At 35.0% G+C, this 72089-nt stretch overlaps 4 protein-coding genes across 4 annotated transcripts; 1 reads left to right on the plus strand and 3 right to left on the minus strand.

Moving 5' to 3' along the window:
- Nucleotides 1–20535: 20535 nt before the first annotated feature.
- Nucleotides 20536–22214, minus strand: LOC145122017 (uncharacterized). The gene is made up of 2 exons (XM_079057695.1): nt 21315–22214; nt 20536–20571 (listed from the first exon to the last, which is right to left on the minus strand). Exons 1-2 carry the CDS (start codon nt 22212–22214, stop codon nt 20536–20538), a joined length of 936 nt encoding a protein of 311 aa, XP_078913821.1.
- A 196-nt stretch (nt 22215–22410) lies between these two features.
- Nucleotides 22411–25462, minus strand: LOC145122018 (uncharacterized). Its single transcript, XM_079057696.1, has 4 exons — nt 25281–25462; nt 24224–25152; nt 23031–24110; nt 22411–22760 (listed from the first exon to the last, which is right to left on the minus strand). The coding sequence occupies exons 1-4, from the start codon at nt 25460–25462 to the stop codon at nt 22411–22413; spliced, it is 2541 nt and encodes an 846-aa protein (XP_078913822.1).
- A 106-nt stretch (nt 25463–25568) lies between these two features.
- LOC145122020 (replication protein A 70 kDa DNA-binding subunit B-like) lies at nt 25569–35454 on the minus strand. The gene is made up of 15 exons (XM_079057697.1): nt 35441–35454; nt 35232–35265; nt 33368–33514; nt 33149–33278; nt 32999–33028; nt 32786–32879; nt 32576–32703; nt 32408–32492; nt 32178–32313; nt 31888–32096; nt 31691–31811; nt 31440–31619; nt 31299–31367; nt 31009–31218; nt 25569–25715 (listed from the first exon to the last, which is right to left on the minus strand). The coding sequence occupies exons 1-15, from the start codon at nt 35452–35454 to the stop codon at nt 25569–25571; spliced, it is 1734 nt and encodes a 577-aa protein (XP_078913823.1).
- On the plus strand, nt 35399–40724 carry MDAR1 (monodehydroascorbate reductase 1). The gene is made up of 10 exons (XM_079058313.1): nt 35399–35541; nt 36702–36773; nt 37380–37431; nt 37625–37705; nt 37887–38005; nt 38153–38372; nt 38468–38586; nt 39008–39133; nt 39292–39432; nt 40184–40724. The coding sequence occupies exons 1-10, from the start codon at nt 35491–35493 to the stop codon at nt 40505–40507; spliced, it is 1305 nt and encodes a 434-aa protein (XP_078914439.1). The 5' UTR covers nt 35399–35490; the 3' UTR covers nt 40508–40724.
- The last annotated feature ends 31365 nt before the right edge of the window (nt 40725–72089 follow it).

Here is a 72089-nt window from a genome sequence, read left to right on the forward strand (position 1 = left end):
CACAGATTTTGTGTAACCATAAACCTCAGTGGTAATATCTGAGAGTCTCAAGGGTTACCTTGTTGAAACGAAAGTTGATGGAGAATGTAAAGGAGGTGGTTTAGGAACCGAAAGTACCTTTGCTATATAAACGTGACAAAGCAGAAAACTCTTAACTCATTTTAGAAGAGTAAGGTAGCTCAAGACTTGAGTGGATTTATCAGCCTGATTGGGAAGAAACGATAGGTATAGATCGAATCATTAAGGCCTTGCTCCTAGTCTTAGAGGCTTCGGTCTACATGCAGCAGCATGCTTCTAGGGACACTTAACTAGTTCATATCAAAATAATCATACCTGCCCTACCTCCAATTTATGTAGCACTGATGTACTTGGTACCTAGCAAAGAGAATTAGAAAACAAACAAACCACACAAACAAAACAAAATAATTAAGAGAAAAATAAAAGAAAAAATCTTTTGGAATTTGGAATTTGCTGAGAAATAATAAAGAAAAATGAAAATAAAAAATATTTTTGGATTTTTAAAGTTTCTAAAAAATAATAAAAACAGAAAATATTTTTGGATTTTTGAAGTTTCTGAAAAATAATAAAAACAGAAAAATAAACAAAATGAGATTAATATTAAACTCTCTTGAAATAAAAATGGGAGAGAAAATAGAGTAAGAAAAAGTTTTAAAAAAGAGTTTACAAACTATACAGCCGGAACCAAACCTTAAAAGAATGAAGCGAAATAAGCCGAGCGTTCGTTCATTTCGGTTCCCTAAAACTCCGGAGCCGAAATAGACCGAGCGTTCGGTTCATTTCGGTTCCCAAAAATTATGGAGCCGAAATAGACCGATCGTTCGGTTCATTTCGGTTCCCGAAAAATCCGGAACCGAAATAGACCGAGCGTTCGCTCTATTTCGCTTGTCTAATTTTTAGAGTGAGGTTTGAGGGTTCGGTACCGACTCTGCTTCCATCATTCCCAAACCTTGTAAAATTTTATTGAAGCTAGCTTCTGGTAAGGCTTTAGTGAAGATGTCAGCCAGTTGATCAGAGGACCGAACGAAATGTACTTCCACGTTCCCATCTTCTACATGGTCCTTGATGAAATGGTATCTTCGTGCAATATGCTTTGTCTTTGAGTGTTGCACTGGATTGTGACATATTCTTATCGCACTTTCTGAGTCACAATAGAGAGGTATTTTCTTCATACTCAGTCCGTAGTCTCTTAGTTGGCTTTGTATCCATATCACTTGTGAGGTACAGGATGCTGCAGCTATGTACTCAGCTTCGGCTGTTGAAAGAGACACACAGGTTTGCTTCTTGGACTGCCAGCTTACAAGTTTACCGTCAAGAAATTGGCATCCTCCAGTTGTGCTCTTTCGATCCAGACCACATCCTCCAAGATCGGCGTCATAAAAGGCTTGAACAAAGAATCCGGATCTAGCAGGGTACCAGAGACTGAGAGAAGAGGTTCGCTTCAGATAACGGAAAATATTTTTCACTGCCACCATGTGTGGTTCTCTTGGATTTGCTTGAAACCTGGAACAATAACAAACAGAAAACATAATGTTTGGTCTACTAGCTGTTAGATACATAAGAGACCCTATCATTTGACGATAGAGTGTTACGTCAACGGCAGGTTTTCCCAAAGATGGTGTTAACTTTGTGCCAAACGCCATGGGAAACTTCACCTTCGAATCACCCGTCATACCGAATTTCGCCAGCAAGTTTTTCGTATAGGCCTCCTGGTTGATAAAAATACCTTCTGGTCCCTGTCTTATATTCAATCCAAGGAAAAAGTTAATTGGACCCATTGCGCTCATTTCAAATTTAGTCTCCATCAACTTCCTGAATTCAGCCGTTAAGCTAGGATTCGTGGAGCCGAAGATGATGTCATCGACATAAATCTGAACTATCATTAGATGTTTGCCTTCTTTCTTTCGGAAGAAGGTTAGGTCAACCGAACCTTGCTTGAATTTCGACATTTTAAGAAAGCGAGTTAAAGTTTCATACCAGGCCCTTGGTGCTTGCTTCAGACCATATACAGCTTTATCCAACACATAGCGGTGATCAGGGTATTTCTCGTTCACGAACCCAGGTGGTTGCTCAACATACACCGTTTCTTCTAGTTCTCCATTTAAGAAAGCACATTTCACGTCCATTTGGAAAACTTCGAAGTTTTTATGAGCAGCATATGCCAGAAAGATTCTAACTGATTCCAACCTTGCTACAGGAGCGAAGGTTTCCTCATAGTCTATCACCTCTTCTTGGCAATATCCCTTTACCACCAACCGAGCCTTATTGCGTATGACGTTGCCCTCTTTATCCAACTTATTCCTGAAGACCCATTTTAAGCCGACCACTGAAGCATCCTTTGGAGTGGGAATCAGCCTCCAAACTCGATTACGTTCAAACTCATGGAGTTCATCTTGCATTGCTTGTACCCAATCAGCGTGATCAAGTGCAGCATTAACCGTCTTCGGTTCGATTTTGGAGACAAACGAATTAAACATACATAATTCAACATTAGAGAATAATGCAGTTTGTTTCGCTTTCAATTGAGAACGTGTGAGAACTCGCTCAGATGATTCACCAATAATTTGTGCTTTGGGATGATCCTTAGCCCATTTCGTTAGAGGAGGGTAATTAGGGTCATACGTGGGATCCAACTCTGCATTTACCTCTTCTTCAAGTTCTGATTGATCACCTTCATCATTTGTATTCTCATTCTCCCCCTCAAATGGCGAAGCGTATCCCTTGTCAGGTTTAAGATTCTCCTCCTCTGTTGGAGTTGGATTCTCCCCCTCGATTGGACTATCATTGGTTGGGATTGGAGTTGGATTCTCCCCCTCGACTGGACTATCGGTTGTTTTTGGTACAGATGAACCCTCCCCCTTGAACGTTGAATTGTTGTTTGGACGGTCAGTTGAGGGTTGACCACCAGTCGGTTTAGGAGGTTCATTTCCCATTTCTTTTGCAGCTTCATCAATGATCTTCTTCAGATTGTCGATTTTGTTGTCTGCTGCTTTCACCTCTGAGTGTACAGCCTTCTCTGGTTCATCAAATAGCCTTATGTACTCTTCAAACAAGTTGGAAATGGGAACCGAGACTTGTCCTGATTCAGGAAATATTTCCCCCAAGGCACTTTCGCTTCTTTGAACTTTCTTCATGTAGTTGTCATCAAAGGTTACATAGTATGTTTCATCAATACGTTTGGAGCGTTTGTTCAAAACTCTGTATGCCTTTGAAGTGAGTGAATAGCCAAGAAAAATTCCCTCATCGGCTTTGACGTCAAACTTGTTTCGGTTCTCTTTGGAATTGAAAATGAAGCACCTTGAACCGAACACGTGGAAAAACTTAACGTTGGGCTTTCGATTGTTCAGAATCTCATACGGAGTGATGGAGAATCGTTTGTTGAGTAAGGATCGGTTCTGAGTATAGCATGCGGTTGCAACTGCATCTGCCCAGAAGTATAGCGGAAGAGAAGCGAAGCTTAGCATGGTTCGGGCTGCCTCACATAAAGAACGGTTTCGTCTTTCAACAATTCCACTCTGTTGTGGTGTATAGGGGGCCGAGAAGTTGTGAGATATCCCCTTTTCAGCCAGAAAATCCTCGAAATCTTTATTCTTGAATTCAAGCCCATTGTCGCTTCTAATATTCCTCACCAGCTTTCGCAGCTGCACTTCCACTTGCTTGATAAACGTCTTCAACTTGGGAGTCGCGTCTGATTTCTGTTTAAGAAAGAAAACCCAGGTGAAGCGTGAAAAATCATATACTATGACAAGAATGAACTTACTACCACCGAAGCTTTCGATAGCCGAATGTCCACATAAGTCAATATGCAGAAGTTCAAGAGCTTCAACAATCTTTGTATTGATACGTGTAGGATGGCTCTTTCTGCTTTGTTTGCCCATCTCGCACGCTGCACATAGGTGTTCCTTATCAAACTTGAGAAGAGGAAGACCTCGAACATGATCACCAAGCACCAACTTATTAATGTCTTTGAAGTTCAGGTGCGATAGGCGTCAATGCCATAACCAGCTTTCATTAGTGTTCGCCTTTGACAGCAGGCATATTGTTGGTTTTCCTCGAATTGGGTTGAGATTTAAAGGATACATCTCTCCCTTGCGTTCAGACTTCAACAAAACTCTTTTGGATTGCTTCTCAATTATTTCTGATCCCTCATCATCGAATGAAACCTTCAAACCAGTTCCCACAACCAATTGAGATACACTGATGAGGTTGTGCTGCAACCCTTCCACGTAAGCCACTTCTCAAATCGTGAAGTCTCCGTTGGTTATCATTCCATATCCTTTGATTGTGCCAAATGAGTTATTTCCATACTTCACACATCCACCATCCTTAAGGGACCGAAACTCCCTTAGCTCTTCCCTCCTTCCTGTCATGTGACGCGAGCAGCCACTGTCTATGTACCATTCGTCATCGAACTGCTCGTCTCTTATAACATGCAAATTCAAGAAGATTTAGGAACCCAAAGTCTCTTGGGCCCTGGTGAGTCTTTTACAGAAAAAGGAATAGCAGCAGAAATATCAACCAAATAAGTTATTTTGATTAGAGTGGTTTTGTCTTTTCTTTTGATAGTATACACCTTGATTTTGTTTTTATCTTGTTTAAATTGTGGTGTATTAGATGGTGTGTTGTTAGATGGTTTTGGAATATTCTTTTGAATCCTAGGGTTAGCTGACTTTTTCTTATTGGTGATATCAGTATTCGAATCAAGCTTTCCCTTTCCTTTGATGTCCTTCATTGAATTTGGCTTTTGTTGGGAGCATGAAGGACCGAAACTAGACTTTCGGTTGTTAGCCTTGACGTTGTGACCGAAACTTGATGTTCGGTTCTGTGCTCTGGTGTTGGAACCGAAACTGGATGTTCGGTTCTGAGCTTTGGAAATGGAACCGAAACTGGAGGTTCGGTTCTGAGCTTTGGAATAGTAGGAGTTTGGACTAAAACTTTCCTTTCGGTTTGGCTCGTCGTTTTTCTTGACGTTTGACTCTTTCTTGGAAGGAACGTAATTAGGGTTTTGAGACTGCCAAAATCGTTTTCGCTCATTCAGATTCTTCATGTATCTCTGATTTCTTTGGCGTTTCTGTTCAGCCAACTGCTTTTGAGATTTATGAATATTGAAGCTTGATTTTGGCTTTTCCTTTTGAGTTGCGGTTGTCTTGGAAGGAACATTTGGTGTTTTCTTTGGTTCTTCTGGTATCTCTTTTGTTCCACTCGTGCTTGGTTTATCAAAACTCGAGGGTTTGTTGATGGGTCCAACAACGTATCTTCCTTTTACCCTCCACGAGGTTCGCTCCGATAAGCCGATGGTTTCGTCTGCATTATCAATAGGGGCTGACCAAAAGTAATCGTCGCACCCTTCAGCATTGTCTGTGTCGACCAAGATTTTCAATTCTACTGTTTGTTTTTCAGTGACCCCTGTAACAGCATATACCTGATTTGGCACAATTTGAACTTTCTGATATACCATCGCTTTCTCTTTGAGTTTCTGTGGCTTGTCCTTTGACAGGCGAGCATATTCAACCGAGTTCTCAGATATGAGGGGTTTTTCATTCTCGGTTTCGCTCTTCATAAATTCAGAGCAATCAACCACATCTTCCACCGAGATTTCGCTCATCTCACTTTCTTCATCAAATTCAGACGTGTTTTCTATATTCATTTTATGTTCTGAAATTAATTTGGCGTTCGACGAGTCAAATGATTGAATGGTCTCGGACTTAATTTTCAAACTATCATTTTCATCTAAAAGATTTTTGAGCATACACTTATGTTCCTTAGAGTCAATAAAGGACTTTATCTTGTCTAGTCCGATTTTATAAGTGATGGATGTTTCTTCTGAGGACATTATGGATTCACACTCAGCGATGACCTCATCCTCCTTAAATTCAAGGAAGGGTAAGATCATCTTGTGTATCTTTTTCCCTATTTCACAATTTAAATGCAACTGAGTAATATTCGTATATAAGCGTTTAGCAATTAAGCAAAAAAACATTCCGTTGTTTCAAAAACTTTAAATTGCCTCGTTGCAAATAAATAATCTCATCCCTAGCCCTATTTAACTCCATCTCCTTCAGCTCAATCCACATTCTTCTCTCCTCACTCTTCGAAGACACCCTGCTGAGTTGGTCGGTTAGGTTAGAGTTCGCTAAGCGAGTTTGCATGAGACTACCACTTAAGTTAGAAAATTTAAATTTTAGTTCATTTAATTCTTCTTCATAATTCGTTACCGGAACTTTAAGTGATTCAAGGATGGATTGTACCTTTTTGATCAGCCGATCACAATCGTTGATCTTCTCACTCACAGGTTTGGCTGCAAAGCACTTGTCCTCAGTCAGGTTCGGCTCCATAAGCTCACTTTCGGTTGGTCTTCCAGTTGTAACCATCAAGCATTTTCCAGCCGAACCAGTCTCTCTCGCCACATAAGCTCTTCCATGTGTGGGTTTTCTCACTTCTTCATCCTCAGAATCGGCTAACCAGACTTCAACAGCCACCGAACTCATCTTCATCCACATTTTCCTGCACAATCAAGGAATTCATAGAACTATTAGTTGCCTTCTTTTTCTTTATTTCTTCCAACTTCTGCATGTAATACGCCTCATCATCTTCACCGTCCCTTTTCTCAGCCATCTTCCTCAGCATGCAATCTTTGGCAAAGTGGTTCTTGCCATGACAATAATTGCAGTCGAATCCAGAGTCTCTTGCAAGCTTGCTTTCCTTCTTGTCATCATCCTTTTGAGAGGTATTCTTTGTTTCTTCTTTCACCTTCTCAGAACTGTAACTTCCTTGCCAGTTTCTGTTCTTATTGACAGGGAACTTCTTTCGTGCAAACTTCTTTGGGTTGGTGACCATCATTGCGTATTCTTCGCCTGTAAGGTCACACTCAGACATATCTGAATCCTCCTCTTCTTCTGCAACACTTTTGCCTTTTGAGACAAGGGCCAACGATCCCACACCCGAAACTATCTTCGCCTCCTTGGTTACCACACTCTCATGGGATTTCAGTATACCCACCAGTTTCGCTAGTGAGTATGATTTAAATTGTTCGTGAGCTTTCACTATTGAAACCACTGCCATCCATTCTGGTCTTAAACCATTCATGAAGGTTACCTTTTGCTCGATCAATTTTCTTTCAATACCATGCTTGATCATCTTGCTAAGGAGATGATTGAAGCGATCGAAGGTTTGTATCAGTTTCTCTTCAGGTTTCTGTTCGAAAACTCCAAATTCTGAGAGTAACAAGGTTTGAATTGAGTGTTCTAGATCCTCATCGGTTGAGTAGAGTTCTTTCAACATATCCCAGATTTCTTTAGCCGTCGTGCATGAACCAACTAACCGAAAAGTGTCAGATTGCAGTGCGAATCTGATCATTCTCATGGCTTTCACATTACATAGCACGTTGTCCTTTTCATCCTGTGGCATCTTATCTACGTCCGCCACAAGCTGATTATATTCTTTTTGAGTTTTCACTGTCCTGTTCGTTCCAGAGTGAACAAACGGCCCAAGCGTGATAGCTTCCCATATAAGATAACCATTATCTTCAGATCCAACTACGTAATCTTCAAAGTGATGCGCCCACACTTCATAGTCTTGAGTGTAGAGAATGGGAGCCCTTGTAGTGGATCCAATGCTTTTGGAGATGTTGATGGGATTAGAATGAGAATCGTCGTGAGACATGGTGAGCCTTTCCTTAGAACTGCTAGAATCAGACCTGTAAACTTGAGATTAGGGTTTTATCAAACACAAGAGTTACCGTCAACAAGAAGAAGACGGCTTCTTTATATTCGATAAAAGCGAAAACCCTAAAGAATTCTTCAAACAGAAGGAATGTGTATTGATCACACAGTCTCCTGCTCTGATACCAATTGTTAGAACAAAGTTCTTGTAGGATCGATAGATTCTAAGCAGAAAAACAATTAATGACGTAATGAAGAACACAGGAATGGTTTAACTGATGTCGAATGATTAAGCTTCAACACCTCAGAAGAGCTCGATTAAGAACTTCGACTGTAGAGGTGTTTAGGGTTACAAAGCAATAATAATAATAATCACGACCGTATCTAAGGCATACATGTATGCACTATTTATAGCTTAACCCTAATTAATAATCACGGATGGACAGGCCCAATCCGGATATACAAAACTAAGCCCATGACGCAACATAAAATACCCAACACAATGGGTTATCGCATGCCAACCATTATTTTACCATAATTAATATTGTACAAATTGAAGGAAAAAGACTAAAAATCAGAATCAAAACAAAAAGAAAGCTTAATTTATAGAACCAAAAAGGTCCTTTGAGATCGAAGGAGGTGTTTATTACCATGTGCAGTCAAGTATGTTTGCTCTGGTAAACAAATCTTCAATTTCATCTGCAAAAACAAAAACCAAAAGTAGTAAAGCCACATCAGACTGAACAATGGCCGTTACAGACTTAACACTTCTTGTTTCAACATGTGTTTCCATTATTCATAGGATGCTTTATTTGTTAAACCATAACCAGGTAAGGTAATTGGTTTTTCAGATTGATAATGTATAAAAGCTAAAGTAACATAAAAACCTAAATTAAGAGCAAGTGATGCCAAATCAACATCGCAGTCGGTGTCATGTGTCATCAGGTATTGAATGTTGGCTTAAATCTCCGTATGCTGCTGGTGTCACGGTGGTAGCACCACCATCTTTGCTTCCAAACCCAAAAAGAGTGAGATTCAAAAGCCTAAATGAAGGACGGAGAGTGAGAACTTGAAATGAGATTTGGAGAAGAAAACCTCAGATCTTAGAATGAGAAGTTGAACGGTCGTTTGTTACGGATTTTTACACCTATATATCAGAAAAAACTAAACATGTCAGAATGAGATGTTAAAATGAGACCTTAGAATGAGATTTGCATAAGAAAACCCATAAAAAAAACCATGATGAGCCTCAAATTAATGGGTTAACACAAAATTGAACACATCATTAAAAACACAAAGACATTTAAAAACACCAACCTTCCTCTTCTTTGTTTGGTATCGCTCTAACTTGTTCTTGGAAGACTGGAACATATTTTTAACACATGTGAGAGAAAATTTAGAGATTTTTTTTATGAAAGAGTTTAGAGATGAGAGAATCAGACGGTCTTCTAGGGTTTGATGGACACCGTGGGTGGGAGTCATCGTTTTGAGCAAATGCGGCTCATCCAAAACCCCAAACTTAAACATCTGCAACAAAGAGAGACTGAAAAAGGCAGAAAGAAGAGGCGTACCTTGAGGCGTTTTATGGTGGTGGTGCGATAGCGGTGGACTGGTAGTGGCAATGGTGGTGTTGCAACTGAGATTAGGTTTACCAAAGGAGGGAGTTAAGGTTCTTTGTAGAGAAAATTCTACATTAATCCGAAAACCAAACCATGTTCTTAAAACCATTACAAACGTAGAATCCTCAGGCTTAAATCTCGGCATCAATTGACTAAATAGTTCAAGACCTGGTCAAAATAAGCTAGGATAAGAAGGAATGATACGCCCGGTCAAATTTTGAGATAAGTTCTTTTATGTATTGCATTGGATACTTGTATGTATTGTATTATTGTTTGTACAATATAATTTAAATGCAGTTAAGTTTAAAATTTAATATTATTTTATTAATGTTTACTTGTATTATTAGCTTAATAGTTTGTACGTCTTAAAATCTATTTTTAGAAATAGTAAGGTTTGCATAATAATATAGTAAGATATATATATATATATATATATATATATATATATATATATATATATATATATATAGGGGACGGTTCACTTGAGATTAAAAAAAAGTAGAGATCTTGAGATTCAACCTGAGCCATACATTTCACATTTGACGCTCTAACGCTCCAGTGTACCGACATCAACAGTGTATGCGTAATCATAAATGATTATACATATATGACTGTTCACATAATGTGTAATCATATATGATTATGACAGCTCGTGGCAGAAAATGTGGTTGTGACAGAGGTGACAGTTGTATAAGTGACGGAGGTGACAGTGGTGGTGTCGGTTGGTGTCAGAGGTGGTGGTAGTGGTGGTGCCGATGGCGGTTGTGGTGGGGGGGATGTTGGAAGAGGAGAAAGGAACGAGCGTCGCTATATAATCATTTATGATTATAACAGGTCTCCCGCATCGGGTACGCCGGAGTGTTAGAGCGGCAGACTTGGAATATGTGGCTGATGTTGAATCTCAAGATCTCTATTTTATTTTTAATCTCAACGGAACCTACCTCTCTCTCTCTCTCTCTCTCTCTCTATATATATATATATATATATATATATATATATATATATATATATATATATATATATATGGTGAGGTTCAATAGAGAACCATAAGGAACCAAGGAACCAATCGTGAGCGTCGGAAATCATAACGATCAACGGCCAAGGAAATAGATGTACACTTTTACATTGGACACACACACACACCAGATTATACCAAAAAATCCACCCTTTACAAAAAAACTCACCACTTTTTTTCGTTTAAAATTTTTTTTAGGCCATGTTTTTTATCAAAAAAAACGAATATACTGTTGTTCACGATTTTTCGTCCTCTTTTGTAACAATTGGTAAAAACAGGAACGATCGTACGATGCTATGTTTTGACTTTTAAGTATTATGAATATTTTATCAAAAATGATTGAAGGAATTTAACCTGTTGTATTTAGATAAGTTCTTGTGAAATATAAAACAAGTAACTAATAATAATTTTCGTTACGACGTATAACTATGAACCATGACCGGTTTGTGAAAATTTGCATATAACGTAATTTGAACGCAACAAACTTAATTTCGGTATCAACATGTCTTCACTTGATGAATAAGTTAAGTTCTATGTAAAACTTGTGCTTAATAGTTGTGAAGAATCTAAATTTGACAAATATACGAACCAAAGTGACGAAACATTTTTAACGATATCGTTAACCGGTTAAATATCACGAAATTATACCTTGTCAATAAATTTTATATTTAAATAAATAAAAATATAAAATGAATTATTATAAGGCATAATTAGAATGTATTTTAGTGTTTTTGAATAAAAAGAATAAAACATAAACATTTAAGTTCAAATACACAAAAACTGCATTGTTATTTTATACTAAGTATACATGTATGTATTTGTACATATGTATTATTATCTTTAACTAACTAGAAGACCTTCTAGAACTCCTAGTTAACTAACTAACTAGTATTTAGTTAGTTAACTAACCCTATCTCTAAGCAACCACTCAAGCAAGTGGCTAGGCAAGATAACATCACTTAAACTCACATCCACTCACAAGCTAGTCTAGGTTTTGTCCCCTTATCCTCTTCCATTTTTTCCTCCATCATAACCACGAAATTTACTCTTCATTTTACCCTCAATTCACCAGCCAATACTCCAGGGAAATACTCTCAACCTTCATCTCATTTTTAGCCACAAGAACTTCCCTCCAAAGCCATCAAAACCATGAACTAAAGGATTGCTGTCCCTTTTGTGTTTCAGCCACCATTTCATCCATCTACACCTCCCTTTTGCTTGATATTTTCACCACCAAATACCCCTGGAAGTTAGTTGTTATGCTACTCAATATTAGAGATTCAAAACAGTGAGTAAACTATCTTTTTTTCTTACCCTTTTGCTGTGAAATTTTCGTGACAGCAACATAGCCAAAACAGTGGCTGTTTGGGAGCATCAAACAAACACTCAAAAGTTCTTCATCTTTCTGCCCATTTTCAAGATTTAAATTCCACCATATGTAGCTACTTTCAAACACTTAAAACCCCTGAGAAAGTTACCCTTTACCTCTCTAAAAGCTTGTGTTATTCCACCACCTTTTGGCAACATACTTTTGATCCAAGTTGAAGCTAGGTATATTCTTGATTTATACTCTTTCTTTTTATCATCAAACCCACTGATTTTAAATGATTTAAGACATGATAAAAGTCTAACATACATGTAAATATATGTCTTTATGTGTTAAGACATCCAAAAGAATACTCGAATCACAAACTTGAGTGGAACCGGAAACCGCACGAACCATTCTCAACCCGAATAACTCTACGCTACAAAAGTAACTAAGGAGCCGGAGGTAGGACATCGGTTCTAAGGAAACTATAGTTCCTTTCTTTTTGGAATAATCTTGAACTGTTTTTATTTACTGTTGTGTGTTTAAACTATGAATATGTAATTTCAATTCCAACACTTTAAGGTTTGTAATATATTGATTTAAATATGTTTAGTGTTCGATATATGTGGTTGACCGTGATCCAATTGTTATGACGTCGCAACCCCGACAATTTCCGCCGTCGGTCGGGGTGTGACAGATTGGTATCAGAGCTAACGACTATAGAGAACTTAGTATTTTCTTTTTTTATTGAAAAATACAACTATAGTCTAGGGATTACTCTAGTAGGTTTAAGAAGTATCCTTATCCTACAACACTTAAAAGCTAATGAATCTAATAAACTTAAACACAAGGATTTAGATCAAATACTCAAATAGGTTTCTTAAAACATAGGTCATACCATGACTAAACATAGATGTGCACCTAAGTTTTATTTTGGTCGGGCCTCATGGATTATCCAACCTAAGCGAAGTAGTTGATAAACTAAAAACTTGGCGTTTTACAAGTAAAAGTACGATCACAGGTCAATAAGTGAAGTCAATAAGTGTCGATAGGACATTCTTTTATTTGTATGTGTAAATTTTGTGTAGCATATTTGAGATACTAAAAGTTTTGGTGACAAACTTTTCGGATATGTATTAGCATATGTAAGAATAAGTAAACTTTATTTGTTTATTAGTTGGTCTTTGTACCACTAATTATAGGTCTTTACATTTTAAAGAATGGTAAAGACTAATGTACTCGGATGTTACTGTTTAATATAATGAAGCATATGTTATTAAGTTTAAAAATATTTTTTTTTAACTATTATATGAATCGTGATCATGAATAATAACATTATGTGAAAACTAACAAACACATCACAAACTTAACCTTTACTATTAAATGAATTAGGAAATCAAAATGCCTCCAAGAAGGAACACCAGAGCAAATCCTGAAGTAACACCAACTACCGAACCAACTATAGGACGAACCCGAAAAGGTCGACCAGCCAGAAGGCCGGTTGTGACTCCAGTAACGGAAACGCCAACTTCTAGCGCTCCAATTCCACCACCTCCCGAGTCAGGACTTCCTCAAACTACAGCAGAATTGGAACAACTAGTTTCAGAACGCATTACTATTGCAATGGCAACTGCGAGGAGTTTGAATGAGGGAAGACAAGTGGTGGAAGTGAATGGATTGGGAATCGGAGCTGGAAGCACTCTTCACTCACATCCAGAAGAGCCTAGAAGAACTTGTTCCTACAAGGACTTCATGAGTTGCAAGCCAAGAAACTTTTATGGCAACGAAGGCGTTGTTGGTTTAACTCGTTGGTTTGAAAAGGTCGAAGCTGTATTTGACATATGCTACTGCTCTGAGGGTAGCAAAGTGCGGTTTGCTGCATGCACCTTGATGGATGGAGCTCTAACATGGTGGACTGACCATGTAAAAACCTTGGGTATCTCGGTGGCCAACTCAATGTCATGGGAGAGCATGAAAGAACTTTTAATAGAGGAATACTGCCCCCAAGAGGAAGTACAGAGCCTAGAACATGAGCTTTGGAACCTAAAGATGAAAGGTTCTTAAGTCAAGGCTTACACAACAAGGTTTAATGATCTTGCACTCCTTTTTCCAGGCATGGTGAAACCAGAAGGCAAGAAAGTGGAGCGTTATATATGGGGTCTGGCTCCAAAAATAAAAGGAATGATACTTTCATCAAACCCTACCACATATCTCAGTGCTAAGCGTCTAGCACTGCAATTGATTAAGAACGAAATAGAAAATGGATCAATGGTAGCGAAAGTTGAAAATCCAAAAGTTAGCAACAACCACCACAAACGCAAGTTCAATGGAGCGAACCAGAACCAACAGAAAAAGCCTCAAAATGAAAAGTTCTATGCTATGGTACCAACCCCAGTTCCAATCCAACAAGTTCCAATGCAACAAAAGGGTTATGTTGGGAATATGCCCTTATGCAATCAATGCAACCGACACCACAAGGGAGAATGTTTCCATTGTGCAAAATGCAACAAGAAAGGTCATACTGAAAACTTTTGTCGGGGAATGGCAATAGTTGCTGCAGTACCAGGAAGGGGTAATGGATCGGGTTCTAGTGGAGGAGGAGCTTGTTTTGAATGTGGAGAAAAAGGGCACATCAAGAGAAATTGTCCAAAATTGAAGAAGGGTGATGGGAGTGCTCGTGGTCGGGCTTTCGTGATAGGGAACAAAGATGCCATACAAGATCCATCGGTGGTTACTGGTACGTTCCTCATCAATAACTTGTATGCTACAATTCTGTTTGACTCCGGTGCCGATAGAAGTTTTATAACTCCAGCATTTAAACAACTATTAAATCACGAGTCTAGTAAATTAGACGTGGCATACGAAGTAGAAGTAGCTAACGGTCAGACAGAAAACACCACCGAAATCTTACGAAATTGCCTCTTAACTTTGAACGACCACACATTCTATGTCAACTTAATGCCAATGAATATTGGGAGTTTCGACATCATTATCGGCATGGATTGGTTGTCTCTGCATCATGCTGAAATTCTTTGTTTCGAAAAAGTTGTACGACTAACTCTACCTAACGAAGAGACCATGATAATCTACGGCGACAAGTCGGGTCAAAACTTGAAGCTTATTTCTTGCACTAAGGCTCAAAAATATCTACACAAGAGGTATTATGCCTTCTTGGCGCACGTAGTAGACAAGAAGAGCAAGACGAAAGAAATCAAAGACATACCTCACGTATGCGACTATCCCGATGTATTTCCTGAAGATCTGCCTGGATTGCCACCAAGTCGCAGTGTCGAGTTCCGAATTGATTTAGTTCCGGGAGCAAATCCAGTAGCGAGATCTCCTTATAGATTGGCACCTTCGGAAATGCAAGAGCTTTCAAGTCAACTGCAAGAACTACTCGACAAGGGTTTTATCAAACCAAGTTTCTCACCTTGGGGAGCGCCGATCTTATTCGTCAAGAAGAAAGATGGTTCTTTCAGGATGTGTATAGACTATCGGGAGTTGAACAAACTGACAGTCAAGAACCGTTATCCACTCCCCAGAATAGATGACCTGTTTGATCAACTCCAGGGATCTAGTTTCTATTCGAAGATAGATCTAAGATCCGGATATCATCAGCTAAAAGTATTAGAAGCAGATGTTCCGAAAACTGCATTTAGAACTCGATACGGTCACTATGAGTTTCTAGTTATGCCCTTCGGACTGACCAATGCTCCAGCTGTATTCATGGATCTCATGAATCGTGTATGCAAACCATACTTAGATAAGTTCGTTATAGTGTTTATTGACGACATTCTAATCTATTCACGAACTAAAGAGGAACACGGCCAACATCTGAAATTGATCTTGGAACTGCTGAGAAAGGAAAAGTTGTACGCAAAATTCTCCAAATGTGAATTTTGGATTAGAGAGGTACATTTCCTAGGGCATGTAGTAAGTAACAGAGGAATACATGTGGATCCCACAAAAATCGAAGCAGTTAAGAATTGGGATGTACCAAGAACACCAACCGAAGTGCGACAATTCTTAGGCCTTGCCGGCTACTATAGGAGATTCATAGAGAATTTTTCCAAAATATCCAAGCCACTCACTACATTAACACAAAAAGAAATGAGGTTCGACTGGGGAGATAAGCAGGAAGCTGCATTCCAAAAGTTGAAACAGATGTTGTGTAGTGCACCAATCATATCCTTACCTGAAGGAACTGAAGATTTTGTCGTATACTGTGATGCGTCAATTCAAGGATTGGGGTGTGTTTTAATGCAGAGAGAGAATGTTATTGCATATGCCTCACGACAACTCAAGATCCATGAAAATAACTACACAACTCACGACTTAGAATTGGGAGCAGTAGTCTTTGCCTTGAAGATTTGGAGACACTACTTATATGGAACGAAATGTATCATTTTTACCGACCATAAGAGTCTCCAACACATATTTGATCAAAAAGAACTAAATATGAGGCAAAGAAGATGGATTGAGTTATTGAACGATTATGAATGTGAGATTCGGTATCATCCTGGAAAAGCGAACGTTGTAGCTGATGCTTTAAGTCGTAAAGAGCATAAGAAACCGTGACGAGTAAAAGCGCTAACTATGACCATCCATTCAAACCTTAATACCCATATTCGTGAAGCTCAAATAGATGCTCTGAAAGAAGAGAATGTTGGAGAAGAAGGGTTACGGGGAATAGATAAACATTTCGAGCTTAAGGATGATGGAACTCGTTACTTCATGAACAGAATCTGGACACCAAAGTTTGGTAACATTAGAAGCTTAGTCATGGACGAAGCTCATAGATCAAGATATTCCGTACATCCTGGCTCCGACAAGATGTATCTAGATCTGAAGAAATTGTATTGGTGGCCTAATATGAAGGCTGAGATTGCCACTTACGTGGGCAAATGCCTGACTTGCTCTAAGGTCAAGGCAGAGCATCAAAAGCCCTCGGGATTACTGCAACAGCCGGAGATTCCCGAGTGGAAATGGGAGCAAATTGCAATGGACTTTATCACAAAGCTGCCCAAGACTCCTAGTGGCTATGACACTATTTGGGTAGTGGTTGATAGATTAACTAAGTCTGCCCATTTCCTACCAATCAAGGAAACTGACAAAATGGAAAAGCTGACGAGAACATATCTCAGGGAAATTGTCAAGCTTCATGGAGTGCCAACCTCTATTATCTCGGATAGGGATAGTAGGTTCACATCAAGGTTCTGGCAATCACTTCACAAATCCCTGGGAACCCGCTTAGATATAAGCACAGCTTACCACCCACAGACAGATGGTCAAAGTGAATGAACCATTCAGACCCTAGAAGATATGCTACGGTCTTGTGTAATTGACTTTGAAAATTCTTGGGAACTCATCTACCGTTGATTGAGTTTTCCTATAATAATATTATCACACCAGCCTGAAAGCAGCACCATTCGAAGCTTTATACGGACGCAAATGTCGATCGCCTATATGTTGGGCAGAGGTCGGGGATACCCAACTGGCCCGAGCACACACAAATGACACACTGCGTACTGGGCCAGAGATAATCCATGAAACGACCGAGAAAATCATTCAAATCAAGGATCGACTTAAGGCAGCGCGTGACCGTCAGAAAAGTTATGCTGATATAAGGTGTAAACCTCTAGAATTCCAAGTTGGAGATCGAGTGATGCTAAAAGTCTCGCCCTGGAAGGGTATGATTCGTTTTGGAAAACGAGGAAAGCTTAACCCAAGATACATTGGACCTTTTGAAATCCTTGACATAATTGGTCCTGTAGCTTATCGACTAAAGCTACCTCAAGAACTGAGCAAAGTACACGACGTATTCCATGTATCAAACCTGAAAAAGTGTCTGTCCGACGACACCAATGTAATACCTCTTGATGAGATACAACTAAACACAAAACTCCACTTCGTTGAAGAACCTGTGGAAATTATGGATCGAGAAGTAAAACATTTAAAACAAAGTCGTATTCCTATTGTGAAAGTTCGTTGGAACTCTCAGCGAGGACCAGAATTTACCTGGGAACGCGAAGATCAAATGAAAAATAAATACCCCCAATTGTTTGGTGATGTCTCGTCTACAAGTTAAATTTCGGGGCAAAATTCTTTTAACGGGGGGAGAATGTAACAATTGGTAAAAACAGGAACGATCGTACGATGCTATGATTTGACTTTTAAGTATTATGAATATTTTATCAAAAATGATTGAAGGAATTTAACCTGTTGTATTTAGATAAGTTCTTGTGAAATATAAAACAAGTAACTAATAATAATTTTCGTTACGACGTATAACTACGAACCATGACCGGTTTGTGAAAATTTGCATATAACGTAATTTGAACGCAACAAACTTAATTTCGGTATCAACATGTCTTCACTTGATGAATAAGTTAAGTTCTATGTAAAACTTGTGCTTAATAGCTGTGAAGAATCTAAATTTGACAAATATACGAACCAAAGTGACGAAACATTTTTAACGATATCGTTAACCGGTTAAATATCACGAAATTATACCTTGTCAATAAATTTTATATTTAAATAAATAAAAATATAAAATGAATTATTATAAGGCATAATTAGAATGTATTTTAGTGTTTTTGAATAAAAAGAATAAAACATAAACATTTAAGTTCAAATACACAAAAACTGCATTGTTATTTTATACTAAGTATACATGTATGTATTTGTACATATGTATTATTATCTTTAACTAACTAGAAGACCTTCTAGAACTCCTAGTTAACTAACTAACTAGTATTTAGTTAGTTAACTAACCCTATCTCTAAGCAACCACTCAAGCAAGTGGCTAGGCAAGATAACATCACTTAAACTCACATCCACTCACAAGCTAGTCTAGGTTTTGTCCCCTTATCCTCTTCCACTTTTTCCTCCATCATAACCACGAAATTTACTCTTCATTTTACCCTCAATTCACCAGCCAATACTCCAGGGAAATACTCTCAACCTTCATCTCATTTTTAGCCACAAGAACTTCCCTCCAAAGCCATCAAAACCATGAACTAAAGGGTTGATGTCCCTTTTGTGTTTTAGCCACCATTTCATCCATCTACACCTCCCTTTTGCTTGATATTTTCACCACCAAATACCCTTGGAAGTTAGTTGTTATGCTACTCAATATTAGAGATTCAAAACAGTGAGTAAACTATCTTTTTTTCTTACCCTTTTGCTGTGAAATTTTCGTGACAGCAACATAGCCAAAACAGTGGCTGTTTGGGAGCATCAAACAAACACTCAAAAGTTCTTCATCTTTCTGCCCATTTTCAAGATTTAAATTCCACCATATGTAGCTACTTTCAAACACTTAAAACCCCTGAGAAAGTTACCCTTTACCTCTCTAAAAGCTTGTGTTATTCCACCACCTTTTGGCAGCATACTTTTGATCCAAGTTGAAGCTAGGTATATTCTTGATTTATACTCTTTCTTTTTATCATCAAACCCACTGATTTTAAATGATTTAAGACATGATAAAAGTCTAACATACATGTAAATATATGTCTTTATGTGTTAAGACATCCAAAAGAATACTCGAATCACAAACTTGAGTGGAACCGGAAACCGCACGAACCATTCTCAACCCGAATAACTCTACGCTACAAAAGTAACTAAGGAGCCGGAGGTAGGACATCGGTTCTAAGGAAACTATAGTTCCTTTCTTTTGGGAATAATCTTGAACTGTTTTTATTTACTGTTGTGTGTTTAAACTATGAATATGTAATTTCAATTCCAACACTTTAAGGTTTGTAATATATTGATTTAAATATGTTTAGTGTTCGATATATGTGGTTGACTGTGATCCAATTGTTATGACGTCGCAACCCCGACAATTTCCGCCGTCGGTCGGGGTGTGACATCTTTCCATAGAGATCCATGATGATATATAAAAAACGAACTTTTTTCTTTTCGAAAAAAACCCACTTCATTTTCTTTAATGAAAAAAGTTAAGGTCAATTTTTTATAGAAAAAAAATTAATAAATATATCAAAATTCATATTTTTTGTACTTTTTAAACATATATTCATATTCATGTTAAAAAAAACGATATTTCAGTTCAGAATCACATTGTGAACTTGTTCAGATTCATATTGTAAACATGTTGAGATTCACAGTGTGCATAATAATAAATCAGATTCACAGTGTGAATCTGAACTGATCGAAGCTTTTTCACATTGTGAATGTTAAAATTTGAAATATTTACAGTTTAGATTCACTGTGTGAATCTACACTGATCGATGCTTTTTTTGTGAACCTTCTCAGATTCACAGTGTGCATAATAGTAATTCAGATTCACAATGTGAATCTGAACTGTTCGAGATTTTTCATATTGTGAATGTTAAAAATTGAAATATTTACAGTTTAGATTCACAGTGTGAATCTACACTGTTCGAGTTTTTTTTTTTTTTTTTTTAATCGGTGTTGATGTTTATTAATAGAGTACAAAAAATTAATATTTTTGGTATAATTAGTTTTTTTGAGATAAAAATAAACTTAAATATTGAAAAAACTAAGAAAATTAAGTGAGTTTTTTTTTTATGTATCATCATGGATCTCTAAGGAAAGAGGACGAAAAATCGTGAACAACGGTACATTCGATAAAAAACTTGGCCTAAAAAAAATTTAAATGAAAAAAAAGGAAGTGAGTTTTGTTATAATCCGGTACATGTGCGTCCATTATAAAATTTTACAACCCTTCCTTTTGCCGTTGATCGTTTTAAATTCCGACGCTTTGGATTGGTTCCTTGATTCTTTAATTAATAATGGTTCTCTATTGCAATGACATTGGTTGACCAATAAAAAAAATAAATAGTAACTAGAAATAAAAAGCTCACATTAGATATGTTCTCATCCATATCTTTTTTGTTTTGTTTTCGACTAAGTTTCTTAGACAAAAACTTATTAATTTTGACTATCTTCATTCATTGACCACCTAATCTAAATTAGTCATTTTTAACGTAAACATCAGTTTTTTTTAATGATATTACACAACAAAAATTAAAAATATAATTAGGTTGGGTTTTATTAACCGATAATATGAAAGATTATAAATATTTACGGATATGATATAAAAAACCAAAAATATTATATTACTAGGTTAAAACCCGTAGAACCCACGGGTGTTGATTTTTAATTGAATTTAAAAAATATATATTTAATAAAATAATAATTCATTAATTTAGATAACGTATGAATTGTAATAATATATTTTCAATAATTTTTTGATTTGTAAGTATTTAATTACACAGTAAATTGTAAGTATTTAATTAGAAATGGATATATTTGAAAACTCTTATATTTTGTGCATGATTCTTGTTGGACATACGCAGATAATGCATTACCAATGTGTGTAATAAAATTAACATAAAAAAAACAATACGTAATTATCAATAAATAAAGTAATATGCCGGATTAAGTGTGATTTGCTAAAAATGAATAAAATATGCTACAAAAAAAGTTGGCTACAAATTTTGAAAAACTTCCTTATAAACAACATTGGAAGTTTTATTTGTGAGTTTGACATCTTTATCTAAAATTAATAATTTTAATCTCTCTCTGCTTTGAACTCTAGATAAGGCAACATATAATTGTCCATGTGAAAAAACTAGATCTTTGAGAAACAAACCAACTTTTGATAACGATTGTCCTTGAGTTTTATTAATAGTCATTGCAAAACATACCGCCAAAGGAAACTGTCTTCTTGTGAATTTGAAGGGAATCTTTTTTTCTGGTGGAGTTAAAGACATTCTTGGAATAAAAGTCTGGTTTCCAATATTAGTTCCAGTTATTATACGTGCCTCAATAACACGTTTGCCCAATGATAACACATGTAGTCTTGTGCCATTACATAAACCGTTTTTCTGATCAATATTTCTCAGTAACATTACTAGAACACTAATTTTTAAAACTAACTTATGATTTGGTAAACCGGATACTTTGAGACCATTTAATACATCAGGAGAGTATAAATTTGCATCAAACTGATCATGGACAAATTCGGATTCACATATGCTGTCTGAACTTAAATATTCAACTTCATCTCCTGGAAACTTGTTAAGCAAACAGTCGTTTATTTCCTGAACAACTTCATTTTTTGGAGCAAGTATCGCTCTTTCTTCAAAATAATTTGTATTGCTATAGTTCTCCAAAATTGAAGGATATACAAACTCAATTAAGGAACCTATAGGATCATGTGAATCATTAATGAGAATATCATCAGGAATATCGATAATCGTTTCACCGTCGTTTGGACCACCAAGTTTGCCTTCTCCTATACCCAATAGCCAATTTGCAAAATCTCTTATTTTTCCTATGTCAGATTGATCCCTTCCAACAGTTAGCCTCATGTTTTTTGTTAATCTATGGACTTTGTAATGTTGCCATAAATATGAAGAACTCAAAGAAGCATTTACAATGTTCTGTCTACTGCCACCCGGAACAACAGGTAGAATCTGTCTGAAATCTCCTCCAAAGACAATAACTTTCCCTCCAAATGGAATATTTGAGATGGTTGAATTTCCACACCTTAATAAATCCTTGAAAGTTCGATCTAAAGCTTCAAATGCATGCTTATGGACCATAGGTGTTTCATCCCAAATTATTAAAGAGGTTTTTCTTATTAAGCTAGCCAACTCACCATCTGGATTTATTTTACAAAAAGAATCCTCTGTAAGTTCAAATGGAATTATAAATCGAGAGTGTGTTGTTCTACCACCGGGCAATAATAAGGAAGCAATACCGCTTGAAGCAACATTTAAGACAATATTACCATCAGATCTAATTGCTGCAGATATTGTCTTCCATAAAAACGTTTTTACCCGTTCCACCATAACCGTAAACGAAGAAGACACCTCCTTCATTTTCTTGAATTGCACTCATGATGTTTAGGAAAATGTTATGTTGCTCATTTGTTAATGCAAGAAACATACGATCATAGTCATTCTTTATAACGGGAATGTCGTAATCTAGCTCCTCAGTGATTAGTCGATTGTTTGAAGAAGAAACGGATTCAACATCTGGGTATGACATATTTTTGAAGTTTTTGAGAGTAGAGTTGTTTCGAAGTAAAATTTGTTCTATTTCGAACAAAGTTAAGTTCTTAAGTTCATCTACTCCGAGTGACAATTCTGCACGAAAATATTAAATAATTTATAAAATATGTGGTTGATATTTAATAATTTTATTACTAATTATTTAATGGGTGTTTAATAATAAAAAGAAATTAAATTAAGTAAAAAATAAGAAAAAAAATGTAATACCTGCAGACTTAAATCTTTGTCGTTGGTTATATAGAATTCCATCTGCCAAATATTCTCATGTATTTTCCCAAACGACCTCTGGTTTAGACATACTATTACACATCAACAATGTAGAAAATAAGAAGCGTAGATAAAAACCAGATCCAGAATGACTTGCTTCTTTAATTGCATCAATGTATTCCTTGTCATCATCTAATAGTCCGAGTGCATAACAAGCATCTCTAAAAGAAGAATGTCTTTGACCATTTACTGTGAGAATTTCATCAAATGATGTCGTACCTTTTACTTTATTTAAAAGAATCCTTAAGAAATATGCTTCACCTAGTTTAGGTGAAACCGAATGAATTCTACCGATGGCTTTTCCTACTTTCCTTCGCTTCCAAAACCGACCATTTAATATCCAAACGAACTGTGTAGGGAATTCAACATATATAAGTTTTCGTGCTTCACTATCGATTGCATTACACTCCATCCAAGATGTGAACTTTGAAGCAGCAACAGAAGGTTTGTCAAGAACATCATCAATATCATCGTCTTCGCCATATACAATCTGTTGTTGATTAGGAAGATGAAAAGGTAGTCTAACAACAGAAGGATATTTGCAATGAACATCATATTTAAAAATTCGCCATGATGCTTCACATGCTGATAAATATCTACAATCGTAATATTCAGCTATTTCATCGACCACATCATTATTTTCACATTCATTGTTGGCTGGTACAACAGCAACTGTAGCTCTATCAGGACCCTTATTTATGTATTTAAACAAATTCTTTATAGAAGATCCTTGATTGCACCATTCAATATTAATATGTGCCTGGTATCTTTTCAATAGATATTTGTTGTATGGAACAACATTTCTATTATCCAACCTCACACCTGATTTTTCTACAAAATGACCATCGTTTCTTCGCCTAGATAACAGAAAACCATTTTGATCAACAGACGAATGATTACAGAATTGTTTTGGAAAGTTTTTAGAGCACTTTTTATCCACCATGCATGGACAATTCATATTTTCAGCTCCACATGGACCATGAATCATAAACTCATTCACAAGTGAATACAATTCAGGATCTTCAATTCTGTCTGGTATCTCGGCTGAAATTATCGGATCGATAAGTTCAACAGTTGGTAGCTTGTTGTCAGAATGCATGAATAGACATATATGACTATGCGGCAAACCTCTTTTTTGAAATTCAATGGTATAAACATCTGTAAAAGAATTTGCCAAAAATAGAAAATGTGATTAGATTTAAAAAAAATATAAAAAATATAATAATAAGAGCAATGTTTTATAAATACTTAAAAAATATAGTTTTAATTACATGCTTGAACTTTGCCGAAAAATTGATTCTCCCTTATGTCTGTAATGAATGCATCAAGCTTGACCTTGAACAACCTACATAGTATATCAGGCCTGTCTTCTGGTTGAAGTGAAGTACCCTTAAGAAACTTTTTAATCTCAGGCCATTTCGGATTACACGTAAAGGTTATGAAGAAATCAGGATATCCAAACCATTTACATAGTGACATGGCATCCAAATAGTTTTGCAGCATATAACGTGCTCCACCGGTAAAGGACGAAGGTAATATGACACGTTGGCCGACATTGGAGATATCAGTCGTTCCTTGAGCTTTTTGGTTATGTAAATTTTCATAAGAATCACATCTAAGAACATGTTGTTGCCTACGTATGTAGTACAATCTCTCCGTTTCCATCATAGTATAGGCATCTACCAGAAACTGTTGAAACAACCTTTTTGAATTAAGAATGAGAGAGAACGAATGATCTCTGTCTTGAATCCTATAAGCAAAATATTCTCTCATTGTACATTTTGCATGCTTGCTGTTGGTCGTAAATGACACACCTCTATGAAGAATGTCAACACTGTAACCATCATCCCCATATGGAAATAGCAATGGATATTGGAGAGGAAGGTACGAAGGATGCAATTCACTGATACGTTGTAGAGAACCATTTTTTGTTTGAACGACGATATCCCTCTTTTCAATTGAATCAGAAATGTCACCAATAACTAAAGCAGCAACCTCAGAAGCAGTCAGTAGGTTATATGTTCTTCCATCTTGCTGCCTTCTCCCGATGAGTCGTAATTTCATATCAACTTCTGGATTTTTCAAAAAAGTATCTCTTACCAACCTATAAGATCGAACCAACACATTATTTGAATCCAACATCACCTTAAAATCTTCAATAATATCACTATCAATTGATGTTGATTGATCCTTTTTCCCACTAAAATAAATAAATTTATACATAATATTAGTAATATATATATATATATATATATATATATATATATATATAATAATAATAATAATAATAATAATAATAAATTATGAATAAGAAGTTTGAAAAAATACCGAAAACATCTTTGTCTATTTGAAATTTCGTTCTCAGTATCATAAATGTATAACTGAGAGAATTTTGGTTCCGATCCTCTTGCTGGTAAAAGGCTTCCAATACTATGATAATTTTGACCACCCAATCTGAAAATGTATGGAGCGTTTCCTCTATTGATTGAAGAATCAATTTTACCACCCATCGACGTAAAAGAAAACATTGATTGTAACGTCGAATGTTTTTCATGAAGTGTTTGCTTTTAGAATCCATATTTCGGAACATTCTTTCATAAGTTGGGGGTGCTTTCTTTAAATCTGGAAGTTGAACTTTGCCGTAAGCACAGCATAATGAATAATCTGTGTTCTCCTTTTCTTTACCTCTAATGGATTCATTTCTCCATAACTTTGCATGACATGTTTGACATACAACATCTTGATCACCATGATCCAAGTATTCTGTAAAATAAAAGCGTAGAAGAAAATATCAATGAATTTTATAAGTATATACAACATAGTATTTGAAATGTAAAACGGATATTATTTTTTGATTACCATTTGAGATACCAACTATACGATTTTCATTGTTGACTTGATGTATATTTTCTACATCTTCTGTCAAATCAATCAATTGGATAGGGGATAAATGTCTTGTCTTCGTTTTTAATTTATGACATCCTGGATTTAACTTGATTGATGATGAAGAAGTGGTTACTGTAGACGCATTTTTTGATGTCATTTCATTTGAAAGTACATAGTACTGTCTCTTGTTTGGTAACTTGGAAGTGGCATATTTATTGAAACTGATGTTATCTGACAAAAAAAAATGTATATATATATATATATATATATCCTGATTATATACAAAATGGATAATAGTATATATATATATATATATATATATATATATATATATATATATATATATATATATATATATATATATATATAAATATATCCTGATTATATACAAAATGGATAATAGTATATTTTAAAAACAATAAATAATTATCATTTCTAATGTTAGATAATGGATTTTTAACATTTGTAATGTTAGATAGAGGAGTTCTAACATCTGTAAAGGAAGGAGAGTATTGTATGGTTGTATTATGCATTCCAGGTGAAATAAATGAGTTGAAATTTTGAGTTTGAGCAACAATGTTGGTTGATTGATCTGCAAATAGCAACAACTTATAAAACTTGTAAAGATATGTATAAAACAAAGTAACAGTAAAACATAGAATATAAAATAATAATACGGTTACAGTTAATTATATTTTTTAAGAGATACGATATTGATGTACTTGGAACGTTCGATGTTGTTTTCATTTTCTTCGATCTTTTATTTTCTAAATATATTTTTCTTTGTCTTCTTTTCTCTCTGGCTTGCATGTGGTACATGTTATTGTTTTTTTCTGCATAAAAACACATAGGATAGGATATGAAATGTGAAATTAGGTAAATAATATGTTTATATAATACAATTGAATAAATAAACGTACATTTGTAAGCATCGGTTACCAATTTCGAAGAATATTGATTTGCAGCGGACGAAGAACTTGACAATTTATCTATTTTTTTTATGTTAATACATGTGAATTTTTTTTAAATAAATTTTATGTTAGTAAAAAAAATAGAAATAATAATAATAATGTAAATATATTTAAAAAGTTACTTCTGTTCATTAAAGTATTAACCGTTGTACTTGTTGAAGATAGATGTGTTGATGTAGTACCCAAATTAATATTATTTGTATTATGTAAGTATAAAGTATTTAATTTTGTAGTCTTTTTAGAAGAAAGGGAATGCATTGTATGTCTGCAACCTAAAGAGATAAATGAGATTACTTTAAAAATTAAAATATTTAAGTAATAGCAAATCAGTAGTTCATATAATATTTATATAGCGAACAAATATGTATAATGTGAATTTGTAGTATTCTTAATTATTTTTGTTAAGTATTGGAAAAAACGGTACAATAAGATTATATAATATTTTTTTTAATTCGTTTATTAAAATGTTTTTGTAAATCTGCAAATAATAATTTAGTCATGTATTATTTTTTTCAAAAATAAGTCAATTGAAATATTTATAAATTTTTAAATAATATAAAATAGAAATTTTATATTTTTTTATATTGTATAAAAGTGAATCTAAATAATTATATTAAAGTTAACATGAGTCGGAGTCAGATCCAAAGCTAAATATGGCTCGGAGTCGAATCTAAATAATAGTCGATATCCACAAGCATTGTGACTCGTAACGTGTCTTGTATATGCAGAAAGAAATCGGTCAAGAAATCGCAATGCTCTCCCAACAACTCTCTCTCTACAGACGTCTTCTTCATCAGTCACTCTCTCTACCTTTCTCTCTCTGTGTGTGTTTTCCTATCAGTGAGCCTAAAACCCAGTTGGTTTCACAGATATTTTGTATTTGGGTGTTTGTTTACATGGACTCCAACCGGCCATAGACGGTCGTCGCCGGTTAACCCTCAACGACTCTCCTCGATTCCCCCACCATCGATTGCGTTCAACAACGCATGCAATTGAACCTCGAAGGTTTCATCTACGATGACCTCTCCTCCTCCGACTTAGTCTCCGTGAGTATGAGAAAGAACGATCCTAACCCCGACTCTCCTTCTTCCACTAAAGCCCTCAATTCCTTCCCTGATGTGCATCACCACTCATCATCCTTATTTCCAACCTAGGGCTTATTCCATTTCCATTTGATCTTTCCCCAATTTCACCCAATTTTGCGTTCGGATGATATCAGGGGGTAAAACCCTAGTTCTCCTTGGAAACCATGAAGATAAAATCGTTCGATATACGAAAAGTGTTGATGATTAAAATTGGATTATTGATACTAAACATCTATTCGAGCATGCGTGTTACAGTTAGTAAGAATGAATGTCTATTTAGAAGAGGTAACACATTTTGATCGAGTATGTACATATTTTGATTAAAAATCGGTTTGTGACATCTGTTTCACAGGAGATTAAATTGATTTGCTGGAGTATTTGCATATATTGTGCCAAATGAAGAGATTCAAAAACGTTGTTTCAAAAGTTTAGGGCTTCAAGATCTTGATGGAATGTTACAAGGTACATAATATTTTCCTAGTCAAGATGCCTTTTGATCGATGTTTTTGTTTAGTTTGGTTGGAATTGGAAATCAATTCCATTCCAACATTTAGTTGCAAATGAGTATGGATTTGGAATCCAATAAATCGATTGACTTTCATATTTCAACAATAAATCCATACATAAACCAATGTTACTTACAAATCAAAGACTAACCTGATATATGAATATGACAATCTTGCAGGAAGTAAGAGGGCTTTAAACTGAAAAGCAGACGCAATTGAAAGACAAAGAAGAGGAATGAGGAATTTCAAAATCATGGATTTCACGTTCTGATGTATATTTATAGATATAAATTTATTCACATAATATCTTCAGAATATACTCCCAGATTTTATGAATTTATTGTTTTTGAATTTTTATTGGATAAATTTGTGTTCCAGATTTTATGGGATTTAATAGAATACAAATCAATTAAATTTTAATATAGGATTTGCATTTAAATAGGGATTAAACAAAATTAGGAAACAATAATTTAAAAAGACGAAATTTGTAGAGGATATACATATACATATATACTATATATGGTGCAAACATGAGAGAAATGTATGATTTACTTGTATGTATCTTTTTTTTATTCAAATATAACGTTTTTAACAGAATTTATTAACATACAGATTACTTAAAAAACAATGTGAAGATATAAAAGTTATATAAGTTTTTATTAAAAAAAAAAAGTAATTACAAATTTGATCCTTATTGTATGCTATATTTTTCAGTTTTGGTCCAAGGGAAAGATGAACACTGTAAAAAAAAATAATAATAACTCATACGCTCTTAACATAGATGACCCATGACCAAAAATTATGAAATACTAAAATAAAATAAGGACAAAAACTGCAAGCCAAATTTTTTTCGATACATTCCAAACTTAAGCGCAATTTTTTTTCTATAAAATTGATTATTCAACTCAATAAACATCATAATAAAAGTTATATAAGTTTTTATTAAAAAAAAAGTAATTACAAATTTGATCCTTATTGTATGCTATATTTTTCAGTTTTGGTCCAAGGGAAAGATGAACACTCTAAAAAAAATAATAATAACTCATACGCTCTTAACATAGATGACCCATGGCCAAAAAATTATGAAATACTAAAATAAAATAAGGACAAAAACTGCAAGCCAAATTTTTTTCGATACATTCCAAACTTAAGCGCAATTTTTTTCTATAAAATTGATTATTCAACTCAATAAACATCATAACAAAAATTCATTTGAATACAACCAACAAACGAATTTCAAAACATATTGTAAATAACTAAAACAACCAACCAAGAAATAGAAGGAAAAACTATTATTATTTAGTTTATTAGAATTATCCACTTTTATTTAGAGAACCACAACCAAAAAAATAAAAACATATTGTAAATAAATAAAAGGAAAATATAAAATAAATGTATTTTATGAATTTCAAGGTAGTACAGATGACAAACAAATTAGTTGATATATCTTTCAATATACAGATTAATGCGAGTTAACTAAACAATTCGTCCGAAAATCCATTATATTTAATGTTTAATATAATCGGGTAACATTTAATTAAAAATGTGCATCTGATTAAAAAGTTTGATATCTTTATTTATATAAGAACCTAGCCATCATATAAATATAAATAAGAACAAAACCAAAATAAGAGAGAGAATTAGAATTACCTGTTATAGCAACAACCTTAATTACAGTCCTTGATTCTTCATGACCATCCTGTTTAGAACATACTCTGGGATCTAATATGATTAAAAACGTAATGGATGGAGTAGAGGAGACATTTAGTTTTCTTAGTATCTTATTCAACTTTTTATAAAACCTAAGAAAACATTGCAGATGGTGGTATTTATATAAAACCTAAGAAAACATGATTGAATGCCCTGGCACATTGATAATGTTATCAACAAAATACAATCCCCTTTAAAAGGACAATCCTTTTCCTCCATCGAAGCTAGGAAATCAAAATACAAAAATCAAATCTAAAAAGGTAGAAACGCAAAACAATAGAAAATCAAAACCAAAAAATAAATTAATGATTCCTATAGTTTCAAACTGTCGATCTTCATCTATAATACATTGAAGCCGATGACATATGTGAATTTCTGCCAGAAATGTCACAACAAAATGACTCTTTTTTCACGTAATTATATTAGTATATTTGTATTTTACGGGTAGATATCTGTAAATATAAAATTAACATGAAACACAACATATATACCGAAGTTGCCCCTGCAACTTACAATTAGATAACATAACAATTAGTAATGGTAATGTAGATATCATGAATTTGTACTGCCAAATTAGTTTTTTGATAATACATTAATACGTCAATAAACCAAGTAATAATAATTGACATCATAAATATTCAAAAATAAAAATAATACGAAAAAATTCAAAATATCTTTAAAAGCAAATAAACATCAAAATATATTAAATTTGTGTTAAAACCAAAACCAACTAACTTGTCCACTTTAAAAAAATAAAAATATCCAAACATATTCAAAACCAATAATAATTGACATCCTAAATATCCAAAAATAAAAATCATACCAAGCAATCAAAATATCTTTAAAACCAAAACAAGTTATCAAAATATATTAAATGTGTGTTATAACCAAAACCAACTCGCTTCTCCAATTTTGGAATTAAGAGTGGAGTTTCCTCTCCGATTGATTTTCTTTTAGCCTTAGTTGAACTTAAATCATCTCCAGAATCAACGTCATAAATTTCTTGGAGGTTGCGCTTCAAATCAGTTGATATTTTGCTAGGACTTGTTGCGGTTGATTTATCAACTGTTGAGGGTGTAAAACTTTCATTTGTTTGTGAGATCACATCCTAATTTTTTTTTTAAAAAAATAAGTATTTAATTGGAACAATTAAATATAAATAAAAGTTAATAAAACGAATTGAAAAACCTTTTGAACAGGCTGTACAACATCATCTGATTCCAAAGGCACTTGATTTAAGGAGACAGATTGAATACTCTAGAAAATAGAATGGAAATATGTTAATCGTTATAAAGAATTATAAATGTTGAACAGTAAAATGTTATGTACCATAAGTTCTATTTTACTTTCCAATTCAGAAACAATGGACATATCTTCTGTAACTTTGAGAACAGTGTAGATATTATTATAGTTGTTGACATTGTATTCTGTAATATCTACAAGAAAACCAAACTTGCGGTTTTTCAACACTTTAAGTTGTATTGGAAATAGTCCATCAATGTCTCCGGCCTGTAAGATGAATTTTAATAAATTAAAAAATAAAGTAAATGTTTTCTGATTTTAAGATATGAATAATATACCGCTTCATGTATCTTTTTCAACTCGTATGCACTTATATTTAACAGCCTCTTTGCTTCCCTATCAAAAAGAGTCAATCCAATGGTGCTAGTACAATCTTGTACGTTGATTGGAATTATATACCTAAAATAAAAAAATTAGGTCATTGTTAATTTTGTTGAAAGATTGAAACAATTAATATAAATAAATATGTTTTTACTTTATAACTGTATGAAATTCCGATTTTTTGCAATGTGGATTTGTACACTCGACAACAACAGTTTCTGAAATTTTTTCAGGGTCGGTATACGAATGATTGGCTTTGGGAACAGGGGTTATTTTTTTTCCACATTTGTTGCATGCTTCATAATACCATGGTAGATTCTGCCTTATATTAACAATGGAAGCAACTAATAAAAACTTCATTTCCTGTATCAAATAAAATGTAAAAGTTGTTAAAATAAATTGTGCAAAAATAAAATGTAAAACATATCAAATAATGCAATATACCTTAAGTGGTTCGGTGATCTCACAAACTGTTTTTAATGGAAAATTGCCTTTAAAGTCATCTGTATATGAAGAAGAGTAGCTTTGAAGTGTAGTTATGCTTTTTTCAGGAATACCGACATTGTCATCACATTTCAATCTGTAATGTTTAAATTAAATTCAAAAATATTAGGATTTGTGTTTGTTTAAGTTAAAATACATTATAAACAAATAAAAAACAATTGGAAACTAACTTTTTTTTAAATTCATTAATTTCGTAAATGTCAGAATTTATGAACAATTTCGTTACTTCAAAATGACTTTTAGCTTCACCAATTCCTGTAAAAAAAGTATAGCAAATTAATAAAAACTATAGAAAAACAATAATTATAAACATGTATATATAAAGAGTGAATACAAACCATTCCAAATGTTTAGCTTCAAAAACTGCATCACTATAACAACACAATTAACCGTCGGGTTATTTTTTAGGTATTCTGACATCTGATATGCTTGACTTCCAAAAATAGTAACCTTCAGATGTACAGAACTAAATAAACAATGAATCTAGTTATTAATATTAAATTGTGATTAATTAAAGATAATAAAGAAATTAAAAAATATAAACTCACTCTAGGTTGCTAAGAGTGAGTTTTATATAATGCTTGGATGCTACAGGATTTGAAGTTTCAAGAGGCCTAAATGACACGATCTGTCCAATAACATCTACACAATAGATAACACAAGATAAACTATTGCATTAATATTATAATATTTAAATAATAAAATGTATAACCAAGAACACAAGTGATAAAAAATGATTCGAATAAAATTTAATAACTAACCAAAGAATGTGTCTCTTGGACATGTTTGTTCTATGATAGAATTAAAACCAACAAACATAAATCCATTCACCGGACCCGAGAAATCATCACATTTTTTTAGGATGCTTTTCCAATCCAAAGTTTTATAATTATATAAGGTTTGTTTATGACCTGTATAACTAAAACCATTAGTAACAGCAGCCATATTGGGTTTTATAATTATATAAGTTTCATCTTCCTTTAAAAGATGACGAAATCTGGAGAAATTATGATTGAAGACACGAGCATGGTACTGTGTACCCTGTTAAAAAAAATAAATAAGAATTATTATTTTGTTGAAACATATGTAATATTGAATGAGGTATAAAAAATATACGAAATACAACAAACCTCCTCGTCCATCATGATCATTTCAATTGAACAAACTTTATTATTTTTGACAAAGTTCCAAAATTTAAGCACCCGAACCTTGATATGTGATTTTTCATCCATCTGCTCAATGTTATTTAGGTAAACTTTATTCCCTATATTCATTTTCTGCAAGAAAATTTAAACCATATAGAATTGTAAGCAAATAGCATTTTTGTAAAATAATATATAAAGTTATAAATTAGCACATGCGAATAACCAATTATTCATTTAATTGTTCATTCAAAAATAGTAACCTTCGTGACTGTTTGTTCATCTTAACTAACGACTAAAACAGAGAAATTATAAATCAGCACATGACAAAAACCAATAATTCATTTAATTGTTTATTCTAAACAAATCTTATATGTTCACATTGTTTTTTAAGTAATTTGTATATTAATATATTATGTTAAAAACGTTATATTTGAACAAAGTACAAATACAAGTAAATCATATGAAATAATTTTTCAGATTCAATAAAACTTTTTATAATCAAATGAAATACAAATAAACAGGAAAATAAATGATAAATATGAAAAACGAATGATATAAGTTTTCAGATTCAATAAAACTTTTTTATAATCAAATGAAATACAAATAAACAGGAAAATAAATGATAAATATGAAAACTGAATATCCGGCCTACTGGAGTATCTTTATACAAACTTCATAATTAAAGCAATGTACATAGAAAGTACAATGCTATAATTAGGTTCACAGTAACAGCAAAACAAAGTAAACGTAACAGCAAAACAAACAAAAACATACTGTAACTGTTAAAGCTTTGGATCTGAATCCGACTATTTTTTTTATTAACAAAATCAAGTTCTCATGTTCATTAGGTTTTTCGTGTTTTTAACTGAAGAGGTAGAAGAAGAAGATGATTAAGAAGAATAAGAAAAAGAAGAAGAAGAAGGTCACTCATATAATGGCAACATGACAGAAACTGATAAATCAGATCATGAAGAGCATAAAAACATTGGTAATCTTGATTTCTGGTTGTTAATTCTAACAAAAAGAAGCCGATCATAACATAATTAAAGAACTAACCTGATATTTGATTATTGAAACGTTGCAGAATCAAGAAGAATAACGTTTGCAAAGATTTCTATGTAGCAGAATGGTCAACACAAAAGAAGCATATAGATGGTATAATTGTATTATATATATATTTCGGTATTTGATAAATTAGTGCAGATTTTTTGGGATTTAATCACTGCAAATTATTTATTTGCAATCACAATAAACAAACTTCCATATTAAATCGGAAATTTCGAATTTGAAATTTGAATAACCTATTTTTTCAAATTATTTTCATAACTTTTATTCATTTAAATTTATTGGTTGTATATTTTGAATACAGTTGTTTCCGGATTTTTCCGGATTTATTGCATCTGTTTGATTTGGAGTGAAGGGCATTTACGTAAATAGAGCTGAATAAAATGAGCGGGAAAACTCGATCTTGGGGGTCTTGGAGAATGACACGTGACACGATTCTACTTATTTATTAGGATATGAGATAATTAAAAATTTAATATTTAATACCAATATTAAAATAATAAATATTACTTAATATTTATTAAAAGGAGTTAATTAGTTAAAAAATAATAAGAAATTAATATTTAGTTATAATTATAGAGTAAAATAAAATTTGATTGATTAAAAATAGGTTAGATGTATTAAAAAAACATTTAATTTATTATGTTGAATATACACTGTGTTCAGTGGTAAAACTGTAAAAGTTAGTTTGATGACACAGTGGTAAAAGCCAATTTGATGTCGATTACATTGGAGATTGGAGATGCTCTAAAATGTAAATTCTGATTCTGATGTTGAAAATTACATGATTGTTGAAAGGATTGATTTCAGTATGTCTCCTAAAAAATGAAAAAAAAAAAAAAAAAATCAGTCGTGGTGATCCTACGGTCAACAAAATTAACACGGTTGATTATCATCCACGCGTCCACGTCTCATTGGATTTTATGTCTCACCTTCCCCTATATACACCGATCCAGCCAATCCCATTTTCTAGAATTCCGACTTCCTAAATACCTGTCCAAATACATTACTTGATCGGAAACCGATAGCCATCATCAAATTCAATGGCGGAGAAGTCTTTTAAGTATGTGATCGTCGGCGGCGGTGTCTCAGCTGTGAGTCTCCATCGATCATCCTTATTTTTCATAGTTCTCATTATTATTATTCGACGTTTCTCTTTCCTAATAATTCTAGTAATCCGATATTCTATAACTGATTCTGTAGCTTATTACTTTTTAGGTAAAAACAGGTTACGATTTAGTAGACTGTTTTAAGTGTACAGAGGGACTAAGTGTCTGGGCATTATACGATCATCGTTTAATATAGAGATCTGAAAACTGTTTTTTAATCTCATTTTCTATTGTACTCTTAACGAGTTATACCGATGTATGTACAAGGATATAAACTACACTTTTAATACATTTCTAGTAGGAGTATGTAATTGAGATTGTACTTTTGCCGTATATCGATGCTTTCTTTTTGGATTGCGGAGAATCGTCAAGAAGGATTAGTGTGAACATATATGTACGGAGTTTGAAAAATCTTCTATGTGCTACGTCACACACTCGGACCAAATATTTTCGAAACACAAGATTGATCTTAAATTTTGTTCCGTATTCGGTTTGTATTCCTTGCTATATGGATTATGGAGTCGACAATTCTTCCTTGGGATGTCCATAATCTGCTTTCTTTAGGAAGTTATAAAGTAACCCATTTGAAGTTTAGTTCTTTCTATGGTTAGGTGGGCATCTGAATTAATTACCTTAGTTTTAATGGAACATAAATCTGTAATAGGGTTATGTAATTGAGGATATATTTTCTGTTTCTGATGGTTCTTTTGCTTCTGAACTTTGGTAATCCCTCTCGCTTGTCTCAAGAAAGGAGACATGTTTTGACTAAAGTTTAGGTTTGTGAGCCTATTTTTCAACATCAAAGTAGATAGGCATCCTTTCACTTTTCAGAAAAAACTTATAACTAAGTAAATATTTATATGCAAAACTACAATTGGAAATCAGTGTTGCTAATTTTTCGAAGAGCATATATATTTTACACCTGGAAATTACTAAATTTTGGCAGTACCTTTGAGTTGTAGGCCATTTCTTGAATTAAGATTTACAGCTTGAAGATATATCTATCTTTAATGGAAATTCAGTTTCTGTTTGTTGTAAATTTATAATCTGTATCTCCATTTTCTTATGTGCAGTTGGCTCTTATTGTTTCAGTTCACCACCAACTTATTTTAAATAGCCTAATTATATTGCCATTGTACATGCAGGGTTATGCTGCAAGGGAGTTTGCAAAGCAAGGAGTCAAACCAGGCGAGCTAGCAATCATTTCAAAGGAGGCGGTATGCTCATCAATCTTTGCCTCTCTATGTTACTTATACTTTTTGTTTAATAAATATTTTATAAAATGAAAATTGTAAAAAGTTAGGACTTATTGGGAAAACCTGGTTACCAGATATATATAACTTACCAGATTAAGTCTTCTCCTCTATTTAGTACTTTAAATAAAAAAGAAACAACACCTTACTGTGGATAATGCATATATAGTTGTTGAAACATGTAATACATGAAATTCTAGCTTAATCATATTTTTAATGGGATCTTTAATTTCTTATGTTTTTTCTTTCCTCACTTTTCTGTATACAAATATCACCATATTTTTGATGGTTTAAACTAAAAGAGTAAACTAGAAAAGTGTTTATTGGACTACACATACACCCCCTATTACACTCATTAAAACCCTTAATCCAATTCAATAGATTGCTTGAAGCAAATTACATGTTGTCCCTTTTATATGTGACATGTATTGAATTTGATTTGGTTCAATGTCTCTCTTCTTATTAAGTAAATTCCCATTTTTTTTTAAATAAAGTTTATTCTGCAAGAAAAAGTTTATCATGTAGAACTATTTATATGGTTTTTCTAACCATTGTTTTTGGTCCTTCTAGGTGGCTCCATATGAACGCCCTGCACTAAGCAAGGCATATTTGTTCCCTGAGGGTAAGCCATTTTTTATTGGCTGCCTATTTTTTTAAGACTAAATGCAAGAAATAGCAATGTACTTTATTTATTTATTTATTCAGTCTTTCTTTATCACTGAATATGAAATTTTAATGATTTAATGTGGATTAAACTACATATTATGTAGTGTTCTAACTACTCCTATTTCTTATGTATCTATATTAATTTTCAGGAGCTGCCAGACTTCCAGGTTTTCATACATGTGTTGGAAGTGGAGGAGAGAGACTACTACCAGAGTGGTACACAGAGAAAGGTATTGTGTTGTCATGTAATTATAAAACTTTACAATTATATATCAGATATATTCATTTATTCACTCAAACAATTTTTGACTAGTTTGACCCTTTACCATGCTGATTCAGCAATGATGTGGCGTCCACATGAATTATACTTTAATTTTAATTAACTATAACCATCAAGCGTTTCTTCTACAGGAATAAGCTTGATCCTGAACACAGAAATAGTGAAAGCAGATCTTGCTTCAAAAACTCTCACTAGTGCAGCTGGAGAAACCTTCACATATAAGGTTTTGATCATTGCCACTGGCTCCACAGTAAGTGAAAATTCAAATTTTCTTATCAGGACATTGTACTTAAAAAAAAAATACACCCGTGAAAACTGCTTTTGTAATTTCCAATAAGAAAGTTGAAAGTAGAATGCTATAAGAAAGAATTAAGTGAAAGTATGTTGGTATTTGCAGACTCTGAAGCTGACAGACTTTGGTGTAGAAGGTGCTAGTGCCAAGAACATTCTTTACTTGAGAGAGATTGATGATGCTGATAAACTTGTGGAAGCTATCAAAGCAAAGAAAAATGGAACAGCTGTGGTTGTTGGGGGAGGATACATTGGTCTTGAACTTAGTGCAGTACTCAAAATTAACAATTTTGATGTTAAAATGGTTTACCCTGAACCATGGTGCAGTAAGTCAACCAAATTTCATCTCAATGTGATTTTTTTATTTTAGTTTTTTTTTTTTTGGAAAATCATCTGTTAGGGGTAATTCTTTTAACTTCAGTGCCCCGTCTATTCACTGCTGACATTGCTGCTTTCTATGAGAGTTATTATGAGAAAAAGGGTGTCAGTATCATCAAGGGTACAGTTGCTGTTGGATTTACCAGTAATGACAGTGGAGAGGTTTGTTATTTCTACTCATGCAATTGAAATCTTTTTAATTCTCTTTTTCTTATGCGGTTTCTCTACACAATTTTTTCTTTAAAAAAAAGTCAAAAACCACTGTGGTTTGAATTTTTTGTTTTTTGTTTTAATCACTGAGTCTTTGATTTTTTTTCCTGGAAAAAACCTATGTAACTGGGTATAAGGGGTTTCCAGGTAACTATAAAACTTTGGATTCTATAAAAAACTGCTATAGTTTGGATTTTTTGGTTTTTATAAAGTTGTAAGTGTTATGATTTCCTGGAAACTATTTCGGTCTTAGTGGTTAAAATTGGAAAATATTTTTTGGGTGGTTAAACCGAAACAAAAAAATATAATCTAAACTTAGAGTGTTTTTATGAAATTCGGGCATTTGTCTAATAAGTGCATTGTTAATTTTCAGGTTAAAGAAGTTAAATTGAAGGACGGAAGGGTGCTTGAAGCAGATATTGTGGTGGTTGGTGTTGGAGGAAGGCCCCTCATCAGTCTATTCAAAGGACAGGTTGAAGAGGAGAAAGGTGGAATTAAGGTCTGTGTTTACTGTTTAATTATTATTAATCTCTCGTTTGTGTAATAGCCATAACTAATAGGAACCGAGGATTGGTTAATTTGGTCATTTTTTTGTATGAGTATGACATCTCCAAAAACTGACAGATTTGAATTGTTTTTTTTTTTTTTAAATCACAGACGGATGGATTTTTTAAAACAAGTGTTCCGGATGTTTATGCTGTTGGTGATGTTGCTACTTTCCCAATGAAATTGTATGGTGACATCAGAAGAGTTGAACATGTTGACCATTCTCGCAAATCTGCAGAACAAGCTGTCAAGGTAATCAAATCCAAACTGACTTTATCCTTTCTCTATGCAATTTATATAAAAAAAGTTGGACTAAATGCAAGACATTGTTTATGGGCTAATCACTAAAGACCAAAAAGGAAAATATCATATCCCAAAATGACATCAATTTTTCAACTTTTATCACAAAAAAAGCCACGTATTTCACAAAATAACTTTTTTTTCGGATTGCTTTATAGCTGGTCCCTGCTAGAAAAATCTTAAAAAAAAGCTTGATTATTTTTTATTTCATGAAACTGACATCAATTTTTGTGGAACGGGTCATTTTCAAGAAAAATGTTGTTGGGAAAAGCAAATTTGCATAAGAAAAAGGGTATCGTTTTGTTATTAATTTAGGAATTGTGGTCATTTATTTGGTTATTTTTGTTATTAGCCATTTGTTTTTTTATAGTATCCTACTTTACTTTCTTTTGATTACAACATTGTACTTTTGAAAATCCACATGATTAAACCAATCCCATCCAAATTTAAAGCAATTTCATTAGTACATTGGGTTAGATTTTTCAAAGTATAATCTCCTAATAAAAAAAAAATTCAAGTACAATGTTGCAATTCAGTAAACTTTTTAAAGTACAGAGCCTTAATAAGAAAAAAATAAATAAAGTTTAACATTGTAATATTAAACTAAATAAAAATAGGATGCTATAAATATAATACAAAAATACATTGCTATTTCTTCCATTTAGCTCGACTGAAATCTTTTTGTTCCAACTTACTTAAACAGGCGATTTTCGCAAGCGAGCAAGGAAAAGAAATCGCAGATTACGATTACCTTCCATACTTCTACTCGCGTTCCTTCGATCTGTCATGGCAATTTTACGGTGACAACGTCGGTGACTCTGTCATCTTCGGTGACCACGACCCGTCATCAGCAAAACCAAAGTTCGGGTCATACTGGATCAACAATGGAAAGGTGGTGGGTGTGTTTCTAGAAGGTGGTGCACCTGAGGAAAACCAAGCCATAGCCAAAGTAGCCAAACTCCAACCACCAGCCTCCAGCCTAGACGTGCTTGCCAAAGAGGGTCTTGACTTTGCCAGCAAGATTTGAGAACCTTACCTTCATTATGAAACTTATATACTATATATGAGTTTGATTGGTTACGTTAAAAACGGTTAATAACACAATATGTTTCAGAAATTGTGGATTTAGAGTGTCTTTATGTTGCATTTGTGTGTTGTTTTTTGGCTCTTGTAGCTCTCAACTAGTAGTAGTTGTATTTCCCTTGATTATAACCTCTTGTTGAAAATAATTTGGTTTGTTTCCAGCGAGCTTGGTTAATGGTTACAATTAAGACAAGTCTGACTCCTTAAGGCTGCCACCCAATTAAAATGGCCAGTTATAGGTTTTGTTAAAAGGTTCTATTATTTCTTAAAAATATTTACTTATTAATTAAGTCACTAAAAAAAATCTAAAAAGTTTGGGCTAAAGAGCCGGGGCTTATAACCGTCCTATTTAACCTAGTATAAAATTTTGAGACCAGGCCCAATTAAGAGAATGAAGAAGGCTGCCGCAACTCGCAAGCATGGGAAGGGCGGGAACACCGTCCCATGTACCATTTCCCGAGCATCTCTCACAACAAATTGTGCACGTTTCAAGAAAATGAATCCAGATCCATTTTAACTGTGGATCCATTCAAGATGAATCCGTGGATCGTTTTAGGTGAAGTGGAGAATCTATTTTCAAGGCGAATCCATTTCGGATGAGTTTGATGTTATTTAAATTTAAACTTTTATATTTTTAATCATTTAATTAAAACTAGGGTTTGAACCGTCCGCGATGATACGGAAGCCCAATATGTTGAAAAACACATCTCGACATGGATAAGGTTTTGGGGAGAAATTTATGCGTGTTGTGGCGAAAAACTTCTTTACAAAGTGAATCATAAAAGTATAAAATAAGGTTTCGAAGCAAAAAATTATGTATGGATGAGGCATACAAAATGAAGTTTGAAAATGTATCTTAAACGTATTAATCATCGTTTAAATAAAAAAAGTAATATTAATAAAAATGAAAACTATAAAAAACAATTATGTAAGGGACAAAAAATATAGCTTTAAAATATAGCAAGAGATCAAAATTGTAACTTAAAATTACCAATAATTTAAGTTTAAAATTATGAAGGATAAAAACTGTTTAATTAAAATTATTTTAGGGTAAAAAATGTAAATGTGAAAAGTTTGCTATAATAAGAATCAAACTTGCTATTTCCAAATAAAACCTTATTTGCATTTTGTACAAAAAGCTTTAAAAACTATAATATAATAGGAATTTAGTAATTTTGGTTCTGGAAAAAAAAACCAAATGGAGTACTTTACACTTACAGACTCGAAGTTGGTATATATATATATATATATATATATATATATATATATATATATATATATATATATATATATATATATATACCAACTTCTGTACAAAAAGTTTAGTGAGGAAAAAAAAGAGACCGAAGTGGAAACGGAGAAAATATGAGAATTGAGAAGTATACCCTCCACATTTAGGGTTCCTAATACTACTAGTTATAGGTAGGCATATTACAACTTACAACTATCTTAAGCCATATCGTGATTTTTATGGATAACTATTTGTAGGGGTGGTAATGGGTGGGGTTGGGTCCAGGGGCGGAACCATAAAGTTTCGTAAGGGGTAGCACAAAATATAAAAAACCGTTGTACCACCATTATACCACCACAATAACTCCTATATAAAATCATGACCTTTGGCTACTATTTGATTTTTGACCCATTATAATTGCCTAGTGAAGGATACTCCAACACATTAATAAAGAACTACAACGAATTTTAAGTTTGATCCACAAAAACACAGCTTGATGCATCGGGTAAAATAATGACCTCCAACTTCAAATGAGTTTTGCCACCATCGGCACCAAGATTCCTATAATCTGAATTTGTAGTTACAATTACAACTAAAGATCAACAAAGTAAACAATTACACAACTTGATAATTGAATTATCCTTGGAAGAATTCAAATACTAAATTAAAGAAAACGTAATTATTAGTTAACCTACAATCTCACATAGTGACAAAAACAAAAATTAAAGAAAACCGTGAACAGTATTATACTTGTTTTGGAAGTTTCAAATATCATCAAGAATTATGTAACATTTATCAAGAACTCCATTCAAACAATGGGATAGTTGTAGCAACAAGATTTTTTCTGCAATATCTATAATCAAGAATTCCCAAATTTGTAGCAGCAGATCTCCAAACCTTAACCAAGACAAAAAAAATCTTAACCAAATTAGTGTTTCTTTATAAATCAAATTAATTTGGATGTTGACTTTAATCATTTTAACTCTCCCTAGTTTGGTATTCTAACATCAAAGAAATGATTTTTAGCTTCTCAACAGTTTAATGTTCATGAAAAGGTTGGACATTAATCGAACACCTTACAGGCAAAATCTCCATGAACATGATTTTCAAGTAATTATTGATTTGGAAGCAACAAGTCAGACCCATAACATAAATAAACAAACCCACACCATTTATTAAACAAATTCAAAGACCCAATTAAGAAGATATCATATTGCCTTTGTTTGGGAGAAAAAGGATAAACCTAGACTATGCTCAGGCTAACTGATTATTGTATAGAAATTAACATGTACATATATAAAATCAAAAACGGAAATTGACTAAATTGTTAAGGGATTGAAGAATTACCAGAAAAAGGGAACAAATTAGAGCACTGTTTTGTTGAAATCGGTTGTAATTTTGATTATGCTTGCAATTTGAACCACTGATATTTGTAGAAAGGGCAAAATTTAAAGATACATCTCATACATACGATTGATCTGCCTTATCCTATCTTCTTCTAAGGAATTTTTGAGGGGTAGCCCGTGCTACCCCTGGCTCTTAACTAGTTCCACCCCTGGTTGGGTCATTTTATAGTTGATATGTTTAGTTAACGGGTTGAAAATCCCAACCAACTAATATGTTTTAATAAACCAGTTGAAAACTTCCAACTCAATTTAACATGTGTAATAAATAGATTGAAATTGGGTTTATCTGTTTTTTTCCTCCAACCTAAATTTAATAAATTGGTTGAACACGAGTTAATCCGTTTAAATTTTCAAAAAACCTTAAAAATCCAATAATGCTTCAAACAAAATTACATAAAACTTAAAAACTTAACTAATTGTTCAAGTTTGAAAAAAATGGAAATATCCAGAAAAGTCTTAATATTTTGGTCCAGTTTATGAAAAAGTCCAAAATTTTATTTTGTTAACAATAAAGTTCCAATTACAAGATAAAAAATTCAAATACGCCAATTTTTACCGGTAAACTATTTTTTATCTAGTTTCTTCCAAAAAAGTCTTATTATTTGGTTCAGTTTATGAAAAAATCTCATTTTTTTACTTTAACTCTTTTACCATTTTCCCTAAAAATCTATAAATTTCTTGGTTGAAATAATGAATAGGAATAAATTTCATTAAGCTCTATAAAACTAAGTATCAAAGTTCTCTATAATCAATCATTTGCCACAAAAAAATGACGTTAACATCATTTTGAACTCATCACCGTTCATATAATCCATTTTCCATATAAATTTATGTTACATGTATTATAAGATATTCAGATTATGTGGTTAATACCTTATTACAATCTATTTAAAAGTAGGTTAAGGAAAAATCAACTGTTATGTTCATATAAAAAACCATTGATTGATGACAAACCAATCAATACAATAATAGGTAAGGTGAGGCTGCACGAATTCTAGAGAAGAATATGAGTTTTATCTTTAAATCTTAAGGACAACTTCATTTTATATAGTCATGTGTCAATCCAAAATTGGTCATAAAAGTGAATCAATAGAAGAACAAAAACCACATGTCTTACATTCTTGGTCTTTTGAAGCTCCAAAATTTGAATTTATTGACATGTGAAGTAATTGATCCATACATGAACTCTTCATATATGCTTAAGATTTAAGGATAAAACTCATACTCTTCTCTAGAATCCATACAACCTCACCCAACCTACTATTGTATTGATTGGTTTGTCATCAGTTAATGGTTTCTTATATGAACATAACAGTTGGTTTTTCCTTAACCTACTTTTAGGTAGATTGTAATGAAGTGTTCAACACATAATTTAAATATCTTGTAATACTTGTAACATAAATTTGTGTGGAAATGGATTATATGGATGGTGATGAGTTCAAAATGATGCTAACATCATTGTTCTGTGGCAAATAATTGGCTATAAAGAACTTTGGTCTTTAGTTTTATAGAGCTTAATGGCGTTTATTTTTATTCATAATTTAATCAAGAAATTTCTAAATTTTTAGTGAAAAGGGTAAAAAAATTGAAGTAAAAAAAATAATTTTTTTCATAAACTAGGCCAAATAATAAGACTTTTTTTGACTTTTTCATAACCGGATAAAAATAGGCTGATTTGAATTTTTTTAATCCGATAATCAAAACTTTTTTGTTAACAAAATAAAATTTATGACTTTTTCATAAACTTGACCAAAATATTAGGGTTTTTTTTAAAGATTTCTCATAAAAAAACATTTCACAACAAAAATCAAGAGTTTACAAGACATTATAAATATTTAATTTCTAAATTAACACGTTTGATGTATAAGATTTCAAGATTATGATTCGTGACTGGGTAAGAGTAGTTGAAAAGCGACTAGGACGGAATCCGATTAGGGTTAATACTTAGTTGTATGAAGTATATTTTTATTTTCTTTCCAAATCTTTTACCTACTAAAATGTTAACTACACGGTAATTTTTAACAAATATAAATAAAAAAATATTTAAAATTCTTAAATAAATATAAATAAAAAAATATTTAAATTTCTTAAACAAGTTGGCAAATTTCAACCCTTAACCAATTTAATTGAACAAATTACATGAGTTGATCTGTTCAACTAGGTTAAAAATCTCAATCCATTTGCTTGAGTTTAGATTAAGTTGACAGGTTCAAGTTAGTCTACCTCTATACGAATTTATTTTTCAATATATAGATTTATAGGATTTTTTACGTTTAAACGCATCTACATAACATTATGATATTTATAATATAATAATGACATTAAATAATTATAGTTCGACCACAAAAAGAACTCTAATTTTCAAAAGCAAATTAAATTTTTGGTTGTTGTAATTCCGACGAAGAATTTGTAAAAACACATGGGGAGTCGTAATTTTCTTTCATATCTATGAAACATTGACTTATGAAATTTGTGTTTTCACCTGTTCCACTATTAGGCGTGTTCGGCACGGAGCGTTTGAGAGCTTCTAGCGTTTAACAAAACGCTCCGTTTTGAATAGAAAGTCCCGTTCGGCACTACAAGCTTCTAGCGTTTAGTTTAAACAAAACGCTCCAAATCCAAATGCTACTTAATGTAGCGTTTAACAAAACGCTATAAGTTACAAGCTACCCGCTACCCACTAAGTTTGCCGAACACGCCAAAAAATGGCACATCTTTAACCATTTTATTTAGAGTTGAATATTGATTGATATCCTTCTCAACTTTTATATATATATATATATAGATATATATATATATATATATATATATATATATATATATATATATATATAAAAGTTGAGAAGGATATCAATCAATATTAAACTCTAAATAAAATAGTTAAAGATGTGCCATTTTTGTATTATAGTGGAACATATATATCAGAGTTTCAATTGAGAAAAAAAAAGGTTGAGAACGAGGGAATGAATCTGAGCCACTCATTTCGAATATGACGCTTAAGCACTCCGGCGTACCGGGCTGACGGAACAGATCATATTCATATATGAATACATATATTAATATATGAATAAGTATAATGGAAATGATTATTTATATATGAATATGACGGTGATGGGTGGTGGCGGAGGTGACGGTGGTTGATTATGGAGGTGGTGGTAGTGGTTGGTAGCGGATGGGAGGTGGTGTATTCATCTTATTTTATATTTATATATGAATATTACTTATACTTCGTTGGCCTGGTACGCTAGAGCGTTTTGTGGCAAGAATAATTGATTGCTTGAGAATGATTCCCCCATTCTCAAATTTTTTTATTTTTCTCAATTGAATATATATATATATATATATATATATATATATATATATATATATATATATATATATATAGAGAGAGAGAGAGAGAGAGGGCTAAGTTTATATATTCTAACTATCTATTGGGTGGATATAGGGATGATTGTGGATCAATCATTTTAAAAACTAAGATAAAGATAAGTTTGTAATTTTGCATTTTAATTAATGACGCTAATTAATTAAATCACTTATTATGGCTATTACCTTAATTTTCTCACTAACCTTATTTATCTTTCTCCCTTTCTTTCTCTAAAATCACCGGTCCGCCCAAGGTTTTGACCGAATGAACCTATGGAAGAGTAACAAAATTTCAAACCATGAATTGAAGAATAACAACATTCTTAAAGAATAATCGTCTATTATTAATATTATTCAAGAATATATAGTAAAAAAAATAATAACAAACACAAGTTTTAGATTATTATACTTCAATAGATAGAAGTTACTTACATGTTTATACTCTCTTTAAGTTCATACTTTGGTTATGAACTTAAAACTTAAGAACTTAAGAGTTTAAAGACTAGCATCATCATCAAGTTGGATCATTGTTGGTGTCTCAAAGGTTCTTACATTCTTCTACAACTTCCAAGCCTCCCTTTGAGGATTCAAAGACTACAAATGTTGACTTATTCGTCTTCTTCTTTTGTTGTTGTTTTTCTTTCCAAACTTTGCAAGAAAATTTATGGTTGGTTATTAATTTGTTTATGTTATTCGAAAATTTCAAGTCTTCTATTGCTAAAATCTCTTATTTTTTTTAAACTAATTTTTAAATAAAAACCCAACAAGTGCTTATGCATATCTAAAAATTAAAATGATCCAGAAGAGCTGCTCATCCTGATCCTTCTACATCTTGTGAAGATTTGATTAGGGGTATAACAAGATCAGTGGTGCCAATCAGTGGTGTCTTTAATATATTGCTTTAATAACTATGAGTTTCTCCTGGTCCAAAGTAACTCGTGTTTCATAAATAAGGGAGAAGACAATATAGTCTTCATCCTTAGGGATAGTGGAAGTTAAGAATGCTTCGTAGAAGAAACTCAATGGGAAATTGTTTGTGGTGCGAGTGAACATGATGAAAAGGTTGGACCTATTGATTATCTCACTAATTATGCACAAATTCGAATCATAATGAGATACATCAAAACAAGGGTGGAGCTTGAACGATTGATTTGGGGGGGGGGGGGGGGGGATATTAGAAAACTAAAATTAACGTTTTTACACATAAAAGACCATTTTTTTCAGCAATTAAACACCAAAAATACCTAAAATTACGGTTCTTACACATAAAAAAACCAAATTTTTTTCAGCAACTAAACACTAAAAATACCTAAAAAAACCAAAATTTTTTCATATTTACGATTTGTGTCATTCACTTGATTGGGATTCCGCACCAATCTAGTGATTTGGATTGATACCTAGATCGGGGTTTTACACTAAGTATAGTTGAATATCTTGGAGAATATGATTGATGTTCTGATGTGACTTAGAATTCTTAGCTTGATTAAGTATACTCTTGAAGTCATAAAAGATTTCTAGGTGATCCTTAAATGGAAGGACCCACCGTAGTTTTTCAATGAATTTTATTCATTCAACTAGGTGTAAACCCATGTATTACATGAGTTCATTTAAAAGAAAAATTAAATATGAAATTCTAAACATTTAAAAGTTTGAATTTATAAAAAAATTAAAAAAATATTGAATTATTAAAATTAATGTGTTTTTTCTTTTTTAAATTTAAACAAATAATTTATATGAATAAACAAAGGAAACTAATGAGATTTTAATTTTCAAATTTTAAAATTAAAAAGAAAGTCAATTAATGAAATTGGTATACATTTATTATTACATTTATTATATTTATTACATTTAAATATTATGTGGAATTTGATAAAATGAAAATAACCACAAAATCCCATGTGTAAAAATTTAATTAAAATAACCATAAAATGACATGTGGCCAAATCAATGAGAGTGTGACATGTGGCAAAAAGATTTTTATTTATTATAGTAGATCATTGTTAAGATTCGGAATTAGATTGTGTCTAGTTGTATACATATGTAATGTTTAGTGTCTTTTCTGAAATTATGAATTGGGTAGTTGTAATTCCGATATCGGAATGAGTATTTAATCTTAGGTTTGCAGTTCTAAACTGTCGACTTATGATTCCTTTCTAGTGCTCTTGTCATGCCTATATATAGGAGCATTAGTTAGTAAAGAGGTATGAGTTTTTGTTACAGAATAGTTCTGCATAGTATTGTAACGAATTGTTCTCTCATACTTCTAATGCAAACAAATCTTATTGACCTTGTTGTGTTCATCCAAATCATTCATATCTTCATATGATGTTTTAATTCTAGAATCCATCGTTCCTACAAATTCTAACAAGTGGTATCAGAGCAGGAGGTTTTGTAAGCAGTTTTGAGATCCAAAATCGATATAAGTTCTTCATGTTCTTATTTTATATTACTTTGAGTTTTTTGATCGATTCCGGATTTTACAATCGTTAATTGCATTTTGACTAAAAATTCTTAGTTCAACTCGTTCGATTTTTGGTTTGGAACTTGTTTTCAGCTTACAGATCTGATTTTAATATGTTTCTGTTGAAATTTTATTCGAAAATGTCTAAAGAAGATTCACACTCAATTTCATTCAACCTCAATGGTGCTATTGGTTCTACAAATCGAATTCCAATTCTCTTTCTAGAAGACTCTGAAGTCTAGGCTCTTCATTTTGAGGACTATGTTCTTGGCATTGAAACTTATGGCTCAAACATCTGGCGTGCAATTAATGAAGGATCATACAAAGTTGCAAAAACTAAAGAAGTTGTTAAAATTCAAAAGAGATTTGATGAAATGGTTGAAGAAAAGGTCATTGTTTCTGAAGAAAAAGAATTATTGTTGTGTAACCTAAAAGCATTCAAAATTCTAAGGTTTTCTCTTCCTTTAGATGCATTCTGTTTGGTAAGTTCTTGTGATACTGCTTATGATATTTAGAAAAGATTTAAACAATTATACTCTGATGATGATGATTTACTTCATTCGACTCAAACTATTCCTTTGTCTGAATTTGGTTCATTTTAACAAAAATCATATGAATCAATTGAACAAACTATTACTCGTTTTAACCATTTACTGAGTAGAATGATGAAGCACAAGCCGGATAGGCCACCAATTGGCAACCCAACCTAAAGTCCGGTAAAATCAACAATAGCATTGAACATTTAAGTGGCTGCCAACAAAGGCAATGAAATTTCAAGGGTTTCAGAAAACATAAAAAACATGAAGTAATGAATTAATCTAAAGATTCATTACACAGAAGTTGGACAATGCAACCCTTGCATTTCAAGACAATCTTTTTCTGCTGTCCAGGATAAGAAAAACAGGAGCACTTTGGGCATGTTTACAGAAGTTGGACAATACAGCCCTATATCAGTTCCAAAACCATTTTGTATGAAAATGTATATCCCCAAATTCAAATTTTATGTTAAAAATATTAAAATTAGATGAAAATCATCCCATAAAACAAACAAAACACGCCTAAATAGCAGATTCATATGCACAACTTATAAATAATTGAAAAGTAAGCATAAAGATTAAAAGAATAGATTATGAGTGTGGTTCGGAGCAGGGGCTATACTTTGGCGATGAGGTTTTTAGGGAAGAAGGCGGAGTAGCGATGGTTACCACAAAATTGCAATCGAGGAAATCAATCAAAAACTTACACTTGTAATATCAAAAACAAAAATCCACATGATATGAAAATGAAAACAATAATGGGTCTGTAAATATGAAGTCGCACCCAACACACAAAATCAAAGTGGTACAGAGAAAGTTTGAAGATGAAGAATGTAAGGATGGTGTGTTTAGGGCTACATACATCTATGATGGTGGGTTGTGATGACAAAGGTAACATCGTTGGTCGCCGCCGATTTAGAAAAAAATTGGTGGTTTGTGGTTATAATTAGGGATGAGATGAGAGGAATACACGAATTGAGCTAACAGAGAAACAAGTGGCCGATGATAAAAAAATTGAAATGGGGTTAGCGTCTTGTGGAGTCGTTTTTTATACCTAGGGTTGATAAAAATACTTTATCTGGATTGGTCATTTTTAGTTCACATGGATCATAATTTTATACCCTTAGATCTATTTCATGTAAATTCAAGGATTAAGATTTAACCTCCTTAGTTGTAAGACTTTACTCTTAAAACTTTTAAACTTCCCATTCATATATTATGAAGTAGTATATATATATATATATATATATATATATATATATATATATATATATATATATATATATATATATATATATATATATATATATATATGTTTCAGCGCACTAACTTTTACGAATTACGGATGATTCAGTTGATTTTTCTTATTTATCTTAATACAAAACTTATATTTTTTTTTATCATATATTGATATATATTACGTATTAAGTCTATTATATTTGATGTTGATCACTTTTCGTAAATAACGATCGGTGCCAAAAGTCACAATTGTTACATTCTCCCCCTGTTTAATGAATTTCATCCCCGAAATTCAACTACGAGTGCTTGACGCGAAGACACTATTGGGAGAATATCGGGAGTATATTTGTATTTACTATTAATCATCCTTATTAGTTAGTTCTACTGAGTGTAAATTGACTATTTAGATTTTTGAATTAATGGTAATGATTAATATATATATATATATATATATATATATATATATATATATATATATATGATAATTATGATTGTTTAATATTCCAATCACCTACCTTAAGGGGTTTCCTCTTAAGATAGCCATGATTTATCATTTATTTGATAGATAATCACCTATCATTAGGGTATTTCTCTCAGATAATAGTGATTAATATTTTAATTTATAAATAATCGTCTATCATTTAAGATAGTCATGTTTAGTATTTTTTCTTATAAAAAATCACCTATCTTTAGGATAATTGTGACTAATACTTTTAATTTATAAACAATCACCTATTATTTACGATAGTCGTGATTATTATTTTATCTTATAAATAATCAACTATCTTTTGGATAGTTGTAATTAAAACTTTTATTTTATAAACAATCACCTATTATTTATGATAGTCGTGATTATTAGTTTATCTTATAAACAATCACCTATTATTGAAGATAGTCGTGATTAATAACTCATCAGTCAATTATTTACTGATGTCTAGAGGGGGAGACATCCCTCAGTCAAGTACTTACTGATACCAAGAGTGGGAGTGAGAGTGATCCCTCAGTTAAGTACTTACTAAGACCAAGAGTAAGAGTGAGAGTGACCCCTCAGTTAAGTACTTACTGAGATCAAGAGTGAGAGTAAGAGTGACCCCTCAGTTAAGTACTTACTGAGATCAAGAGTGAGAGTAAGAGTGACCCCTCAATCAAGTACTTACTGAGACCAAGAGTGAGAGTGTCTATAATAACTGAATGGTTTCTTAATAATTCTTTTCATAGGATCCTTTCATTATCGTTCGTTCTAATGTTATCTAATTATCTGGTGAATACTATCACATAATGCTAAAATTAGACAGTTTTTCGACCGTATGATTCCTCCCTATTACGGTTAGACTCAGATGAGAGCTGCGTAATAAAGCTGAATCACACTTTCTAAAAAAAATTAATTCTAGAATCATATAACCTATGTATCCATCCTATAATTAATAACATGCATTTCTTAGATTTATATTTTAACGTGTTTATAAAACTATATTATTATCTAATTTGCTCGTAAGTTATAAGGAGACACTTACCAATTCTTAGGGGTGGATTCTGGTTATCGTCACTCGAGTTGATGAAAAACGCTCTGCCTCGAGCATTACCCTTTCGATTTTCAAATCTTGGGCATTCTCTCTTGAAGTAGCCCACTTCTCCACATTCATAACAATTGCGGTTCCTGCCAATACCAATTCCTTGGGTAATGGCGAGTGATAGACTCCTACGAGAGTTAGATGTGTGACCCTTCTTGCCGCAATTATTACACATTAGCTCTCTACATGCACCCATGTGATGGTAGTTGCAATTATTGCATAATGGAAGATCTCCTGCATACTGCCTTAAAGGAGTGGGTGACGGAATGGTTGCTACATAGACTTTCCCTAAGTCTTGCTTCTTCCATGCTACTTGCTCTGAATCTTCATCAGGCTTTCTCTTGCTATTTTTTGATCCTTGGGAGATTAATCTTTAAAACCATGGTGCACTGGAGGACTACATGATTGGTCAGGGTAAAGGCCAGTCTCTTGACACTATCGTAAGTAGTTGGCCTGGAAGCCGTAACCAATCCTTAGATAGGCTAAACTAAACCCTAAATGTACCTTTCTACTTTCTTGTATTCTGGGGTGACAAAACTGGGATAGAAGATGGAGAGATCAATGAAGCAACTGGTGTAAGGTGCAATGTCTGCATCTTGCATGGTAAGATTCCAGAGCTCTTGTTCTAGATTTTGCATCTACTCTCTGGGACAGTACTATTCAATCAGTAGTTGCTTCAATTCATCCCAAGAGATGGCATTAGTTGTACTAACTCACATGGGTTTGACATAGCTGTTCCACCATGACAATGTTGTGTCCTCAAAGGTAGAGATAACAAACCTAACTTTGTAATCTTTAGCACAAAAGCTGATCTCAAATACTGAATCCATCTTCTTGATCCATCGATTCAGTCCTACTACTCCTTCATTTCCATAGAAGGGTTTGGGCTTACAGTTCATGAACTCCTTATAAGTACATGCCCTTGGGTGACTCCTGTTACCACTCTGTGTACTATCTCCTCCGGTTCCTCTACCTTGTTCGGATTCAAAATTCCTATGAGCCAGGGCTTCAATGATGCGTTGAGTGATCAAGGCCTCGATGGCTGCTGCATCAAGGTTCGGTTGTGCTCTGGGGTTCCTTCTAATGACTCTTCTTTGAGGCATTCTTGGATCCTATTACAGTTATCGAAAGAGAGCATGTTAGTCGATGACACCTCAAATTGATAAATTAGGGGTAAGGCATTGGGCTGCGGTTGTGCTAGGGCGAAAGTGTTGTAAGACTGCGGGGGAGCCGTAACATTCACTAATGGCCAGTTAGGGTGAAAGTGTTGTAAGACTATGGGGGAGCCGTAACATTCACTAATGGTCAGTTAGGGTGAAAGTGTTATAAGACTACGGGGGAAACATAGCATTAAGTAATGGCCAGTTAGGGTGAAAGTGTTGTAAGACTACGGGGGAGCTGTAGCATTCACTAGTAGTCAGTTGGGGTGAAAAGTGTTGTAAGACTACGGGGGAGCCGTAACATTCACTAGTAGTGACATAGTGCGGAAATTGTTGTAAGACTGCAGGGGAGCCGTAGCATTCACAAGCGGTCAGATAATGTGGGAAGTGCAGAAAGACTGCAGGGTAGCCGTGACATTCACAGATTCATTCAGATGACTTAGGCCAGGGTGGGCTAGTTCGCAAGGTTGTGAGTAGGTCACAAGCATGGAAGGGGGATCAGCTCGTGCTTTGGCGTACGCCGACCAGGGTTGTCAGGGAATTATCCTATGTTCTAGGATGAGGGTCTTTGGGATCCGCGGGCGAGCTTGGGTGATTATGGAAATTCAGGTTGGAACTGGTAGAGACTGTTGAGTCAAGGGTTGGATCTTGAGTTGCAGGACATGCGGGTAACCAATGTGTGACGCAGAGGGGTCCGGGCTGGGTAGCCTGGCTGTGGACTATTAGGAACATGGTGGTTGGACCAGGTGCGAGATTGGAAGTCTCGAAGATATTTTGGGTATACTAGTCCATCAGTTAGGTAAAGGGTTTGGTAATCAAGAGGATGTGGTGTGAGATGCAAATGCAGATTCGTGGATCTCGGGGGCAGGAGCGGAGTATCGGTTTGGTTTTGGGTAAGATCCCGAATCGGAGTTCGCGTGTTCAATGCTATATTTTTGCTTCAACGAGATAAAATTGAGGTATCCATATCCCAAGGGAGTCAATTTGGATGGGCTTAGTTGATGGCGGTTCGAGTTATCGTGATGTGTATTGGGTTGGTTTTATTCGTGAAAGAGCCACAACATGTTGAAGTGAGGAAAAGATGGGTTGTTGGAGACCGGGTATGAGATGAGACTGCAGTGGGTCATGTAGCGTTCGTTCTATTAGCAGAAGTTTTGATGGTTTTCTTATGGATATAGTTCGATAGTGGTTTAGTGCGGGTGGTCTATCGGAAAGTCAGAGCAATTTGAGATTTCAGATTTCAGAAAAGGTAGAGGTGACTTTCTGCAAGGGTCTAAGGTTTCCATTTCAGGTTTGATAAGTCCTTCTAAGGTTGGTTCCGGTGGCCTCGGGAAGGCTGTTTTATTCCCGGGATATGGAGGTATTGACCAGATTATTAGATGTGTTGGGGAAGGTAAGGACGAATTTCGAGGACGAAATCTAATTCAAGTGGGGGAGAGTTGTAACACGCTGTTTCGAATTGTTCCCCATTTTGAATTAGTGATCAAAGGATTGAGTACCATTAAGCTACAGATCCTTGAGGGGTTGGGTTTTAGCCGAAGTTGGAGATAGATAATGTATCTTGGTTGCTCGGGTATTCAGTTGGAGTTTTTGGACCAAAGGGTATTTTGGTAGATTGTCAGTTCGGATGTTTATGGAAAGTGGATGTCTGTCCGGATTATCTTATGTATGGTATGAGTTGATAATGGTGTAGAGCGTCTCGGTACCTTATTATGGGTATAAGGATCATCGGAATCGGAATTGTATCAAGTGAGTTATGGCCTTCGGGAGAATTAGGGTTTGTGAAAAACCCTAGTACGCGGGGCGTACCAGCGAGGTACGCAAGGCGTACTGATGCGAAACCGGTTGCACAAGGCGTAGTGTTGATTACGCACAACGTAGGTGCGAGGTCTGGGTTGGGGTGCGCGGACTCGTACGCGGGGCGTACGAGGGTCATATTGAAAACCCTAAATCCAAGGGTTGTACCCTATATAAGCATCCTTAAGTCATTGAGGCTAAACCCTAACAAGCCTCTACAGTCCTATTTCGTCCCTTAACCTCATATTTCTTTATGAGAGTGTTTCTTGAGTTTAGAAAGTGTATTGGTGGCCATTTTAGAGATTATCCAAGAAGGAGAAGATAGTAAGCAAGCTTGGTGTGTCATTGAGCTTCAAGATCCTGCATCTAGATCATCATGAGGAGCTTCTGGAGGTATAAAGCCTTAACCTTGCCATCTTATTCATTAGATTGAGTTAGGGGTTTCTATATTGTCCCTTTTTGTGTTCATGAGTTATCTCTTGGGAGTTTGAGCAACTCCAGAGCTTAGGAAGAGTAGATCTGAGGTCCCGTAGTTCATTCATATCATAAAGATGCAGTCTTGATGAGTGATTTGACCTCATGCATGAGTTAAGACCCTTGGAAAGGTCTTAATGGGTTATAAGGGGTTGTTGGGAACATATGGAGCATGCAAGGGCATAAAGTTGCCAACTTTATGCCTTAGAACGTCTTAATGGACTCAGATCTAAAGCTTGACGTTAATATCCCAAGCATTAAGAGCTTAATTGTCGTTTGTTCATGCCTGACTTGTACGCCGCGCGTTGTAGCTGTTGGATATAGTGTCTAAGTCCATAACTATATTTGGTATGTACTTGACCCGACCCGGCATGGTCCATTTGGGTTGCATGGCATTGCAATACTTGGATAGACCAAAATGAGAGAAAGGACACTTAAGGTTTATTAATATATTATAAGTACTAATATATTAATAATATTATTTAATTAGTATTGATCAAAGAATTAATCTGGAATTAATTAAGTGATCAAAAAGAGACTAATTAAATATATGGGGTTGATTGTGTAAATAATCTATTCTTGTATAGTGGGCTAATGATCCATGGTTTGTATGGATTGGGCTAAAACCCATAAGGTGCTCCATGGATAGTCCATGGAGGTTACAAACCCATGGATCGTGGAATATGGAAAGCCATGACAATTAGGGTTTACATGGTGTAACCCTACTTGTGTCACAACTATATAAAGACCCCTTGTCTAGCAAAATCGGCACTTGTACAAGCAACAAAGAGGGCTAGCCGATTTTGAGGTGTTAGTGAACTTCTCTCAAGGTTATTCCAAGTATTGTGGTGTTGAGTGAAGCATTCGAGGCATCACATTTGGGGTGCTAGGCTCACAAAGTCATCAAGGAATCCAAGCTACTAAAGGGTATGTTATTCTACTTGAGTTTTGTATTACAAGTTCCCCATAACATGCTAGTTAGGAAGTAAACCTTGGAAAATCAAATTTGCATGTATTTTAGAGAAAACATAGATCCAAGGTTTCTAGGGTTGCATGTACACCATAGGAGTATTAGAATGCTCAAAACCCAACAGTGGTATCAGAGACTAGGCTTGTTTTCTTGATACTTGATGCAAACTTGTTGAAAAAGCTCAAAAAACTGCTATCTTCTGCATAAACTCGCCGAGTCCATGGGGGGACTCGACGAGTCTATGTGATAATTCACCCTACTCGTCGAGTAGGTTCTTGCACTCGACGAGTAGGAGCCCCTGAATGCAGTTTTTCGAGTTTTGCTGCCGAAAATGGACTAGAAACATTACCCTAAACTGTTTTGGTGTTTTAAAACTTGTTTTAGATGGTGTAATGCTTATGCTAATCCATTTAGAATGGCTAATATCAAAATTTCAAGTTTTATATGTGTTAATATGATTCTTGAAATTGTTTGATATGAATGTTTATTCTTATGAGTTTTAGAAGATCATAGGAATTATGTGTAACTTGATTGTTAGTATGATTCTTGATCTTAATGGCTAATGATGGAGTCCATAACTTGTCCTCAAGTTATGGATAACCGAAAGTCACTTCTTTAAAAGTGTCATTAAAGAATAAGAGGTTACATAAAATGAAGAGTCTTCATTTTAATGGACCATTAAACTCATAAGTTATGAAATGAAAAGTCTTGAATAGTTTCAATACTTTCCCTCAAGTTTTGGAATTTGTAAAGTCTTACACCCTAATACTTTAATTTCCAAATTGAACCATAGAATTTTAAAAGTTTAAAATTCAACCCTTATACTATTATTATATTAAAAGTTTAAATATATAGATATGTATAAGAATAAGTCAGTCTTACCGTTAGTAGGCCTCATTCACGAAGCCGATCTATAAGGGGGTATAAGGTTGTTGCCTATAAAATGGCAGCTTAATGGGTGTCCACTCTCACCCACCGCTTCCTTGACTGGTGGAGGGTCGTTAGCCGAACGGGTAGGACAAGGACTTTAAATCCTCATTAAAAGTATAATGAAATTATAAAGTAACTATACTTTAATAATTCACAATCTTAGTTACTTTAGGAAAATGTGAAATAGGTGCTAACCCATGAAATTGCACTTTGTACCTTACCAAGTTGTTAGTGGAGCGCGTGTGGTTAACCGGCACACTAACAAGGACTAGTAAGAGTGGCAAAGGGTAACTGAATTTTATCATAGATCGGTGGAGCGCGTGTGGTTAACCGGCACATTGATTAGGTGATAAAAGTTAAGGGTACCAAGTCAATTTGCATGGTTATTCACACCTTGTTTGTGATCCTCGGCATCCCAGTCACAAACTTGAGAGGGCACAATTGAGATTCAAACATGCCATTGAAAGTTCAATGTATCTCAAAAGATCTAGGAATTTCAAATCCAATAAAACTTAATAATCTATTTCGTTTTCGTGGTGGAAATTGGTAAATCGTCATTTACCTACCTTCAAATATTTTATAGCTTGGATTACGGCATCCCTCTTCCAACTATAAATAGTTTGTTGGGTCCTAGCCTTAATATTTCATTTGGGTGACTTATTAAGGACTCTTTATCTAATAAAACTTGTCTTTCTTTCTTTTCGGATGTCTTCCAACACTGCTACTGGCTCAAATCCTACAGGCTCTTTTTCCCTAATGAACTTGTGTGGGAAAGTCACTTTTGATGGTTCCAATTTCAATGAATGGATTAGGAACATCAGAATGATTACTCGCTATGAGGGCAAAGAGTATGTCCTCGATAAGGAGCTAAAGGTTATCGATGAGTCGACTGCTACTCCTGAGGAGATTGCTGAGTACACTACCCATTAGAAATATGACACTAAGGTGTCTTGCATCATGCTGGCCATAATGACAGCAGAACTCCAGAAATCCTATGAAGATTTCTACCCTTTTGAGATGCACCAGGATCTGATGGATAGGTACCATCAGAGTGCTCGTCAAGAGAGGTATGAAATCATTTCCTCCATGATAACAGCTAGGATGAAAGAGGGAGAATCCCTCACCGGTCACTTGTAGAAAATGCAAAGGTTCATGGACCGGTTATTGAAGCTTAATGTGGACTTCCCTGAGGACATGGCGATTGACATCATTCTCCATTCCTTACCTCCAAGTTATGATCAGTTTCGTATGACTTATCATATGAACAAGGAGGAAGTCACACTAAGTAAGCTTCAAGGACTTTTAAGGACCGCTGAAAGTGGCCTTAAAAGTAAATCAGCTGTTACTCCTACTCCTACTACTGCTCCTGTCTTGGCAATTGGGCAGGGAAAGGGGAAGAAGAGAAAGACCCCTTCGAAGGGTACCAAGGGAAAGTCTCTTGATGGCTCCTCTTCAAGTGGAACCAAGAAAGTTTCCATTCCTCCTTCTTCAAACCCAAAGGAAGCACAATGCTTCTACTGCCAGGAAAAGGGGCACTGGAAGCGAAGCTGCCCCAAATACTTGCAGGAGGTAAAGGATGGGAAAGTTAAACCCACCCATGCAGGTATTTACACGATATTGTCTAATAACTCATTGCATACTAACTCTTGGGTGCTTGATACATGTTGTGGTATTCACATTTGTACTGATTTGCAGGGCCTAAGAAGAAGTGAGAAAGTGGAGCACGGGAAGATAAACTTAATCATGGGGAATAGGAAAGCATCACCTGTTACCAAGATATGAGTTTATTCTTTATTGCTTAATAATGGATTAATGTTAGATTTGAATAAATGTTGTTACTCGTCTGAAATGGCGAGAAATATTATTTCCTTTCATGGCTTGTACAAACAAGGGTTTACTTTTTCATTTGATAATGAGAATGGTGCTATTAATGTTTATTACAATGATGTATTTTACTTTAAAGCATTACCTTGTGATGGTGTATATGAAGCTGTGAATGTTGTAGATAATCTAGGAAATAATGTTTTGTGTATTGATTCTTCAAATAGTTTAGACAAATCATACTTGTGGCATTGTCGTCTTGCACATGTTAACAAGAAGCGCATGGGCCAACTCCAAAAGGCTGGAGTTTTGGAATCATTTGACCTAAAGTCAGATGATAGTTGCGAGTCTTGTTTACTTGGAAAAATGACAAAGTCACCCTTCATTGGTACTTGTGAGAGGGGTGAGGGTTTGTTGGACCTCATACACACTGATGTGTGTGGACCCTTCAAAACTGCCACAAGGGATGCTAATCGCTATTATGTGACTTTTACTGATGATTATAGTAGATATGGATATATCTACTTAATCAAGCATAAGTCAGAAACCTTTGAGAAATTCAAAGAGTTTAAGCAGGAAGTGGAGAATCAACTGGGCAGGAACATCAAGATGCTTCGATCCGATCGGGGAGGAGAGTATCTTAGTATCGAGTTCCTTGACTATCTTAAGGAATGTGGGATTGTCTCACAATTGACACCTCCTAGGACACCACAACTGAATGGTGTGGCTGAGAGGCGCAATCGAACCTTGTTGGACATGGTTCGTTCCATGATGAGTCGAGCTTCGTTACCAATCTCATTCTGTGGGTATGCCTTAGAGACTTCCGCCCATATCCTGAATCTAGTCCCTACTAAAAAGGTTGCCAAAACACCTCATGAGATGTGGACTGGGAAAGTTCCCAATTTGGACCACATCTAGATTTGGGGTTGCGAGGCCTTCGTGAGGCGTGATTCTCATGATAAGCTCGAACCTCGAAGTGAGAGGTGTATTTTCATCGGCTATCCACAAAGATCCTTTGGTTACCTCTTCTACATACCTAGTGATAATGTGATCTTTGTAGCTAGAAGAGGAGTCTTTCGTGAGAGAGAGTTCATAAGCCAAGGAAACACTGGGAGGCAAATTGACCTTGAATAAATTCAAGAGTCAAGTGGTGATGGAACCTCAAACCCTAGTAATCAACCTGAGGAGGAAACTCCTGTTGATCCGACTGACGAGGTCATACCTCTGAGGCGTTCCACAAGAGTTAGGAATGCACCTGAGCATTACTATGGTTTCCATATTACCGTGGAAGGTGATACGCTTATCAGTGATAGTACACTGGTAAGTCTGGATGAACTTAACAGCTACACGGAAGCCATGGCAGGCCCTGAGGCTTCTAAATGGAAAGAGGCTATGGACAGCGAGATATAGTCCATGTATGACAATCAAGTTTGGAACTTGGTTGACAATGTACCAGTTCGTAAGACAGTCGAGTGCAAATGGATCTTCAAGAAGAAGACCGGCATGGATGGTAATGTACACACGTATAAGGCACGACTGGTTGCAAAGGGCTATTCTCAAACTCCGGGAGTTGATTATGATGAGACCTTTTCACCAGTAGCAAAGATTAAGTCTATTAGGGTTATGTTAGCCATTGCTGCATTTCATGACTATGAAATATGGCAAATGGATGTCAAAACCGCTTTCCTTAATGGAAGGTTGGCTGAGGACGTTTACATCAGTCAGCCAGAGGGTTTTGTCAGTACAGAGTACCCTAACAAGGCGTGTAAGCTTGAGAAATCCATCTATGGATTGAAACAAGCACCTCACAGATGGAATCTTTGTTTCGATGAAAAAGTCAAAGAGTTTGGCTTTTCGAGGAATGAGGATGAGTCCTGTGTATATGTTAGGGCTAGTGGGAGTATAGTTAGCTTTTTGGTGTTATGTGGATGACATACTACTAATAGGAAATGACATCCCAACCTTTCAGGAGGTTAAGTCCTGGCTTGGGAAATGTTTCGCTATGAAGGACCTTGGGGAAGCTGCCTATATGTCACACCCCCAAACCGGAACGGCGGAAACGTTCGGGGGCGGAGGACGTCATGCTCAGTATCATAACCATAGTGAAGAAAGCAAGCACAACCATCATAAATATAATTTAAAAAGGTTACATTGTTTCAAAAATACATGTTTCCAAATAAATTACATATGATGCCAAAATAGTTCAAAAGAAATCTGCGCCTTAGCGTCTTGCCTTTAAAATCTTGTGGTTACCTGTATTACTGAATACCTGAGAATACAAGTTGTTTTTGAAAGAGTATCAGCATTAAAGCTGGTGAGTTCATAAGCAATTTATGAATGAAGAATGGATGTTTTTCCTTAAAGTTTGTTACAAGTTTGTTTCCAGAAAATCCAATATTTTCTAAAAGGTTTGTTGTAGTCTTAACTAAACCGAGACTTAGTATATGTAAGTAAATCGTCATACTTATGTGTGGTTTTATATTTAAATAAAACTCCTTTTTGTGAAATCTTTAAATTCCCGTGAACGGTGTGTTTGTTAATTCCCCATGTGAGTTGTTATAACCATAGACTCGAAGACCTCGTACTCGACGTTCTTCAAGCGTCGGAATGTTACGACACTTGTCACCCCAGACCTGCCGGTCTAGCTGTTGCAAGCAGCTTAGGTGCGGGTTTGTCAGACCCAATATAGATCTATACACAACTATCACGCTCTCCCTACAAGAGATTCTGGCTATAACTACAAGAGTTTTCTGTTATACTTAAGAGTACCCTAAAGGTGAATGTCTCACAAATTTATTCATTAACATGTTCACGTAGTTTATAATGAAATACCCGTTTTGTAAATCGATTGTATTACCGTTTCTTTGTTAAACGAGGTGTTTAACTATACCTATTATAGTTTATCAAGAGTGTTTTATGATTTTATGAAACCTTGATATGCATGACTTTGTATTTTAATAAAAATGACATTGGAAATACTAAGTTTATACATCTTGCTCAACATGTTACAAGATGTGAATAACTCTTAAACTTGATTTGACAGTTTTACCCTTAACTGTCACTGTTTTAGAATATTTATAGAAAAATCGTCGGAAGTCGAAAACTGAATCCGTAAACTCGGAGAGTTTGGAAAAAGAGTCTACTATGTTTGTAAATTTTCCTATAATTTTTTGTGCTCTCAAACCAGTGTGAAAATGTTCATCTTCACAACCTGGTCCGATTTTGTTGCTGCAGTGATAGGTAGTTTTATAAAAATCACCATAAATTGTAGAAAAAATCGTATGGAGATGTGCAAGTAGCCATTTTAAAGGTATAAACCTGAACTATTCTCATATTAAACAGTTTTTAAAAATATTAAGTTTAAGTTGGGTGAAAGAATTCGTAAACAGGTCACAACGTTTTCGTTGTAAGCTGTCAAGTTAAGTTTTAAATATGTTTTGGTGTTTTAACTTGTATTCCCCCCCCCCCCTGAAAACTAAAGAAAACTGGAAAATATAGGGGTATGAACTCACCTTGGGTGATTTGTTGAAGAGTGGAAGGTCGAATACGAGGAGTATCAAGTCGCGATCACTTGATGAACACGTGAAAATTTGGATGATCCTAAGAACGATTTTTGGTGTAAGAATGTGGGTAGATGATTCAAGGGTGTTATGAAAATATGGAGTAACACTTGAGTTTAGATGAAACACTTACCAAAAAGTGAAGTAATATCTCAAGAACACCTTCAAAAAGTGGCTGGAAGTAGAGAGAATAAGAAGCTTTCTTAGGAGGCAAGAGGAGTGTAAGTGTTTGATGGTGAAGGAAATGATCAAGGCAACCCAAGAAATCCTCCAGGGATTTGTTTATATAGGAGGTTGCTGGAGCAACTTGCAAGATTGATAAGATGTTTGCCTTGGTTTGTGTGATGTGGATAAGATTGGGCTAATGGGGAGGTGACACATGGAAGGCAAGTGGGCACACTTGACCCACTTGATATTCTAAGCTATTTTCTTTATTGTAAAATAATGATTTATAATTAATAAATCTTTGAGAAATGAATAAAATATGAATTTAGGGGGTTTAAAATGATAAAATAATGAATTTGGTGAAAAATCCCCGTCAAAAACGTCAAAAACGGGTTTAACAGCCGAAAGTAGTCGAAAACCGGGAATTAGGAGCGAACCTGCGAGGTTCGGTCCTTAGGAGATGAGAACCGAGAGTGGGAGAAGGAGGAACCGAAAGTGGGAGAAGGAACCGAAGGGGAAGGCTCGGGCCCGAAGGTGAGAGGGAACCAAAATGGACCGAGGGCTCGGTTCATTTCGGGTGCAAGAGGGTTCGGTCCGAGATGATGACTTCGGTCCAGAAGGCTTAGTTCGGTTGTGTTAGTTCGGTCCTAAGGGACCTTCGGTCCTAATAGGAGGGTTCGGCTCTAAGAGGTTCGGTTCCTAAGAGGTTCGGTTCTTAAGAAGGGTTTCGGCCCTAATTAGCTGTTTTTCACGTAAACTCCCCGTTTCAAGCGGTTTTTGGCCAAGTTAAGGGTCGGGATGACCCGGATGACTATTAAAAGCTGAGAGAGATTTTGAGAGAGATTTGGGAGAGATTAAATTTTAGCCATTATTATCGTATAACCTCGTAATGCAAGGTTCGTGAACCCCGTTATGCTTCGTTTATGATTGTTTTAAGTCCCCAAAAGGGTCCATTGTCGTGTTTTGATGCGTTTAACTCCCTTCTTAGGGTTATCACATTGATAAACACATAGATTCTCCGAGACACTTGGATTCTTGACATACGAATGCACATTTTTATACATAGAATAACTTTTATCATACAATTCCTAGTTAAGTGTGACTGGTTTGACATTGTTGACTTTGACTTGTTGACTTGTTGACTATGACTTTGACTTGTTGACTTTGACTTTGAGTTGAATTTGACGGTTGTCACATTATCCCCCCGTTAGAAGGAAATTCGTCCCGAAATTTGCATTTTGAGTGGGGCTTCAAGGGTTGGGGAATAGATGTGGGTACTTTTGTTTCATTTGGTCCTCACGTTCCCAAGTAAATTCGGGTCCTCGCTTGGCGTTCCAGCGGACCTTTACGATAGGAATGCGGCTTTGTTTCGTCGATTTGACCTCTCTATCCATGATTTCAACAGGTTCCTCTATGAAGTGGAGGTTCTCATTGATCTCAATTTCTTCCAAAGGAATGACAAGGGTCTCATCAGACAAACATTTCTTTAAGTTTGATACATGAAAGGTAGGATGAACGTGATTGAGTTCCTGAGGTAATCGCAGCTTGTATGCCACCGGGCCAATCCTGGCGAGGATTTCGAATGGTCCGATATACCTTGGATTTAATTTCCCACGTTTTCCAAAACGTATTAATCCCTTCCAAGGTGATACTTTCAGTAGTACTCGATCCCCAACTTGGAACTCCAAAGGCTTCCGTCTCTTATCCGCGTAGCTCTTGTGTCGGTCTTGCGAAGCCTTCATTCGTTCTCAAATTTGGACGATCCTTTCTGTTGTTTCCCTTATGATCTCCGGGCCAGTGAGTGCGCTGTTAGGAACTTGCCCTCTTGCTAGTTGCGTATCGCCCACCTCAGCCCAGCACAGGGGTGATCTGCACTTACGGCCATAGAGGGCTTCTAATGGAGCAACTTTGATGCTAGTGTGATAACTATTATTGTATGAGGATTCGATAAGGGGTAAATGAGCATCCCAAGCTTTACCAAAGTCTATCACACAAGCGCTTAGCATGTCCTCTAGCGTCTGAATGGTTCTTTCACTCTGCCCGTCGGTCTGTGGGTGGTAGGCTGTACTCATGTCCAGTCTAGTTCCCATAGACTTCTGTAGTGACTGCCAGAACCGTGACGTGAACCGACTATCTCTGTCGGAGATAATGGATATCGGTACTCTGTGAAGTTGCACGACTTCTTTAATGTAGATCCTTGTCAGTTTCTCCATTTTGTCGGTCTCCTTTATTGGTAGGAAGTGTGGATTTGGTCAATCTATCGACAATCACCCCAAATGGTATCATAACCACCCGTTGACTTGGGTAAAATAGTTATTAAAATCATTGCATGGATTATGCCTGATTCATCTAATATAGTTCCGTGTATACGAGTCGTATATAGTTAAGATTGAAAAGGCAGCCGAATAAATGATTCATCTCTAAGCCCACATCCAGACAAGGAAAAGGAGTCAAAGTGGAATCATCAATTCTAAGCCTGTAGAATCTTAATTACGTACTACTCTTATGTATACATTTGATAGTATTAGATCAATCGCATGAATTTTTGGGATCTTTGTTGGTGAACTTGACTTTCTGTGCTAGTCGTATTCCTGGAAACCCTGTTGGCAGTACTTGAGCAAAGTTATAGAAAATTTGGTGCTCCTTACGTGACTACTTCGTTGGAGGTTTTTGTTGGTTTCCTTGATTGTCATTAGGGTTCGAAGTGTCGACTCCGTTTTCATTTTCTTTGGTGTTGTTAGGGTTGAATTGCGCCATGACAACTGCTACTGCAGCCGTTACAGCGTCTTGGAACGTAGCGGAGTCTATGTGTTGGATCAGGGTTTCGTCGGTTGGTTGATCAAATTAGTCATCTACGCGAGCTAGTGGGTAACTATTCTTAATGGTATGCTTGTTCAGTTCTCGATAGTCGATGTACATACGAAACGATCCGTCTTTCTTCAAGACCAGTGCTCCTTATGGGCAGAAGCTTGGTCTAATAAATCCTTTACTGAGAGGTTCGTTAAGTTGACCGGAGCGTTCCTGCATCTCCGTTGGAGCTGGACGGTAAGGCGATTTAGCTACAGGGGTAGTTCCTGGAATTAAGTCGATTCGAAACTTGACTTGACGTTGTGGTGGAAATCCTGACCGTTGGGCAGTCCCTCTTGAAGTGTCCTATTTCACCACAAAGGTGGTATATTAGGCTGGCGCCCACATTGGTGGTTGAAGTGATGAGCTCGACTGGGGTCCATAGAAATGGGCCGTGTGCCCCTTCCTGTTGCATCTATTGCAATGTAGCACTCGGCAGACTCCATAATGATGGTAGTTGCACTTACTGCAGAGTGGGAGGTTTCCTAGGTACGGTGTGGTCGGTGTTGGAATAGCAGGGTTGATGGGGATATTGACTGCCCCAACTTGATACTCTTCTGAAGGCCCTTGAGTTGAACTGCTCCCTTTCTCGCTCTCGAACTTTCGTTTCAGGATATTGGGTTTGGGGTCTCGAGTGTCTTTATGAACAGGCACTCGTTGTTGTACTTGGTTATCACCGTGATTGGGGATGTCGATAACATTTCCACTAACGTTTGTGTTGTTAGCATCTAGGTGAGTCATGACAGCTGCTACGGCAGCTGTGACCGCAGCTTGAAAAGTAGCCAAATCTATCTGAAGAGTTGGTGCTTTGCCAGCAGTTTGGTTACGTTTCTTCGGGGGCATGATTCTGTTATACGATAAGAAAATGAGTTTGTGAGCGATTATGGTTGGCTCTAGATGTATTCTGATCATTCATGCGAATGTAAGTTTTTCGTTTTGTTATACTGTTCTCGATGGTTCGACCTACATCCCTATGATGCAGTTCTGGTAAAGAGTAGGAGTAAGTTTCTAAAATGGTTACAAGACGAGTGTTTATCCAATAAAATCATCTTTGATTGGAGGTATAATGCTTTCCACATTAGAAAAGATTTGAAAGTGATACATGATGGAGTCTACACAAGGTAGACTTATGAGTTTGAGAATTATTCATTCTCGACTGGAATTCCGTGATCCGATATATTGCTATTGGTCATAACGGAAAGACGATAAGCTTAAAACCTAACGCGAGAAATGTAATCACTAAATCACTAGGTGGCATTAGTAGTCATTACTATGACGAAGGGGTATTCAAGCACTTCATATGGAACACATGTGGTTTTTCCTTGGTTCTATGATTTAATCCGGGCGGTAATGGTTCATTCTCCCTTGGTATCTACATGGTGTCCTTCTCCTCTGTAGGTACATGGAATTTATGTGCCGTCTTACTTACGATTCTAACACTGATCCCCATTACTTCATAACGGAGAGTTCGAATTCCGAAAGTTCACGCGAACTTTTCCTCAGTGTCTTTAACAAAGTAACGACATGTTGTGGTTTCTATAGTTTCCTCTTGGTTGCGAGTACAGACGGTGTTAATTTCAGAGGCAACATCTATCAACTAAGTTTGCGAAGATGGAGATAATGATAAGAATTCAAGAGTGAGAATAATGAAGGTGATCCATGAACTCAATCACCATAGTTTAACCATTAAATGAGAGTGTGATTTTGGTAGAGTTCTAACAATAGAAGGATGAAAGTATTTGGACAAAGATTTCCATAGGAGATTAGACGTTTGCCGTTGTCATTGGTAGCAAAGATGTGATAAGTTCGGGAAAAATTGACCTTGGAGTAGGTCTTACATCACACCAGAATTGAGAAAATTTTGACAGTACATAGACCTAACCGACTGAAAGTTCAAGGTCTTAACATAAGCATGAAATTAATACTAGAGTCTATACATAGACCTAATTTATATCCAAAAGAGAGAGTAGAGTAGACTCTACTTGCGGCGAGAACCGCTCGAATGAGTCCTTGATTCTGCTAGACGACGCTCCATGTCCAACATGCGTCTTTCAAACGTTGCCTGATGACCTCGAAGTTCCCTCACTTCAACTTGGGTTGTAGTTAGTTCTCTCTGCAGGGTCATATTCTGGTTCAGGGTTCTTCCATTAGCTGTCTCTAGATGGCGAATGTGAACTGTATTGACTCCCGCATCGACATCAACCTCCATGACCCGGTTGATGGCTGCCCTTCCCTGTTCCTCATTATGAGAAACCCTGCGAACCAGAACAGGCAGGATTCTGTCTGCTGAGCCTCCCTCGCTCAGATTGTAGAAGGTTCGGTCATCGTGACTCCATATGTTCAAGTGTGCTGCCCACAGGGGTGTGGGGCCTTGAAATCTTGGTCGAGGGTTAGGATTTGGGATAGGAGCCACCAGAGGTAGATTATTGACTTCTGCCTCGGAGTCAGAATCTTCTTGGAATTTTTCTACGAAATTGTCATCCAATGGAATTGCATGGTTCTCTTCTGGCTCCGTATCGGTCCATCCACCATTATCTTGGTTGGGAAAGTACGGGTCGCCGGGGAGACGGGATCCAGTCATGGAATCTAAGCGAGGAAAGGGATGTAAGAAACATCTAATAGACGTATAACTTAGATAATTTTAGGATGACCCTTACTAGTTACTTCAATACTTGCGTAGTGCATACCAACCATATGTAGCCAAGATAGAATAGACCTTCGAATAAGTGACCCTAACTCTAAGTCCACAACCAAACAAGGAACATGAAGTAAAGCAAACATCACAGATTCTGAGTCTATGACACCCTAGTCACATATAACCTTAGCGTATCCACTCAGCAACTATAGACCTACTAATAAAGACCTTTTAGTTCTTAAATAAGTAATTATAGCAACACCTATAGTATTTTAAATTTGTAAGTTTGATTCTAGTGTTTTCTTTGGTAAGTTTTCGACATGTTGCTCACTATGACTATTCCCCAACATATGTTGGTCACATCTCGGATAGATATAGTTGATCAGACTATATTTATCCTAGATCTGATTACATATTTTGAGGCCTAATCATAGTGTCCAACTTGTCTTAATACTTTTATGTTATTGCCATTATGATACTGAATTAACGAGTGCGGTTGTACGAATACTTTTATAAAAATACTAATTTTTATTTCTAAAGTATTTTTGAAAAGCTACGTCAGAGAAATTTGGTCCCATTGTATTTATTGTTCGTATATCTTACGTGGTTCGATATACTTAGTTCACTATAAACAATGCTTTGATACCAATCTGTCACACCCCCCAAACCGGAACGGCGGAAACGTTTGGGGGCGGAGGACGTCATGCTCAGTATCATAACCATAGTGAAGAAAGCAAGCACAATCATCATAAATATAATTTAAAAAGGTTACATCGTTTCAAAAATACATGTTTCCAAATAAATTACATATGATGCCAAAATAGTTCAAAAGAAATCTGCGCTTTAGCGTCTTGCCTTCAAAATCTTGTGGTTACCTGTATTACTGAATACCTGAGAATACAAGTTGTTTTTGAAAGAGTATCAGCATTAAAGCTGGTGAGTTCATAAGCAATTTATGAATGAAGAATGGATGTTTTTCCTTAAAGTTTGTTACAAGTTTGTTTCCAGAAAATCCAATATTTTCTAAAAGGTTTGTTGTAGTCTTAACTGAACCGAGACTTAGTATATGTAAGTAAATCGTCATACTTATGTGTGGTTTTATATTTAAATAAAACTCCTTTTTGTGAAATCCTTAAATTCCCGTGAACGGTGTGTTTGTTAATTCCCCATGTGAGTTGTTATAACCATGCTAAGACTCAAAGACCTCGTACTCGACGTTCTTCAAGCGTCAGAATGTTATGATACTTGTCACCCCAGACCTGCCGGTCTAGCTGTTGCAAGCAGCTTAGGTGCGGGTTTGTCAGACCCAATATAGATCTATACACAACTATCACGCTCTCCCTACAAGAGATTCTGGCTATAACTACAGGACTTTTCTGTTGTACTTAAGAGTACCCTGAAGGTGAATGTCTCACAAATATATTCATTAACATGTTCATGTAGTTTATAATGAAATACCCGTTTTGTAAATCGATTGTATTACCGTTTCTTTGTTAAACGAGGTGTTTAACTATACGTATTATAGTTTATCAAGAGTGTTTTATGATTTTATGAAACCTTGATATGCATGACTTTGTGTTTTAATAAAAATGACATTGGAAATACTAAGTGTAAATCTTATACATCTTGCTCAACATGTTACAAGATGTGAATAACTCTTAAACTTGATTTGACAATTTTACCCTTAACTATCACTGTTTTAGAATATTTATCGAAAAATCATCGTAAGCCAAAAACTGAATCCGTAAACTCGGAGAGTTTGGAAAAAGAGTCTACTATGTTGGTAAATTTTCCTATAATTTTTGGTGGTCTCAAACCAGTGTGAAAATGTTCATCTTCACAACCTGGTCCGATTTCGTTGCTGCAGTGATATGCAGTTTTATAAAAATCACCATAAATTATAGAAACATCGTATGGAGATGTGCAAGTAGTCATTTTAAAGGTATAAATCTGAAATATTTGCATATTAAATAGTTTTGAAAAATATTAAGTTTAAGTTGGGTGAAACAGTTCGTAAACAGGTCACAACTTTTCTGTTGTAAGCTGTCAAGTTAAGTTTTAAATATGTTTTGGTGTTTTAACTTGTATTCCCCCCCCCCCCCCTGAAAACTAAAGAAAACTGGAAAATATAGGGTTATGAACTCACCTTGGGTGATTTCTAGAAGAGTGGAAGGTCGAAGACGAGGAGTATTAAGTCGCGATCACTTGATGAACACGTGAAAATTTGGATGATCCTAAGAACGATTTTTGGTGTAAGAATGTGGGTAGATGATTCAAGGGTGTTATGAAAATATGGAGTAACACTTGATTTTAGATGAAATACTTACCAAAAAGTGAAGTAATAGCTCAAGAACACCTTCAAAAAGTGGCTGGAAGTAGAGAGAATAAGAAGCTTTCTTGGGAGGTAAGGGGAGTGTAAGTGTTTGATGGTGAAGGAAATGATCAAGGCAACCCAAGAAATCCTCCAGGGATTTCTTTATATAGGAGGTTACTGGAGCAACTTGCAAGATTGATAAGATGTTTTCCTTGGTTTGTGTGATGTGGATAAGATTGGGTAATGGGGAGGTGACACATGGAAGGCAAGTGGGCACACTTGACCCACTTGATATTCTAAGCTATTTTCTTTATTGTAAAATAATGATTTATAATTAATAAATCCTTGAGAAATGAATAAAATATGAGTTTAGGGGGTTTAAAATGATAAAATAATGAATTTGGTGAAAAATCCCCGTAAAAAAGGTCAAAAAACGGGCTTAACAGCCGAAAGTAGTCGAAAACCGGGAATTAGGAGCGAACCTGCGAGGTTCGGTCCTTAGGAGATGAGAACCGAGAGTGGGAGAAGGAGGAACCGAAAGTGGGAGAAGGAACCGAAGGGGAAGGCTCGGGCTCGAAGGTGAGAGGGAACCGAAATGGACCGAGGGCTCGGTTCATTTCGGGTGCAAGAGGGTTCGGTCCGAGATGATGACTTCGGTCCAGAAGGCTTAGTTCGGTTGTGTTAGTTCGGTCCTAAGGGACCTTCGGTCCTAATAAGAGGGTTCGACTCTAAGAGGTTCGGTTCCTAAGAGGTTCGGTTCTTAAGAAGGGTTTCGGCCCTAATTAGCTGTTTTTCACGTAAACTCCCCGTTTCAAGCGGTTTTTGGCCAAGTTAAGGGTCGGGATGACCCGGATGACTATAAAAAGTTGAGAGAGATTTTGAGAGAGATTTGGGAGAGATTAAATTTTAGCCATTATTATCGTATAACCTTGTAATGCAAGGTTTGTGAACCCCGTTATGCTTCGTTTATGATTGTTTTAAGTCCCCAAAAGGGTCCATAGTCGTGTTTTGATGCGTTTAACTCCCTTCTTAGGGTTTTCACA

The sequence above is a fragment of the Lactuca virosa genome, chromosome 6 (genome assembly GCF_052849685.1).
Source record: "Lactuca virosa cultivar CGN04683 chromosome 6, Lactuca_virosa_CGN04683_v6, whole genome shotgun sequence".
In the NCBI taxonomy this organism is placed as follows: domain Eukaryota; kingdom Viridiplantae; phylum Streptophyta; class Magnoliopsida; order Asterales; family Asteraceae; genus Lactuca; species Lactuca virosa.

Bases quoted from the DNA above. Each gene is read 5' to 3' on its own strand.
- LOC145122017 (XM_079057695.1), bottom strand. From the start codon at position 22,214: ATGGTCCATAAGCATGCATTTGAAGCTTTAGATCGAACTTTCAAGGAT. The intron at 20,572-21,314 runs GTATGTTTTGCA...TGACTAATTTAG, and splicing joins GAAGACAGTTTCCTTTGGCG to ATTAGGTGGTCAATGAATGA.
- LOC145122018 (XM_079057696.1), bottom strand. From the start codon at position 25,462: ATGGGTGGTAAAATTGATTCTTCAATCAATAGAGGAAACGCTCCATAC. The intron at 24,111-24,223 runs GTAATTAAAACT...ATTCTTTTACAG, and splicing joins TTTCGGCAAAGTTCAAGCAT to ATGTTTATACCATTGAATTT. The intron at 22,761-23,030 runs GTTTTTATCTAC...ATTTTCGTGCAG, and splicing joins AGCAAGTCATTCTGGATCTG to AATTGTCACTCGGAGTAGAT.
- LOC145122020 (XM_079057697.1), bottom strand. The intron at 33,515-35,231 runs GTAATTTTCAAC...ATTTTCTTGCAG, and splicing joins TCAATCCTTTCAACAATCAT to AAAATGAATATAGGGAATAA. The intron at 25,716-31,008 runs GTTGGTTTTGGT...TTTATTTTACAG, and splicing joins TTCCAAAATTGGAGAAGCGA to AATACTTGGATCATGGTGAT.
- MDAR1 (XM_079058313.1), top strand. From the start codon at position 35,491: ATGGCGGAGAAGTCTTTTAAGTATGTGATCGTCGGCGGCGGTGTCTCA. The intron at 36,774-37,379 runs GTATGCTCATCA...TGGTCCTTCTAG, and splicing joins CAATCATTTCAAAGGAGGCG to GTGGCTCCATATGAACGCCC. The intron at 37,432-37,624 runs GTAAGCCATTTT...ATTAATTTTCAG, and splicing joins GGCATATTTGTTCCCTGAGG to GAGCTGCCAGACTTCCAGGT.